At 45.0% G+C, this 60,948-nt stretch overlaps 3 protein-coding genes across 7 annotated transcripts in view; 2 read left to right on the forward strand and 1 right to left on the reverse strand.

Annotated features, from left to right (window-relative positions):
• Window positions 1–4,201, forward strand: part of MIGA2 (mitoguardin 2) — a 31,798-nt gene extending 27,597 nt beyond the window's left edge. For all 3 annotated transcript variants that reach the window (XM_044993019.1, XM_044993022.1, XM_044993020.1), the window contains exons 15-16: window positions 155–271; window positions 1,056–4,201. In XM_044993019.1, coding sequence (XP_044848954.1) covers window positions 155–271; window positions 1,056–1,256 — 318 coding nt within the window. In that variant the 3' untranslated portion in view covers window positions 1,257–4,201. The remainder of the gene's footprint in view (window positions 1–154; window positions 272–1,055) is intronic.
• Window positions 4,202–15,865: 11,664 nt separating this feature from the next.
• Window positions 15,866–33,749, forward strand: DOLPP1 (dolichyldiphosphatase 1). Of its 2 annotated transcripts, XM_044992399.1 has the most exons (9): window positions 15,867–15,976; window positions 24,118–24,218; window positions 28,194–28,278; window positions 28,557–28,656; window positions 29,663–29,761; window positions 31,142–31,270; window positions 32,569–32,658; window positions 32,963–33,013; window positions 33,334–33,749. In XM_044992399.1, the coding sequence occupies exons 1-8, from the start codon at window positions 15,901–15,903 to the stop codon at window positions 32,994–32,996; spliced, it is 714 nt and encodes a 237-aa protein (XP_044848334.1). In that variant the 5' UTR covers window positions 15,867–15,900; the 3' UTR covers window positions 32,997–33,013; window positions 33,334–33,749. The 2 variants fall into 2 exon arrangements, with proteins under 2 accessions (XP_044848333.1, XP_044848334.1); XM_044992398.1 differs by lacking the exon at window positions 32,963–33,013 and having other exon boundaries at window positions 15,866–15,976.
• A 3,159-nt stretch (window positions 33,750–36,908) lies between these two features.
• Window positions 36,909–60,210, reverse strand: CRAT (carnitine O-acetyltransferase). 2 transcript variants are annotated; one of them, XM_044992397.1, is made up of 15 exons: window positions 59,972–60,210; window positions 55,788–55,943; window positions 53,987–54,250; window positions 53,253–53,371; window positions 50,956–51,009; window positions 48,034–48,199; window positions 46,735–46,909; window positions 45,984–46,162; window positions 44,861–44,961; window positions 44,138–44,257; window positions 43,461–43,583; window positions 42,726–42,861; window positions 41,573–41,635; window positions 40,916–41,053; window positions 36,909–40,332 (listed from the first exon to the last, which is right to left on the reverse strand). In XM_044992397.1, exons 2-15 carry the CDS (start codon window positions 55,812–55,814, stop codon window positions 40,117–40,119), a joined length of 1,881 nt encoding a protein of 626 aa, XP_044848332.1. In that variant the 5' UTR covers window positions 55,815–55,943; window positions 59,972–60,210; the 3' UTR covers window positions 36,909–40,116. The 2 variants fall into 2 exon arrangements, with proteins under 2 accessions (XP_044848332.1, XP_044848331.1); XM_044992396.1 differs by lacking the exon at window positions 55,788–55,943 and having other exon boundaries at window positions 59,972–60,209.
• Window positions 60,211–60,948: the final 738 nt, after the last annotated feature.

The following is a 60,948-nucleotide window of genomic DNA, read 5'->3' on the forward strand; positions in this document are numbered from 1 at the left end:
CTGTTTTAACAGTATGTGGTAACACAGCGCTGCCTTGTCATGCTCAGGACATATGCATTTCAATTATCAGATGAGGATGCCTAATGTAAAGTGGATTAGCTTGTAAATTCTCTGTAGGAGCAAAGATGAGATCTGGATTTCTTTCCCATGACAGGTACCAGATGGCTTTATCTCTCATTTCTACTCCGTATCGGAGCACGTCAGTCCTGTTCTAGCCTTTGGTTTTCTGGGGCCCAAACAGCAGCTGTCTGAGGTCTGTGGTTTCTTCAGGGTAAGCTGGCCTTCTGTACCTACCTTCTTTATATATTCACTCCATCTTCTGGCTCTAATCTATGACCATGTATTCATGGAAGGGCCTCTGTTGGAGTAATACTAAGGAACTTGGCTTAGTACAATCTGGTTTAAGTCTTTGCTTTTTTTAAATCAGCAGCCTGCATGATAAGATTTATAAGAATTCTTATTAGAACTTGCTACTAACTATGCTACTCCTGTAAAAACATGCAAAATGAGACACTGGACAAAATCTGTAACTTCAGAATAGATTAAGGATACCCATGTATATATTCCATTTTAATGTATTTCTTATCAACTCAGAGGTCAGCCAGAAGCTTAACATCATGTGGGATCCATATTTGATCTTAAATTCTAAATGTCTCTGTTCTTTCTAGATTCTTATTTGACTCTGCCTAACGTGGAAGTTTTTTCTTAAATTTTAAGATTACAACACATTTGCCATGAGATAGTACCACAGAGTCCGATCACATTCCTGACTCCAGGGACCCTGCTCTGTGCTCCCTCTCCCCCGTTTTCTTCAAGAGATGTCAGTCTTTGTCTCCTAAAACAAAATTTCCTACCTCACAGGAAACTGGCAGGGTTGCTTTAGCAAGAGAGTTGGCACAATCTGAAATAGACCCTTTGTGTGTCTGATGGGGAAACTGGCAGAATCCTATATGGAATATACTCTCCTAGGGCCAGGCAACTGACATGTCTCTGCTTGACTTTGGGTATGGTGGGGGCACATTTCCTTACTATAAACATTCCCCCTCTTTTTGCAGCACCAGATAGTGCAATATTTGAAGGACATGTTTGACCTGGACAATGTGAGATACACAACAGTGCAGTTGCTGGCAGAAGACATTCTGCAGCTGTCACGGCGGCGCAGTGAGATCCTCCTGGGATATTTGAGTAGTGAGACGACCCCAGAGATGAATGGGACACTGTCCAGTGAAAATGGACCCCTAGAGGAGCTCAACTAATATTCAATTAGGAGAGAAAATCCATTTTCTTAAAAGACCTTTTTCTAAGAGGTAGCTACACCACCTGTTGTGGTAATCAGTGGCAACAAAACTAATTCATCCCCTGGCATCACTGGACCTGCCCAGAATTACTACTTTTTATAGCCGGTAATGTTGGCTGGAATAGCTCCAGGACCACTCAGAGGCTTATGATTTGAACTTCCTCTTGTCTATACCACCTCTTCTATTTTTAAAAGAAATCTTTTAGTTGTGACAAACTGCCTGGGCCCAAGATCCTACCCTCCTGCATTGCAAGGGACAGCAGACAAGCTGAACTGTGTTCTTTGAGAGCAGATCCCTGATACTTGCAGGGAGTGGGTGGGTAGATAAAATGGTGACAGATTCTCGCCTTGGCTCTTACCTCCTCTTTGATTGAGAAGGTATTTTTACAAGTGACTTCTCTGCCATGTCTCTCTGGACATTACTGCTGATTTTAACTTACACATTTTATGGTATACAATGCTACTTTCAGATATGATGGAGAGGAAGAGAAATAATTGTTTCCTGTGGGGAGGAAAAATGCTTCTGTAAAGCACTGAAGACTAAAGAATGGAAGTAAAACCGAGATTTTTTTTAATGACAGACACTGGAAGGGAGTTTGTCCTTCATCTCTGTGTTGCTTTTGTAAACTAGACCCTTTCACTGGGGTTCTCGTTGAGATACCATTGCAGCCTATAATATTCAGACTGAGAATGGTGGTTGTAGGAAGGGGTTGGACTTGTATCCTGATTATGCATGCATAAATACTTCCTCCAATATACATCAGAGTGCCTTGCTGTATTTCAGAATTAGCCAATAATAATCAGTCTCTCTCACTTGAGGAGTATCACAGGGTCTGAAATACACAAGTGGAGGAAGGATGTGTAAGATGGCACCTACTGCTGTTACTTGTAAATGAGCAGAGTGGGAGTTTAGCTATGAAATGCAGACGGTATTACATGATGCAGTTATTTAAAGAGCTGGGATTGTGGGTGAAGCTGCTGGAGGGAAGCTCTTAAATTTCTAGTTTCACCACATTAAACAATGTAGTGTTTTTTTACAGTTCTCTATGGAATGTATATACACACACATGTTTTAAAGACAGACATTCAGAAGTGCTTTCCTGCTGGAGTGAAATTGTTGACCATTAACTGTCAGAAGCCTTATGATTGAGGTTAAAATGTGGCTCCTGCTGGTGATGCAGGGGGTTGAATGTTAGTATAGCAGCATTCAGGTAACTTGGATTTGAGACTCCCACGGTTCTTGCTGAGAAGGGTTGCAGATGATGTTCTCAATATGCTGCCACCTCCTAATATAAAGCCAAAAGTGAAGTCTCAGGAGGCTACCCACATCTCTTGGTTTGCTTAGGTTTAGTTCAAGTCAAAGATAGTAGCCTCAAAGAGTGGAAAAGCAGCCACCATAACAAGAGTATTGATGCAAATAAGGTTCAGCTTTTACGATCTGCTTTTCCAGTTCTGCTCCAGGGAAAGGTTAGGGTTAGGGTTAAGCTCCTTTTAGTTTAGGAGCTTCATGAGCCTTGTCTGGCTGTGTTTTGCAAATTATGGGAATACAAAGATCTTATAGAAGTTGGAGTGAGCAAACTGAGAAAGTTGTGAATTATTCCAGTCCTCTCTATTTCCTGGGCTATAGTCAGAGGTTCTTCTACAAAGACATCTGTGACACAGTTTCTAATAGTAAAAGCAGACAGAAAATAAACAGAAAAGAGTATGAGAGAGGATATTAAATGAGGAGATACGGTGTTCCCAGACTCTTGCTAAAAGCCAAGTGTAATACTCATGTAGCATTATGATCATGATACTCCACAAGTGCAAGAAAGAAAAATGGTGTGCCCCAAAGACCTGACAAACATAATATACAAAGACAATTTGTTTAGGCATGAGAAAATGAGAAGCAACAAACCTTAGTGAGGCCTGGTCTGCATCTAAAAATTAGACTGACCTTTAGCTACATCTCTCAGGCTGTGAAAAATGTTGTGCCCAGTGCAACATAGTGTGGTCAAGCTAACCCACACTATAGATGCAGCTAGAATTCTTCTGTTGACCTAGCTACCATCTCTGAGAGGAGCACTAACTGCATCAACACAAAAACCTCTTTTTTCAGTGTAGGAAGCCATCTACAATACAGCAGCACAGCTGTGGACATTAGTGAAGGCATACCTTTGGCTTAATGAAACAAGGGCTGTTGATTTGAGAGATGGCAATTGACCCCAGGAAAGCTCTTCCAAGCATGCTGGTAGGAGCCAAACAGTTAGAAAAGAAACACAGGATGCTGGCAGCCTTTCATACCCATATTGATCAGAATTAAAATGTAGGTTGAATTCTGAAAGCAAGTTACTTTGACCAAAAACAATTTTTTACACCATTTTGTGCCCTTGCATGGCTATTTTGGATGAAAGATGAACTCCAGCAGCTTTGTAGGAGTTGAAAAGATGCTAATGAATGTGAAGACAGATAGAATAAGGAAGAATAATTGAAATTCTAAAGAATTGACGCTATTCACTTTAGGTTTTTAGAGTTTTTGTTGTCTGTGTATTTGCTGCTTTGAGTGTCTTTACCTGAATGAAGATGAGTGGATCAGAAGCAACCCATCCAGCACAGGGGTAAGAATATTAGCTCTGACTTTCAAATTCTTACTGGAGAGACTAAAACTGGTGGGGGGGAGTGTTTTTTTATAAAGCATCACCCTATACTTGTACAGTCTTTCTTAAGCTAGGAAAAGTTAATTCCTAATCAGTTAAGAAAAGGTGGGAGGTAGGAAATGATCCCTTTACTCCTCCACTCATAATCTGATGTGCCGTCCTTTTGATGAAGGCAAAGAATTCTTCTTCAAGGGTGTGTTTGTGGCTGGTAATGCAATTTGATGTAATAGTATTTATTTTTGTTTCTCTTCTCTTCCCCCCCCTCCCCCCCCAAAAAAATACTGACCTGTTCCATGCACACAACAAATTCTAGGCCTGCTGATATGATCTGCCTCTTTCTCTAATAGGGGAGGTAGATCTTTAAAAAAATAAAACAAGACCCCATTCCATCCCCCCACCAAAAAGCCCTCCAGAACCAAACAAACCTGATGCAACCTATGAGGGGATTGTAACCTCAAGAATATTATTCAAAATAATTAAATCCAAAGGAGGTATTCTTCCAGGAGTAACCAGCACTGATCTACAGTCTGTAGATAAAAATGGTATGCTGCTTTGGATATAAACCTCTGAAGGGATTCAGGGCTGCTCTTATTGACCTCAGTGCAGTGCAGATTTGGGCCCAAAAGAAAGATAATGTGATTTGTATCACTTCTCAAATTGCAAGACCTTATCAGGGCCTGTCTGTTTTTATATTTAAAATATTTTTTGGCGTGTCACAGGGCTCTATTTGTAAATGCACAACTGAGCTCGTTGCCATAGAATCTACTTTGCACTAGTACATTCTTTTGTGATTGTGAAATTTCACCATATGCTGTGTGTGTGTGAAAGACCAACAGATGAAGCACCCACCTTACTACATGCCTGTATGGAGAGTTTCTAAGGGATTCAGTTTTGTGAAGGGGAGGTGGGCATGAGGATTATGAATAAACAACCGCCTACCCTCCAGCTTAGTGAGAGATCTCTCTAACAGAAAATATTTCCCAGCACTTTGTATTTAGAGCAAAAGATACTTTAGTATTAATAGCAAGTGTGATATATTTGTTTAGACTCTAGAGCAGGGGTGGGCAAACTATGGCTCGGGGGCTGCATCCAGCCTTTCAGATGTTTTAATCTGGTCCTCGAGCTCCTGCCAGGGAGCGGGGACAGGGGCTTGCTCTATGCAGCTCTGCTTCACATGCTGCCCCCGCCCCAAGAGCTGCCCTCACAGCTCCTATTGGCCAGCAAACAAGGCCAATGGGAGCTGCAGGGGCAGCCCCTGCAGATGGGGCAGGGTGCAGAGCTTCCTGGCCTGGCCTCCGCGTAGTAGCCAGAGGGGGGACATGCTGCTGCTTGAGGTAAGCGCCCTCTGGAGCCTGCACCCCAACCTCCTCCAGCGCCCCAGCCCTGATCCCCCACCTGCCCTCTGAACCCCTCAGTCCCACCCTCCTGTGCCCCAGAGCCTGCACCTCCAGCGGGAGCCCTCACCCATTCCCACACCCCAACCCCTAATTTCATGAGCATTCATGGCCCACCATAGAATTTCCATATCCAGATGTGGCCCTCGGGCCAAAAAGTTTGCCCACCCTTGCTCTAGCGATAGGTGGTGGTCGCATTTTTTATAAAAAACCCTTATTTTCAAGGGGTTATAACATCTCTTAAATACATCAATCTGGGCTAAAATGTACCAGATTTTAGCCTTGAGGGAATTTTTTTTAAAAACGTGACTTGGGCATTATAAAAATAAAAACCTGATGCTTAAACTCAGCACTCCAAACATGCATGATTATATTTCCTTCTTAAACTGAAATTTGACCTCAGTTAGGGCAGGTCTACACTAAGGGCGGGGGTCGAACTAGGGTACGCAAGTTCAGCTACGTGAATAGCGTAGCTGAACTCGAAGTACTCTAGTTCGAATTACTTACCCGTCCAGACACCGCGGGATCGAAGTCCGCGGCTCCAAGGTCGACTCCACCACCGCCGTTTGCAGTGGTGGAGTACCAGAGTCGACCGCAGCGCGCGGGGAGTTCGAACTATCGCATCCAGATTAGATGCGATAGTTCGAACTCCGAGAAGTCGAACTCACCGCGTCGACCTGGCAGGTAAGTGTAGACTAGCCCTTAATCTGAAGTGGGAGTTGTTGTGATGAGCTTCACTAAGTGGCTAATGTGCCCATGCACTATTTTAATAAATTTAGAGAATAGACTAGAGTAGTGGTTCTCAAACTCTGGATCACAACCCCAAAGTGGGTCACGACCCCATTTTAATGGGATCGCTAGGGCTGGTGTTAGATTTGCTGGGGCTTGGGGCCAAAGCCCAAGCCCCACTGCCCTGGGTCGCAGGGCTCGGGCTTCGGTCCCCCCTCCTGGGGTCATGTAGTAATTTTTGTTGTCAGAAGGGGGTCACGATGCAATGAAGTTTAAGACCTCCTGGACTAGAGTATGTCTACATGGCAATTAAACACCCACAACTGGCCCATGTCAGCTGACTCGGACTCAGGCTATTGGGCTGGAAGAATCCCAGAGCCTGGGCTGGAGGCTAAGCCCGAATGTCTACAACCCAATTAAATAGCCCCCTAGCCTGAGTGCTGCAAGCCTGAGTCAGCAGACAATGGCCAGCCATTGGTGTTTAAATGCAGTACAGACATGCTCTAAACAGGTCTCTTAGGTAAATACTTTTTTTAAAATCACAAATGTATGAAATTAAAGAAGAGAAAAACCTGCTTCAAAATCTCAGAGTTCAGAATGGCTTTGAAGATGAGCATGACACACACATTCATGGCAAAGGAGAGAGGATGTGAAATTCTGCTTTCCCTTAACCCTTTTCAATGGGACATTCCTCTGCCACACCTGAAACTAAAGAATGTAACCTTGTGCCTGTGGCTTTTTTTCCCCCACCCTTTATCTCCTGATGTGTAAAGATTCATCTGTTCTTGCTTTCCCTCCCCTTCATTCCCCCAGCTAAAACGTTTATATCTGTTTTGGATGTGGCATTAAATGCAAGTCAAATAAATCTTTCCTTCATTATATATGGTTTTGGTTTCTAATTCCACTAGTGGGCCCTGAATTATGATGAAGGCTCTTGTAACTTCTGATTTAGGTGCCAACCTGTATATTATTCTGAACAGTTCTTTTGAGAGAGAATCCACTTGTAATATGCAGGCAAACAGTGGCTTATTTCTAGAATCAGTGTGTTAAGAACTGATAGCAAGTAAATTCTTAGGGCTTGTCAACATGGGAAAATGTACCAGTATTCTTATATCACTCTAGTTATACTGGTATAGAAATGCCAAACTTCCATATATAGACAAGCACTTTAAATTTGATTTCTTGACCATCCTATGATCCACTTTATGTACTTTCTGCAATGGCTGATAATCCATATGCTTCATCTGCCAGGATTTTCCCATTCAAAGATGACCTCATTTAAAGGAGAATTGTAATATTGTGCGAAAGAAACTGAACAATTAACCTCATGGTCTGTGTGGATTCTTATACTGCACACATTAAAAGGTATCTGAGAACTAGGTCTGAAAGACAAAAGTAAAGATTTGTAGAATGCTTTTGAAAGACTACAGGTCTCAGCGGATAGACATTTTTAGAGAAGTGTAGGTTCCTTTCATTAAGCACCTACAGCACATTAAAACTTTCATTTTCAAGCCATGAAGCAACTATATTGAAGCAGAACAGCCGTGTGCTTCCACAGCTTTTGGTAGGATATCGCATTTGTAGAAAGAAAATAGTTTATTTAAACAGGTCACATTTGATGTGTGGAACTCACTGTCACACGCTAACAGTGAGGTGAAAAGCTTAGATATCTTCAAAGAATTAAACATTCATATGGATAGGAAAATGTATAGTTAAATAAGACAGGATAACCACTATGCTTCAGTACATAAGCCAAACACTAGCAAAGGTTAAGAAGAAACTTTATCTATGGATAGGTTAATTGTCTGGGGGCAGGGAGGGCTGTACCTCCCTCTGAAATAGCTGGTTCTGCAAGACACCAGACAGAATAAGCCACTTAACTGCTTCAGTGTAGCAATTCTTATCTTCCTAAACAAAAAAAAAATGGCTGCACGCTAAAGCTTTGGAACAGGGACAGACTAGTAGATTTAAGACTATAGGGGGAGAGGCAGGGCTGCCCAGAGGATTGAGGGGGCCTGGGGCAAAGCTATTTTGGGGGCCCCTTCCATAAAAAAAAGTTGTAATTCTATGGAATACTATATTCTTGTGGGGGCCCCTGTGGGGCCTGGGACAAATTGCCCCACTTGTCGCCCCCCCCCCCCGGGGTTGCCCTGAAGAGAGGCCTGAAAACTGCAATGTTCTTTACACAAGAGATGGTGGAGAGGCTCCTGTTCTGTGCTTTTGGTTTGAGCTGTGAGTAGGGTGACCAGAGGTCCTGTTTTTAAAGGGACAGTCCCATATTTAAGCCCTCCTGTGTGTGTCCTGATTTTTTTCTCAAAAACGGGCAAACTGTCCCATATTTTCTGTTCCCCTCACCCCCATTAGTACTGACTGGTCCTGCTGCTGCCAGATCCCTGCTTGCCAGTCTCCCACCCACCAGCGGTGAGTGGGGGAGTCCAGTGGCTGACGATGGGGGTAGATGTGCAAGGCTAGTGGTGGGGCGAAGATGCAATGTGTGGGATTGGCTGCTCCCCCTGCTGGTCCATCAGCACAGCCCCTGCTGTGTGCCGGCTCTCAGCCAGCAGGGCTCCACCTCCCCTCCCATTTCCAGTTGGTGCTAGCTGCAGTGCCTGATGAGTGCGGGCAGGTGGCAGCTGGTTATGTGTCACTGCTGCTGCCCACCCATCGGCCCTTTACATGCTCCCCCTCTGGTTGTCCTCTCCCTGTTTGGCCCCTTCACCACTCCAGCTCCTCCATATCCCCCCGGTGGGGCGCATCCCACTCCCCTTGCTGTGCAGAGAACCAGCCCTTGGTCAGAGCGCTCAATTCACCAACAGCCTGGCTGGCAGGCTTCATTCCCACTGCCTCTGGCTGGGCTGGCACCCCAGAAAAGCCCAACTCCCTCCGTCTGGGGCACTGGCCAGGAGGCGCCAAGCCCGGCATGTGCCAAAGCCCCACACAACCCTGGCACAGGGAAGCCTCTCTGCCCACAGCTAAGCTCTGGAGTGGGAGGGGAAAGTGATTTCCAGCGTGTTCGCCCCCCAATCCTGCAAGCTCCACAGAAGCCCCCCAGGCAGGAAAACACACACACACTCACTCACTCTCCCTCTCCCTCTACCTCTACCTGCTCTGTCCCCTAAGCACCCTCCCCTGGTCAGGGCTTAACCTCTTCCTGCCCGTGCAGTAGCCAGGGGTGGGAGGGCAGACAAGAGGCGGCTGGGTTATGTCGGTGGCCAGCAGTAACCTGGAGGTGTTAGCTGCCTTTCGAGGCTGTGCAGGCAGGAAGGGATAAGCTGCTTCCAGCTGGTGGGGGGGGAGGGGGAGGGAAAGAAGGGCAGGGAGAGATGAGCTCTGCAAAGACATGGGCCAGGTCATCCCTCCTGGCCCCTCTCCTTCTCTCCAGCTGGAAGCAGCTCCCATCCCTTCCCTACCGCACAGGGGCAAAAGGCTGCTGCTGGCCACATTCTGATGTGAACCCTGATAAAAAAAAAGGGGGCGGGGGTGCATGTGACCCTGTGTGCCCTCCCACGTGTTGCCATGGGAAGATGTGGCACCAGGAGAGATGGGTCCATCCCGGGGGCCAAGCCAGGCATGGAGGGTGGAGAGCGCCAGGCAGGAAGGCTCAGGTTGGTTGGCCACACACCCCTGTCCGAGAGAGGTGTATGGGAGTGTCTCACCTCTCCCCGTGTGAACCCTAAAGCCTTAAAGATAAGAAGGTAAATAAAAAGAATCCAACTACACAATATTGCTTTTTAACGGGCTCAGTCACCTTGATGTTAATTTGAACATTTGCACGGCATAATTCTGATGATTGCCCTTGAACTTGCTTGAATACAAGTAATTTTACCAAGTGTCCCATATTCAGCATAGGGAAATATGGTCACTCTACCTATGGGTCAGTTCATACTTATGTGCTAGAACTTATTGCCAAGATACTTTTTCAACCTGCACTTTAGGTGAATCTACCAAATGAAACACAGCTGAGCCTGAAAAAGTGATTTAAAAACCTTTCACAGATAGCCTTGTGCACGCTCCCTTTTAATAGATAGGCTGCCTCCATGAGCACTACACAGATACCTTCAAACCAAACTTTAAACAGAGGTTGATTAATGTAATAATGGCCAGAGCTTTCAAATGGAAGGAGAATGCATGTTTTAGAGGTTAGAGCAAAGAACTATAGGTTACGACTCATCTTGGGTTCTAGTCCTAGCTTCTTATAGATAGACACAAGTCCCTAAAGTGCTGTGCTAGTCTTCCCATCTGTACACTGAGAATAATGCGTAGCTGAATTATGATGAAGCCCCTCTTACAGGGATACTGAGGATTACTTGATACTTCTAAAACATTCATATTTTCCTGTTGAATATTGGATTACTGTGAGAACCCCATTGTGTCCAGGCCTGCTCAGAGGTGTTTGATAAGGAATAACAGCACTTATTGTATCATTTACTGATTTAATATTGCTACATATTCCTTTCCACTAAACATTCTGATTGAAGAATCTCTAGTAATGATGTACAAGAGAGCTTTCACTGCTTGTCACATTATAAATATAAACTGACACATCATTTTCAGTATTTCTGGAAGAACAGGATCTGTTTGGCTTTCAGTGGTGAAAGGGAAATCCTTCACACTTCCTTAATTCAGTCTTTTGAAGAAAACCTAACTTTTGCAGTAAACATCTACTCTCAATAGAGAGTGCCTGTTATCTATAATTGCTACCTTTTCTCTTGGAAAGCCAAGCATGGGATCCACCGTTTAAATTCATTGGGCAGGATCATAATCGCCACCTGAAACTAGTTACATTATAGCTGTAAGGGGAGAGGAGTAGTTCTCCTGTCCCTAAAGTCAAATATTTACAAGATTTAGTTGAACATGATCAAGAGGTAGATCTTAACTAATCCATACGTTATTCAGCTGCCATCAAACAACAAAAATAAACCAAAAAACATTCACCTCTTACCTTGGCTGGCTTAGCTAGGTTTGTGACTTCCTCCATATTCTAATAAGAAATGTTACATGCACAGGCCCATTTTCTTTGCAGCTTTTAACTTGAGTGACTTTACCATTCCTAAAAGCTGTTTTGCTCTTCACAAGTTTCCTTGTTCAAATGCTTCCAGTACATACATCTCTTTTGATATACCACATACCGTTTGTATTCTTCCCCCTACTCAGGACTTCCAAGTGAGTGGAGTTTAATGTGCACAAATATGGAAGAAAAAACAACGAGGAGTCCTTGTGGCACCTTAGAGACTAACAAATGTATTTGGGCATAAGCTTTCGTGGCCTATAACCCACTTCATCAGATGCATGGAGTGAAAAATACAATAGGCAGGTATAAATATACAGCACATGAAAAGATGGGAGTTGCCTTACCAAGTGTGTGGGGGGGTCAGGGCTAACAAGGCCAATTCAATCAGGGTGGACATGGCCAATTCCTATGATGGTGTCCTCGCTTACAGACAGCCCCCCAACCTGAAGCAAATACTCACCAGCAACTACACACCACACAACAAAAACACTAACCCAGGAACCAATCCCTGCAACAAACCCCGTTGCCAACTTTGTCTGCATATCTATTCAAGGGACACCATCATAGGACCCAATCACATCAGCCACACCATCGGGGGCTCATTCACCTGCATATCTACCAATGTGATATATGCCATCATGTGCCAGCAATGCCTCTCTGCCATGTACATTGTCCAAACCAGACAGTCTCTACGCAAAAGAATAAATGGACACAAATCAGACATCAAGAATTGTAACATTAAAATACCAGTAGGAGAGCACTTCAATCTTCCTGGACACTCAATAACAGACTTAAAAGTGGCCATTCTTCAACAAAAAATCTTCAAAACAGACTTTAACGAGAAACTGCAGAGCTGGAATTAATTTGCAAACTTGAAACCATAAAATTAGGCCTGATTAAAGACTGGGAGTGGCTGGGTCACTACAAAATATAATTTTCCTTCTGTTGATATTCACCCCGTCTTGTCAACTGTTGGGAGTGGGCCACATCCACCCTGATTGAATTGGCCTTGTTAGCACTGACCCCCCCACTTGGTAAAGCCACTCCCATCTTTTCATGTGCTGTATACCTGCCTACTATATTTTTCACTCCATGCATCTGATGAAGTGGGTTATAGCCCACAAAAGCTTATGCCCAAATACATTTGTTAGTCTCTAAGGTGCCACAAGGACTCCTTGTTGTTTTTGCTGATACAGACTAACACGGCTACCCCTCTGAAATACGGAAGAGAAAGAGATCCCCATGTTTATTTTCACTCACGGTATGGCTACACTACCCGCCGGATCGGCAGGTAGTAATCGATCTATTGGGGATTGATGTATCGCATCTCCTAGACATGATACATCAATCCCCAAATGCGCTTCCCATCGACTCCGGAACTCCACCAGGGCGAGAGGCAGAAGCGGAGTCAACATGGGAGTGGCAGCTGTCGATTCCGCGCTGTGAGGACGCAAAGTAAGTCAATTTAAGTTGATCTAAGATATGTTGACTTCAGCTATGCTATTCTCATAGCTGAAGTTGCGTGTCTTAGATCGATCCCCCCCTCTCCCCCCCGAGTGTAGACCAGGCCTTAGTGACCAAATATACACTTTGAAGAACAAAGGCAAAAACCATAGTGCCTTAAGCCACAGTGCTACCTAGCCCCCATTCTATTTGCAACAAAAGTTTTATACCACTCAAACTGCGGAGAAGGCAGCAGCACCGTGTTCTCTGGTAAAGTGCAATACTAAATCCCTTACTGCTCACATTTCCTTTTTTAGTGCCACTCAGGAAACTATCATCGTTACCTGCAAAGCTATAAAGTAGATGTGGATGTAATTATAGTCCACTGTGTCTGATCATAAAGAGGAATTCCATATTCTCCATGTTTCCAAATACTGATAAAATGGGTAGTTTCAGTACATGTAGGAATTTGTCAATCAACCATCTTTCTGCAGAAAAATAAATAATAGATAAATTAAAATCACCCCGCAGTCTGAGTGGCATATTTCAACTCTAACTACTTGTTCCCACTGACACATACCTCCCACACTTCTAGTCTGCCCTACTTGCTGCTAGCAGACTCTTGTTTCAAAGGGTGGTTCCTTGGCATGGTATTAATTCATGAGTTTCCACAGCAGTTTTGTGTGTGTGACTGTACTCCCAGATCAGAATGAAGCTGTGCAGCACAACACCATGGCTGCTCTCATATTCACCCCCCAGGTTTCCCAGATCTTCACCAGTCTTCCCCACAAGTAAGGGCTGGTTGTGACCCCTGCACTTATGGGTAGCCTCCACCCAGGGCCTGCTTTAGGCCAATTCAACCAATTCCCCTGAATCGGGCCCTGCCCCCAAGGCCCAATACAGTGTATTGTACCGGGGTGGCCCAGCTTCCCTGGGGGCAATTTAAAGGGCCTGGGGATCCCAGCAGGGACTGGAGCTCCAGGCCCTTTAAATTGCCACCGGAGTCCTACTGCTGGAGCCCTGGGGTTGGGCTGCAGGGCTCTGGGGGCTATTTTAAAAGTCCGGGGCTCTCATTGCTTCTACCGCCCCGGCCCTTTAAATAGCCACCGAAGCCCTGCTGCTTCCCCAGGGCTCCCGCGGCTATTTAAATGGCCAGGGCGGTAGAAGCAGGGGAGCCCCAGGCCCTTTAAATAGCCCCCGAGCCCCAGATTGCTGCTGCTACCCTGGAGGAGGAGGGGGCACTCACCATACAGGGTGGGCTGTACCCCCTGTACCTTCACCTCCTGCCCGCAGCCAGCCCCTGCTGCACCCCCTGCCCGCACCAGCCCCACACCCCTTGCCCTGCTTGCACCAGTTCTTGTCTGCAGCCAGCCCCACACCCCCTGCCCGCAGCCAACCCGTCTCCAGCCAGCCCCGCACCCCCTTCCCTGCCTGCAGCCAGCCCCGTACCCCCTGCCCTGTCTCCAGCCAACCCCTGCCGTACCCTGATGCCTGAAGCCAGCCAGCCAGTCCTGCACTCCTCTGTCTCCAGCCCTGCCAACCCCTGCCGCACCCACCTGCGGCCCTGCCTGAAGCCAGCCAGCCCACCCCACACACCCCTGTCTCCAGCCAGCCCTGCACCCCTTGCCCTGCTTCCAGCCAGCCCCTACCTCCAGTCAGCCCCTGCCCTGCCTCCAGCCAGCCCCATGTCCACTGGTGCCCTGCAGTTCCCAGGGCAGTAACTCTGCACACCTGCTTCAGTGATGGGGGCAGAGAGCAGCTGGGACCCACACATGTGCACACCGTAGGGTGACCAGACAGCAAGTGTGAAAAATCGGGACAGGGGTAATAGGAGCCTATATAAGAAAAAGACCCAAAAATCGGGACTGTCCCTATAAAATCGGGACATCTGGTCACCCTAGCACACCCCCAGGGAGTGGTGGGGACCCACACATGTAAAACGGAGCTCATTTCTAGTTCAGGCCCATCTTTTTAAAAAAGAACTTTAGGTAGGGTTAACATATATCCGTATTTTCCCGGACATGTCAGGCTTTTTGGTTCTTAAATCGCCATCCGGGAGGAAAATACAGACGTATGGTAACCCTATTGGTACAAAAAATACATACTGTGGCACATCCCTTAAATCAGAACTTTTTAATAGGGAGCCAGTTGCTAAGAAATGAAAGGCTTTTTTTTTTTTACATTTTTTTTTAAGTCATCCCTGCCGGGGCCCTGCCGAAAATGTTTGAATTGGGCCGCGCACTTCTTAAAGCCGCCTTGCCTCCACCACTTGCAAGCCATGAGTTGTAGAAGCTACCACAGCTTCCCCTAAAGCAACTGGTTTTCTTCTCTACTCATCTCCGACACCTTACTTTGGGCAGTGGAGGAAGGGGCGATGTATGTCCCAATTCTCCAACCTCTTTTCTGACAGTGAAAACAGACGCTCATTCCCCAATGAACCCAGCTTCCTTTTCTGGGCCTGAAGAGGGAAGGTAACTTTTGCCAGTTTCCCTAGCTCTCAATTTTGACAGTAGGGCAAGAGGCCTCCATTCCCCCTTCTCTTTTTTTTCAGGTTGAGGGAGAGAAACCTCACAGCCCCATTTCCTTCTGTTGTCTCCCCATTTTCTGGCAACAGGACCACCGAGGGAAGCAAGCCAGAGCCCTTTGCCCCTACATCCATTATCTGTCAACAGGACCAGTGAAGGAGGCAACTCATGGGTTCATTCCCTCAGGTCCCATTTTCTATCAATGGGACTGGGGGTGAGTTAACTCTGGTCCTGGTCCCCCAACCTGTGTTTCTGTCAGTGAGCTTGGGGGGTGAGTCAACTCTGGTCCCCCATTCCCTATCAATGGGGGTAAGGGCTGAAGTAAATGCCCCTATTCCCCCATTTTCTGTCAACAGGACTAGGAGGTGAGGTAATTCTGGGCCTCACAGCTCATAAGGCTGCTGTTTGAGAACCACCCCCATTTGCTTTTGCCCTGCTTGGGTTGGGGGAGGGGCGAGGAAGCCATTTTAACTCAAAATTGCCAGCTTGCCCCTCTCACCCCTTAGACCCCTTATCCACCACCTATCCAAACATCTGATTGGCTAAGAATGAGACCAAGTGCAACTGCTGATTGGCTAATCTGCATAATTTTGTTCACCAATGATAAAACATTATAACCCCCGCCTTATCCTGATTGGGACTATAGCTACCTGTGTCTCGCTTGGATTGGACAGCAATACGAGCCTCTCATTGGGTATCTGGCTCCCCGGATTGGATTTTTAATTAGATTTTTGTTGATTGGTTGGCGCCTCACCTGCCGCGCCTAGCCATTGGTTATCCAGTTTTAACTCCCCGCCCATTGGCCGCTCCGCCCCTTGCGTGCGCTCCGATTGGCTGTGGCGGCCCGGCCCGGTATCCGGGTAAAATGGCCGCAGTCGGAGAGTGCTCGCTCCCTGCTCCCTGGCGGCCGGTCTCCCTCACCCATGTCGAGTATTTTGCAGGTAAAGCTCGCTTGAATATCTCTACAGTCTCCTCTGTGGTCCCGGTTCCACGAGAGTGTGCAGCTCTCAGCTCAGGCTGATTGGGGTCCCAGCGCCGGGGTGGCAGCTGCCAAATAGTGAGCCATTGACCAACAGCTCAGGGTCGGAGGGATGCGCATGCGCACTGGTGCTGCGGGACTTACTACCAGATAGTGATCCCTCTGTGCTCCATATTGCGCATGTGCTTATCCCAGGCTCTGGACTTTTAGCTTCAGGGGCTGCTGAGTGCATGGAGGTGACAGGGTCCCAGGGGACCTGCCTCAGCCCCACTGCAGCAGGCTCCTGGGGATCATGACGTGTCACTGCCTTGAGGTGTGTCACCATGTCACCCCTCCACGTTGCTGCCTTGCCATCTCTCATTACAGTGTCTTCTCGTTACTCTTCGTTATGCTGTCACTGCCATGTGCTAACACCAAGGGTGCACCTCTCCTCTCACAACTGGAGGTTGCAGTATCACTTCACAGTACTACTGTGTCATGACATCACTGTGTCACCATTCTCTCTTACTGTCTTGTTGTGTTCTGAGCTGCCATGCTGTAGAGTTGCCTTAGTGGCACAGAGATGCTGGGATGCAAGTTGTCCCCACATTATGTTGCCATCTCACAACGTGGTACGCATGTCACCTTGCATTCCTGTGTTGCAGCATTGAACTGTCATATCCCCATGATGTTGTAGTGACTTGTTCTCGTGGCGTCCCGATGAAATGCTGTCATGACTGAAAGCATTGTTGTTTTGTGGTGCTGCAGTGATGTTGTCCTGGTCCTGAAATAGTTTTCAGGATTATTTTTAGTGGGTTCTGGGTAGGCAGGACTGTGTAAGCAGACTGTATATTTTTGGAGTGTTGAGCTTTGGTCAGATGGGGGGAGATGTGCAGATTACAACCTCTGGGCTCCTTGCATGGAAACTTTTTTACAGGGCTTGATTTGGGGACTTGAGTAGTACTTAGAAGGGCAGCTGTCAAAGTCCCTTCAACAGGGGTTAACCTTGCAGGACAGATCCTTTCCCAGTTGTTGCATCATTGTGATTCAGTACGATCCCATATTGTCCCATTGTGATCCCATTTATCAGGGTGTGTTAGTCTGTATCCACAAAAACAACAAGGAGTCCGATGCCACCGGACTCCATATTGTCTCTTGACATTGCATGCTTGCAGTCCAGCCTATTTTGTGTTATGATACTAGTTTCTCTAGCTAGCAAGGGCAGGTTGGGTTGGTACTTTGAAGTTCTCTAAACAGCACTTCTGGTGGTGTTGGGGTTTATTTATTTATTTATTTATTCTTGGTGACGGAGTGTTAGCTTGCATGACGTGGTGAAAGTCCAATGTTAGTAATTATATTCTCCCCTAAAATTCTTCCTGAAGACCCAGTGGTCTGATGCACTGTGGCAATGGTCCTTAAAATCTCTCATCTCAGGAGACCTTTAATGTGGCTGGAGACCTGCTGCCATCCTGTTTTTCAGTTGCCAAAAAATGATGCTCCCTGGTTTTGAATTCCAGTCCAGAGTTTCCAGAGGGAACTTTTTGACCAAACAGCCTTTCTCTACCCCTGGCATAGCCGCTCCATGTCTTTGTTGAGTGTTCCTTTGGTGTAATTCAGGAGTGATCATTCTCCGCATCTAATTTGGAGAAGTAGCAAACACACTGTGACAGAAGAAAACTGCAAAGAGGCCTGGAGAGATAGGAGCAGTGGTGGCCGCAAGCACCAGTCAAATAATTATTACTAATAAATGTAAAATTCGGCATGCAGGAAGGAGAAATAAACATCACAGAAACATAATGGTGAGACATAACTCAGCAGCTATTCCCATTGTATTAAAGGAGATCTTTTTTTCAAGCTTGTCTTAATACTGTCCGAATATCACTTTCATGTATAGTCCTGGAACCTTAAAATTCTATCTGTGCTGTTAAGGGATTTCTTGTCTGCAAGGTGAATTCCACTGGAGAAACATTATGTTCCTGGTATGTGTGCATGTAAGTGTAACCCACACACCTTCTGGGTGTGATGTTCTGTCCCATCTAGTGGCACTGAGACCACTTAGAGAGAGAGAAAGAGACTGAGTCTGCCCTTAGCTAACAGCCAATTGGCTTTTAGCTCATGCACTGAGCTCCAGAGGTCCCAGGTTCGATCCTGCTCACTGACAACCAGGGTCTGTTGGTATTATATAAGCATATGAGCATGTTTTTCTTCAGGACAACTGGGATTTTTAAGGATCTCTGACTTCTCGTTTCTTTAAGAAAAATGAAGGGAGGTGTCCGTAAGAGGCTCTGTTTTGAGAAATTGACCTTGATATAGAAAGATGTGGCATAGCAATTCTTGTTCTTAAAGAAATATGGAGAATTTTGCGTAGTACCCTTTTAAAAATTCTAGACTTTGAGAAGCTAAACATGTTTAGGTGGCGCTGGGCACTAACAAAGTTAGTATGTATAAGTAAATGAGGCATATAAGCAGCAAAGGGTTCTGCATGTGTGCAGAAATTTAAAATATAGTTTTAAAAAATTTAAAAATATAGTTGTTTAGCACTTAGTTGTTGCTACTTAACTAGCTGACTGTATGTTCTAGAAGAATGTTTTTTCTTCCACTGTTCTTTATTGTGACTTCTGCTGGGACTGTAGCTCTTCAGAGCCAATGCTGCTTTCATATCTTAGTGCTTTAAGCTTGGTTTTCCAGCGGAAATGTATCATGATGTGATGTGAACCTTGTCATGCCACAGCATCACATCATCCTCAAAGATAGTTTGAGACTGTTCTTAATGTCCTGTAAGTTGTACTGGCAGGATATGGACAGTCTCATGAAAAATAAGACAAGTGACAACACTTCATGCATTTACCATCAGTGTAGAAAGTATTGATGGAGTGGAAAGTATTCATATCATGTAACCGACTATGGAGGGAGGGATAGCTCAGTGGTTTGAGCATTGGCCTGCTAAACCCAGCGTTGTGAGTTTAATCCTTGAGGAGGCCATTTAGGGATCTGGGGCAAAAATCTGTCAGGGGATTGGTCCTCCTTGAGCAGGGGGTTGGACTAGATGACTTTCTGAGGTCCCTTCCAACCCTGATATTCTATGTCTGTGGTTGCTTCTTTTTCCGCAAGTTTGTGCGATAAACAGCGCTGCCACAAATAGACATTTCTATAGGAAACAGTGGTGACAGCGGTAAAACAAGACCCCGTGATAGGATGTGGTAACTGTGCCATTAATTCATATTTTCACATTACATTCAGGTTATGCTTAAGTGATAAATCTCACATCTTTCCAGTCAGTGCCAAAGGGGATGCTGGGTAAAAATCATACTTTAAAATAAATATATAAATATAGCCAGAGGCTAATGTAGAAAATCTAATGTGCTTTTCACCATGACTGCTGCTTCATCCATTTGCATTTTGGATAACTTAAAATAAAGTAGTCAGTTTCATCTTTTGTTTCTTGAGCCCAAAATGCTCTAGGGAATGTTTGAGTTAAAATAAAACTTAATACTGAATTTTTTGTTTTTCATGGAATCGTTCTTATCAACCTTACGCCATCCCTTTTAAGATATTAGAGGTTTGGGGAGTGGGGAAACTAAAAAATAGTTAAATAATCTTGTTTTTAAACCAGGTCCATGGAAGCACTTAATTTTTTAGCCGCTTATTAATTTTTCCCTGGGAATAAACTTCTTTAAGAATAGATAATATATTATCTACTTGTGCCACTTCTAAAACTTGAAAATATTATAATATAAACATAGCTGGCCTTGTTTTCTCAGATTCCCCTTCTGCCCCCAATGCTTTATCCATCGAAGATTTAATTCCCTTTCCGCCGTTGGATCAGAGCTGCACTAGCTACAACCATCTACTAAACTAGTGAGTACATTATTGCTAGCAGGTTTCTAGCATGGTTTGCTTGACCAGTGTGGACAGGCAGGGTCTCTTTCCTGAGAGCCAGGCAAGAAACAGTCACTCACAGTCAACACATCACTACTTAAGTATCTCTCCACCTACATAGTCTACTCTGTAGTATGGCTTTAGAATATGGCTCTGCTAGAACCCTACTGGTATTAATAGTGTTTAATATATGATTATAGATAACACTGCTCTGTTCCAAGTAGGGCTGTCGATTAATCGCAGTTAACTCACGCAATTTACTAAAAAAATTAATTGTGATTAAAAAATTTAATCCGTTTTACTCGCACTGTTAAACAATAGAATACCAATTGAAATTTATTAAATATTTTTGGATGTTTTTCTACATTTTCAAATATATTAATTTCAATTACAACACAGAAAACAAAGTATACAATGCTCAATTTATATTACTATTGGTTACGAATATTTGCACTGTAAAAATGACAGACAAAAGAAATAGTATTTTTCAGTTCACCTCATACTAGTACTGTAGTGCAATCTCTTTATCGTGAAAGTGCAAATTACCAATATAGACTTATTTTTTTGTTACATAACTGCACTAAATAACAAAACAATGTAAAACTTTATAGCGCCTAAAAGTCCACTCGGTCCTACTTCTTGTTCAGCCAATCGCTAAGAGAAACAAATTTGTTTATATTTACGGGAGATAATGCTGCCTGCTTCTTATTTACAGTGTCACCTAAAAATGAGAACAGGCGTTAGCATGGCACTTTTGTAGCCAGCATTGCAAGGTATTTACAAGCCAGGTTTGCTAAACATTCATATGCCTCTTCATGCTTGGACCACCATTCCAGAGGACATGCTTCCATGCTGATGATGCTTGTTTTAATAATAATAAAAAAAAAGTGTTTAATTAAATTTGTGACTGAACTCCTTGGAGGAGAATTATATGTCTCCTGATCCACCATTTTACCTGCATTCTGCCATATATTTTGTGTTATGGTAGTCTCGGATGACGACCCAGCATATGTTGTTTGATTTAAGAACACTTTCACTGCAAATTTGACAAAACGCAAAGAATGTTCCAATATCAGATTTCTAAAGATAGCTACAGCACTCAACCCAAGGTTTAAGAATCTGACGTGCCTTCCAAAATCTGAGAGGGATGAGGAGTGGAGCATGCTTTCAGAAGTCTTAAAAGAGCAACACTCCGATGCAGAAACTACAGAACCCAAACCACCAAAAAAGAAAATCAACCTTCTTCTGGTGGCATCTTACTCAGATAATGAAAAAATAAACATGCGTTGGTCCACACTGTTATTGATTGTTATTGAGCAGAATCCATCATCAGCATGGATGTATGTCCTCTGGAATAGTGGTTGAAGCATGAAGGGACATATGAATCTGTAGCGCATCTGGCATGTAAATATATTGCGACACCAGCTACAACAATGCCATGTGAATGCCTGTTCTCACTTTCAGATGACATTGTAAACAAGAAGTAGGCAGCATTATGTCCTCCAAATGTAAAAAAAAAACTTGTTTGAGTGATTGGCTGAACAAGAAGTAGGACTGAGTGGACTTGTAGGCTCTAAAATTTTACATTGTTTTATTTTTTGAATGCAGTTTTTTTGTACATAATTCTACACTTGTAAGTTCAACTTTCATGATAAAGAGATTGTACTACAGTATTTGTATTAGGTGAATTGAAAAATATTATTTCTTTTGTGTTTTACAGTGCAAATATTTGTAATAAAAATAAATATAAAGCGAGCACTGTACACTTTGTATTCTGTGTTGTAATTGAAATCAATTTGTTTGAAAATGTAGAAAACATCCAAAAATATTTAAATAAATGGTATTCTAGTATTGTTTAACAGCACGATTAAGCGTAATTAATTTTTTTTAATTGCTTGACAGCCCTAGTTCCAAGTGCTGAACAAGTTTTTCAAACAGGATTCAGATTACCTGAGTAAATGATTCCTGTTATACATCTATACAGCATTCTGTGTTTGAGGCTCTGGTTCATGGATTTTGACCTCAGGTTCTTCCGCAGGTCACCAGCCATTGCTGACTACTTGACTTGCCGTATTGGTTCTACTATATGATATTGGTGGAATCTTTGTTATGCTCTCTGTAGTTCTACTTTGTATCCAATGTGACTTTATCTAAGACCAGCTGCTTGTAAAGATATTCTTACACCATCTATGGGAGAAATATAGTCCCTCCTCAGAAAACAAAGTAAAAATTGTCCGCAATTTATTTATTTTTTAAATTAATTTTACAGTATTTTAGTCTAACCAAATTTTAAAATTTATATATACTACAGCAAAGTGAATGCTTTGATAAACAATGATCCCTGAACTAGAGACCATCTCTAATAGATAATCCTTGAGTTGAGACTACTTGAAAGCATACCCAAGACTTCAGTACAATTTTGGTTGTCCAGTCTGAAGGCATATGACGTTAACAGTCACTTAAAGTGGAGTTCCTCTTGCATTTATGTAGTTCTTGATGTTTAGATGTAAGGAGCCTGATTCTCTATTTTCTGGCACCTTGTGGTGTCACTCGCACCTTGTGGTATCCCTTACACCAGTGCAAAGTGGGCATAAAACATTACCATTCTGATCTGGTAGCATTTGAAACCCACTTTGCATTGATGTTAATGACTGTGCAAGGTCAGTGAGCCAAAGATCTATTAAGGGACCCCAGGTTAAATCAAAACAAAAAAACTTTTTAGGGCTCTTCTGCAATTAACTCCAAGTTCCCATTGGTTTTGCAGAATGAAACTCATCAGCCCATTCTCTTGGTGTTGATGCTCTTGGTGCTTTCCAGTTGTAAGTGACACAGAGCCGGCCATGAGAAGGGAGTATGCACCGTGTGTCTGAGGTGACTGAACAACCATCTGGCAATACACCCAGCAATGTGAACTTTGTAACAGTGAGAATACTTTCGTTCAGGGATTGAAGTTAAAGTTCATCATGTCCAATGCTGCTCAGCTCAAAATGAGGCAATTAGAGTGTGTTGGGGGAAACATTCTGTATTATGCAGTGGAAAGAAGTGAAATTGATTTAGGAAGGAATCAGGTATTTAGTCATGCAGAAATATTCTCTTTTCTTAACGGGTGGGCAGGAGGGATCAGGTGCTTAGTGATGGGGATTGATCCTTCTGTGGCCATGTGGTGAGATAGGAAGGATCTTGCTGTCTTTTGGATATTAGCATAGAATGGCTTTGACCCTTTCTTGATTCAGCTGATACCGGTCCTTCTTTAAAAATATCTCCAGTGTAGCCTTTTGGGATGTCTTTTTTTTTGCCCTGTGAGTTTCATATTGAATCTGCAATGATGACTGGCATCTTCAAATGATGCTGCTGGTTTATGTGGTCAAGTATCAGAGGGGTAGCCGTGTTAGTCTGGTTCTGTAAAAGCAGCAAAGAATCCTGTGACACCTTATAGACTAACAGACGAAGTGGGTATTCACCCATGAAAGCTCATGCTCCAGTACATCTGTTAGTCTAGAAGGTGCCACAGGACTCTTTGCTGTTTTATGTGTCTCTTACAATACCTTCTATTAAAAATAAATGGAAAAACTCCCCTTGTGGTGAGAAGCTGATCTTGGAGCAAAATGACTTTGGCACTTTCCTGTTTGCTTTGAGCCTAGGCTTACCTTTTCCAAAAGAGTTCGTGGGGACCACGTGTTCTTTTAAGTGAACAAATAGATATGGTGCTTTGGCAGTAAGCAAGGGTGATTTGGACTGAGTCATATAGTGTGTACCATGTATTGCCATTTTTCACCTCTGACATTTGTCTGCCCCGATCCATTCTATCCAAAGCCATTACAGATAGCTCTTGAGACACTTTGTTTTCTTCTGTGAGATTCTGTAATGCAGCTTCCCAACTCTAGCTATGGGAGGCTGTCTAGGTGGGAAACTACTCAGCCTCTCAATACATGTTGTAAGCTGGCGGACAGAAATTCCAGTTGAATTATGCTAGGCTCATTTCGTTTTCCCTCAGGTCCCAATCCTGAAGCTAATAACTACCACTCTTCTTGCTCTTCAGCACTTTCAGTCCCTGCTAGCACTTGGGATGAAATGCTGAGTCCAAGGAAGGGAGCCTGGGTCTGTCATATAATGCTAGGCCATTGATCTGGTGAACTCACACCTTTGCTGTCAGTGAGCTCCGAAGCACTAGCAAATGGGAGTCTCTATGGCTGGCAAGCACACACAAAATGCGGGCTGATTTGTTTCTCTCGTTTGCTTCCTCAGGTGATTTCTCTGGTCAGCTCTTAGCCTACTTGAGTCTCTGTCCAATTTTCATCATAGTTGGCTTTGTTACACTCATCATATTCAAGAGAGAGCTTCATACGGTAAGTCTTCCTCTTTCCACCCCAGGTACTTCACGTGGCAGGAGACACGAGAAGGGAGGCGAAGGCAGGAGAGATTTGCCATTACAGAGCTACCATAACAAATGTGACCTCTTTGCCTAGAGGAAATCACAATTAATTGTGATACTCTTGAATGACTGTCAGGCCTTAGTTCACTGCCCTGTCTTGCCCTATAGTGTCCCTTCCCTGAATTCCTGGACCAGGACATGCCATACATTTCAGTGACTGTTGCAAATTTTCTGCCTCTCTTTGTGAGAAACTAAAGTGGGACTTTAATATTATTATTATTTCTGTCTTGTGCTGTGATCCCATGAGACCTTGGGCTAAGCAGGGTCATGCAGGATGAACGGGAGATACAGGAATAGGAAGAATACCTCATATGCTGCAGGAGATGGTATTTGTAATTCTGTGGGATGCACTTCCCCTCTGGAAGGGTTGTGCTGATGGAGGTGCTGTCTGTTGGATGAGATGTAAACATGGGTCCTGATCACTTGTGGTCACTGATACTTTTTGTAAAATGAGGAGATGTTCAGCCAGTATACTACTGGTAATTTCAGTCTGGATAATTATGTTCGGCCTCTCTAAATTGTCCCTCTGGTGGCAGGTGAATACAATATTCTTCACTTCTTCTCAGCTGTTTGTCATGTTGCCTTGTTCTGTAAGACATCTGTCTAAGATTGGCTGCATCTTGATGGAGGACAAAGTGATTCTTGTATTTGTTTTGTTTTTCTCCCCAAGAGGTTGTAAAGCTTTATTACCCAATGTTTAAGTGATTTTATTTTTCAGATTCTTTTCTAAATGGGTTTCCCCATGTCATTGTCTTGGTGCTGTATGTTTGCATTAATCTGTGAAGATCACCGACGCTGATGCCAGTTTCAATAAGAGGCAGCCTTGCTGGTCATCTTAGTCGTTAAGGGTCAGATTTTTGGGAGTGTGAGCGCCCACAAGTCTATCTGGTGTTGTGAGTATTCAGGACCTCTGGAAATCAGGCTGTGCGCGCCTGCAAAGCCTATTTCATCTCTGTATGTGAAACAGCGAGAGTAGGAGTGACTCCTACTTCTCTCCTGATCAGAAGCTAGTCTTTTCGCGATACAGCATGCCTCAAGGTCTCTGCTATTTGTCCTGACAAGTAGCTAGGATGGGATGGCTGAATACATTCCATACAAGGGATTACAAGCCATTCATAATATTTGCCTTTTGTAAACAAACAGGTGAAATGGAGTCAGTAGTAGGATTATGACATCAGGTTTCTGATATTGCTATGTTTATATAAAGCAACACTGTCATGGGCACTGAACGGTTCAGGGGATTGGTAATAAACCTCTAGGTTACTAGTGTGATTGCTGCCCAAGGAAGTTGTTATGACTTTCAGTAGCTATCTAAAGGCTTCTTGGAAGCCTATGTGACCTGAATTGGTAATTCCAGTCCAATCTCTAATGGGCAGTTTTCTTTATCATAGAAAAAAAATCAAATTAGGCACAAATTGACCTCCCCATTTTAGCAATCAGCAGAAATACTGAAGATAGAATCAGTCATAAAGACTGAAACCTTCTTTCATTTCTAGAGGTGATACCTGCTGAAGATTGGGTCACTTTGGCACAGGGCATGCATGGAGGGAGCTTGCATTGCCACTGCCTATGTTATATCTGCTCCGTAAATAGAAGACAGTTTTAGGACTGTGAATCCAGCTTCCTTAAGCCCTAAATTCACTTATCTTTATATGGTGCCTTTCGTCCCAGAAGATCCTTAAATAAATAAATATACACACGCACAGAGATGCTTATTTTACAATCTCTTGCTCGCTCTCTACATAGAGAGAGATTGTAAGGTAAGTGTTCTGGGACCTTCTGAGAGAGAGATTGTATAATGTGTATATAAGAAGTATATTGGGGGTGTGTGTGTGTGTATATAATACAGTAAAGATCATAGAGATGGAAAAGGCTTGTTGCATCCATCCCCTTTGTAGGGGAGGTTATGGTACCTTGATAGTTGAAGCACCAGGTATTAAACTGCCACTGCATTTGACCTGTACATATGTGTTACAGTTTAACATTCTTTTAAGGTTTGTGGGGTTTTTTGTTTTGTTTTGTTTTTTTTTTTTACAGTTGCAAGGTAAAGCATTCAAAAATAAGATATTTCTCCATGAAATCTTTGCATGCACAAGCGGGTTATATTTATTATGATAGGAAGTCCACTGCGAAGTCAGAAATAGACCGAGCTGTACTGGGCCTAGTGGAGGCCTGAAACACAGAATATCTTTTTTTTTTGTCTCTTCTTGCAACTCTCTACCTCATTCACTGTCTCTCCTGTGCAGTGAATGAGGCAGGCAGGGATCCTCTAAAACAAACAGTGTGTGAAGACATAATTAAAGACTGTATCATAAAGTCTATGAACGAGGAGGCTGAATTAATGTTGCATAAACAACCATAATTTTGGCATTTCCTAATGTTGATTTTGCAGCCTGTGAAGTGCAAAGAATTATAAGCACCAGGTAGTAGATCTGAGACTAAAACTAATGCTGTTCTGCTGGTGCCCAGAACACCTTCCTCCAATGGTAAAAGTAACTTGAATCATAATGAGGAGCTCTTACTGCACCTGCCAATGAGAAATGGGTGCTGAAGGAATGCTGCTTCTCTAAACTGGGGAAGGCATTTCCTCCTCTCGCTCAGCCCAGAGGGTCAGTAGGCAGATGCCTCACTGTCCCCTGTCCAGAGCTCTAGCTCTGCCTGGAAGCATTCTCAGTTCAGTTACCATGTTTTAAAAAAAGCTCTGTAGGGCTGTAGTAGATGGGATGTTCAAGAGACTGTAGCAGCAAATTGCTACCACTCTCTACTGATCTTGTGTAAATGGCAAAGCCTGGAGGCTTATAACTCATCCATGTATCCGTAGATTTTCCTAGAAAAAGCAAAAGGTACCTCTCTGAGTCCAGGACCATTCCCTGGCAGATCCCGCCTTCCTGCTCTAAACGTGGAGGTGCTAGAGCTCGTCAGAGAAACAGTTAATTGAGCCAAAATTAACACGGTTTTGAGCCAAAGTTTTGAGCCAAAGTTAACACGGCAGCGCTTTGAAGTGCAAGTGTAGCCAAAGCCTTAAAGTGTTAGTGTTAATGCTGATTACTAATTCTACCTATAGAAAGGAGCCACCCTTGGGTTGGAATGTGACAGCTCTTTAGCAGCACACAGTATACCGACCCACAGTTTAGCTCAGGAAGTGAAAAATCCCATAACTATTTGAAACTGGAGGAGGAATTTAGGGAGGCAGAATACAATTATGCAGATTGGAATTTGGCCAGGATGGTAGGGCTAAAAGAGGGAAGGAGTATTTTGGACTACAGAGGGAAATTGATACTGTTTTTATAATCTGGCCAGGCCCAGAACGTGCCTTGCCTTTAAAGATGTTAGAAATTTGTGGGGAACTGCTTCAGGATGATAATTATTTTTTGTAAGCTGCTCACTGAAGAGAAAAATAAAATAAAAAGCCGCCCTTTTAAGCAGAGCATATCAATAGCATCATATGTGCTCCCTCTGTTTGTCTGCAGCAAACAGTTGAAAACATATTGTCAATTTAAAATCTAGACCATTTAAAAAAAAATTCCAGCTATGACACTCTCTTGGAGTCCCTCTGCCAATATTTTCTATTTTTTTAATTATTATTATTCTCTCTTCTGTTGCTCTGTGAAAGACTCCCGCAAACAGGGGAAACTGAATATATACAAAGTGCTATCAAATGCACGAAGTAAATAGACTGAAAAATATTCTTTCTAATCTCTTTTGTTTAGAGTAATCTCAAGTGTTACTTGTAACTGTAGTAGTTTAAAAAAAAAAAAAGTGAGACTGTGTCCCTTTAAGGAAAATTTGTCACAAAGGTTTAATGAGATGCATCACTGTTGAGATGACACAGTAGGAAGTTGAGGGATGGATGCAGAGTCATAGGCTAACACAATTGTCTCTTTCACAGATATCTTTCTTAGGGGGGCTGGCATTCAACGAAGGAGTGAACTGGCTAATAAAGAATATTATCCGTGAGCCACGGCCCTGTGAAGGCAAGTATGGCCTGGTGGCTTGGGGGAAAGAACGGGTACGTGAGTTATCTTTGAACTGTGGTGATGATAATTGGGTTGAAGGATGGTTTTGTCTCAGGTCTGGTGTGTTGTGTTTGCACGTTCATATGGGGGTTGGGAAGGGACTCTTACAGTGCAGCTGATCAGAGAAATATATTGTAAATTCACACACGGACCCCAACACTGTGCCCTGGCTGGATCTTTAAAGTTTTCAGGCTACTGCTCTGTATTGAGCGTACTGTTTCTTCTTCTCTTCCCAGAAGCCCATTCAACGGTGACTACAAAATACGGGATGCCATCCAGTCACTCTCAGTTCATGTGGTTTTTCTCTGTTTACTCGTTCCTGTTTCTTTATTTAAGGTGAAGCTTCTTCATTAGGTTTTGGCTGTTTTACACTTTTGACCTCTGGGGGCATTTGGAACGGGTGGCTACCTTCTGGTGGCATGCCTTTCCTTCCTATAGGTAGAGCTGAATTCCAGGACCTGTGCAATCTGTTGTGGTGGGGTGGGATTCCCTCTGGAGTGAGTTCATCCCAGATTGAATATAGGACTATGGGCTCTGCCGCTGCCTGAGAATGTTGATTAGGGAGGGGAAGGCAGGAGTGAGGGGAAGGTGTCCCCTGATGCCATTGCTCCCAGTAGCATGAGTCCTTCGGAATATGACTGTGCTGATGCAGTCTCTTTTGAATCGTGTTGAATTCTGAGACTGCCAAAATCCATGCTGGAATGCAATTGGGGAAGTAGGAAGGAGGAGAGAAAGAGAGAAGAGCTATCTTCTCATGAGGCTATTCTCCCTTGTACTAGAGAGTTTGTCCCTGCAACCTCTGCAGTGATTTCTGCTGCCTTCTCGCATGACCCATTCATGGTTTGTCTCTGCTGCCTGGTGCTAGGCTTGCATTCTCTGGTGTAGGACTCCCCTTCTGAAGTCCTCATTGCTCAGCTATGGCTACCTCCTGCAGCTCTAGAATATGGAAGAGCAGATGAGAGACCAGACAACCCTCTTATACTGTAGCCAAGCACAAGTGACCAGCTATAAGGAGATCTCAGGCATGATGGTTGCATATGCACTCTGTGCGCCTCCCACACCAGACATAATGGTACCATGGGCACATTGGCTCCCTTTGTAGTGATCTCCATTAACACCTGGACACTGGGGATGGGCTTTCTCACTTGCATCCTCTTGGCAGCAGCAGTTGGATAAATTAGCACTGGAGTGTTAAGAGGTTATCCATGACATCAGTGAGGGCTATGGCTTCCTTAGGTCACTGTAATTTGGAGCGGTGGGATATAGGGACTGTTCCGCTCCCTATCACCATCTCTTTTCCACTGCACTAATGGCTTTCCTCCTGTCTCTTTCTTTTTTCCAGAATGCACCAAACAAACAATGCCAGGTTTCTGGATTTACTGTGGCGACACATCCTATCCATCTGCCTTGTCACAGTGGCCTTTCTAGTCTCATATAGTAGGTATGGAGCAGCCATTTGTCTTATTCCTGTGTACTAACCCTTGGCCTTGTGGGTTTTTGGCAGCACTTTATCCTCCCCCATTTGTGGTTCAGTTCCGGATAACTGTGCCAGAAATACCAGGGGCTGAGGGTTGCCAGGGACTCTTCAGAATGGGAGCTCTTTCTTTTTTCTCTGGATTTTTTTTCCTGGTCTACTTATGTCCCTCGATAGTCACTTCAAAAATTGCAGTCCAATGGGTGGTTTAAGCTTATATGATTGCACTGGGGCCCCATGGCTGCAAACCGAACTATGTGGAGGCTGGATCATTGTGAAGAGAGTTGGTCATAGACAGCAGGAGGGACTTGCATCGAGTCCTGCATCTCTGTCTTCACAGATGGATCTGCAAAACTGAAGACCAGTGCTTCCCTCCTCATTCTCTCTGGCCTCCATGTCCAGGATATGGACAGAGTAATTTTGTCTGCCTCATCCCTTTTCTGCACTAATCCAGAAAAGCATTGAGCTAGGTCATGGACCAGTACCTTCTGCAGCATTTAGTATTGACTGAAATGACATCTTGTAGAGTCAGTCTAAATGTAGTCACAATTGTTTGGCTTCCATCATCTTGCAGTATGAACAGACTTAGTCTGTGTGAGTAATGTCTATGTGCCAGGATAATCTAATAGATCATTACTGCTGTGACCACTACCAGCTAAAAAGCTGTACGCTGTCTGCAGCAATAGAGCCTTCATACTGCTAAATTTGAGGTGAGCAAAAACCATGACAAAACAAGTTCCCTTCACACTATATATTCTCAAACAATGGGGAGTCTGGTAGCACCTTAAAGATGAACAGATTTATTTGGGCATAAGCTTTTGTAGGTTAAAGAAAAAACAATTCTTCAGATGCATGGAGTGAAAATTACTATATATTCTGAAAGCCTTTAAATCCAGGCTTTGGAGAGTTACTGAAGGATCTGCGGCTGGCTCTGGAAAATTCTCTTCTGGGACCTGCAGCAAGAGGCCCCCAGCCAGTCTGAACTCCTACTGTGGGAAACACGCAGACACCTTCTTAGGTATTGGGCTTTTCAGACTTAGGAATATTCCTAAACAGAAACTTATGTACACAGAAGGGCCTAAGTTGTTTCCTGATTATCCATTAGTGGATGTGGGGAAGCCTCAGCATGGGAGGATGGGCTGCATGATCTCTCAAGGTCCTTTCCAGGTCTACATTTTTATGATTCAATATCTTTTAAATAGGTGCCACTTGGCTGTTTCACATCTGGAAGATAACCTTCCTCTGGCCTTTACAGGGGCCTGTAAAACACTGTAACCAACTGTGTGATGCCCTTATTTTGTCTGAAATCCTGACTCTGGTAATTCTCCTTTCTTGTTTCATCTGAAGGGTCTATCTGCTCTACCACACCTGGAGCCAGGTCTTATACGGAGGTGTTGCAGGAAGCATCATGGCCATAGCCTGGTTTGCATTCACACAGGAGATCTTAACTCCTTTGTTCCCAAGGATAGCTGCGTGGTAAAAACCTTTTATGCTATTCTGTGTTATGTTTTAATCCCCCAAGGCCTCACCCTCCTGCAGAACCAGATACTTGTCCAGCACTGTATGCCTCGAGTTTACTCCATGTACCACAAAAGGGGCCACAACAGTGTTTACCTCTTGAAATATGCTGAACCCAACTGGTAGTTGGAGCAGCATGACACCCTTGCAAGGGAGTAAAGTCCTAGTCAACCTGCACAGGGATAGAGAATTCATACCGTATGGTGTAAGAAAACCAATCATGGGATACTTCAGTCCGTGAAACCAAATGATTGTTATGATGTTCTATAGGAATGCAAACCCCCATGTAAAGTGGTTTAAACTGTGCACAGTTTCCCAATGGTCTAGAGCAGTGGTCCCCAACGCAGTGCCTGCGGGCGCCATGGCATTTATGTGTGCCTGCCTAGTACCCAGCAGGGGAGAGAAGCTGTGGCCCTGCGCCTGCCGGGGACAGAGTGCTGCGGGCTCCAGTGTTCTCTGTCCTCAGGGCTTCTCTTCAGCTTCTCTCTGGATTCATATATTATGTAATACTAAATATGATGATTTTCGTATTTCATGTACAAATACAAAATAAGCCTTAAAAAATTGTTGGCGCCTGCCACACTCTTCTGAAAACATGAATGTGCTCCTGGCCACAAAAAGGTTGGGGACCACTGGTCTAGGGGTTAGAGCAGGGGACTGGGAATAGGGACTACTAGATTCTGTTCCCTGCTCTGCTTACTGATTCCCTGTGTGACCATGAGCAAATCATTTTAACTTACTTGTGCCACCATTTCTCCATCTGTAAAATGGGGATACTTCCCTACTTCTTGGGGGAGGAGGAATTGTGAGGCATAATTGTTCGGAAAGTACTTTGAGATCCTTGAAAGAAAGGTGCTAGAGGAGAGCCCAGTGTTATGAGGTAGCACCTCCAGGAACTGCTACTTCCTGATCTTCCCCGTCTGTTTCTCCAAACGCACTGTAATGGAAAGGCTGAGTCCAGTGGGTCAGATCTCCTCTTACCACACCAAACCAAAAAACGAGAATCAAGTGAAATGGCAACTTAGTTAAATTTAGCTAGACTAGAAACCTTCCTAATAAGGGAGGAAGAATGGCACTTTTCCTGGTAGACTTTAATATAGTGCTGTTTTCTAAATACACAAAACCTGTCCAGATTTGCCTTGCAGGTAGCAGTGGTAAATTTCACACTATTTCCTCCATGGCTTATCGGAATTAGGAAAGAAAATGTTTTAATTCTCTCACCCTCTTTTTCTCCCCCCAAACCTTGTTAATTTTAGGCCAGCTTCAGAGTTCTTTTTAATCAGAGATACCAGCCTCATTCCCAACATCCTGTGGTTTGAATACACAGTCACCAGAGCAGAGGCAAGGTAAGCAGGATGGTAGGAGGTTCTGCACACAGGGAGGTGTATCTAAGCTGTTACATGCACCAATAGGGTAATGGTTTATTTACCTGTATCAGTTGTGATTTTATTTAAAGTACTGATGTGGTAGCTTTTATGGACAGGGTAGTATAGAGTGTGAAAAGAGGCCAAATTGTGGGTTGACTCTATTAGAGTGTATGGTTAAAATATAATCAGTATGAAATGGGGAAAAAGTGATTAAACAAGTACAAATGATTCCAAACACAAAGCCGTAGGGGAGAAACCAAATGTTGCAACCCGTGTTGTATAGGGTCCCTCTGGATGCAGTAAAGTGTATAACTTGAGCAGAATCATCTGAGTGGTAAGTCTCCATTTTGTGCTGTGTGAGGTGAATTTGGTGTTCTGTAAAAAGGGAGTCACAATAGGGTAGCCACTGTGTAACCACGTCTAGTCTCTCACATACACCTCTTTGCTAATGCACTTTGGTTGTGACGTACAGATCCTCTGGTTATTCCAGACCTGAGCCTGTAAAAAGCAGGAATGACCTCTCTTGACATTGGATGTGGTGGTCTGGTCTATCCAGCTCATTTTATTCCTCCCACCTCTTTATCCATTGTGTGTGCTATGATGCCTGGTGGTGGGGATCTACCTCACTCTGTCACCTCTATGTTCTCATTGCAGAAACAGACAGCGCAAGCTAGGTACGAAGCTCCAGTGACTCAAGACATGGGAACAGAATGCAGGAATTAATGGAGAAGGACAAGAGTAGAGACCTGTACAGACCTGGGAGCAGCAAGGAGTCTTCACAGATGGACCAAAGGAACAGGCAGGGACCATACTCAAAGCCTGGAGGCCTTTGCTCTGGCTTTTGCAGCTAGCTGGATGCTCCATGATGCATGTGGGACCGTGAAGGAGCAGAACCTCATTTATAACACAAATGCACATTGCCAGTTGGAATGTACCATCGTGTCTGAGTCGCGGGAAGGGGGAGAAAATACCTGATGGCTTGTTTGGGGGAGGGAGAACCAAAAAAAAAAAATCATATTTCTGTGACATTTTTTTGCAGCATGAAATATACACACTATTTATTTATTTTTTTAATTGAACTATTATTTTTGGGGTGGGTGATGCATTGATTGTGTATTTGGAAGAAGACAAAACCAAAATTAGGTCTTGCCTAATTTAGGGTTTTGAATTTGTGGGGGACGTAGGGTGACTTAGGCAGGAGGGGAAGAGTTATTTCTTTCCTTTTTGCAACAATTGGGAGAGCAAAATCAATTCCTGCTGCACTTTGTAAGGATATAAAGAAACTACTAAAGATTTGCTTTTAAACACTAGTGACATTCCTGTGCGCAAGCCTGCACGGATACCACTGGGGGGTTAAAACACAGAGGAAAACCTAAAATCTACTAATTTTTTTTTTCCACTGCTGCTCCTGTTGTGTAATTAGCCAGGTGGTTTTACCCGGGCCCTCTTCTTTTTCGGTGTCAGTAACTTGGTATACACATTACAACTATCCCTCCACTCCCTCTTCCTTTTGTACTTTTATGACCCCAGAGCTGCTGGGATCTCTACAGTTTCTGTTGCTGAACTTAAGCCAGACTCTGTTATTGATTGAGGACACCACTCTTAGGTTTAAATAACTGCTAGTTAAGGCACAACCCCATGCTTTTAAGGATTACCCCAAAGTCATTAAAAAAAGCTTTTACTGGTATTAAAAGTTTATATGATCAGTCTCTGCCCTAAACCCTCTTTCTGATAATGAATCTTCCCATTGAGCTTTTCAGCCATCAGTAAACTTCTTATTTTTATAAAAAGTTGATGAGTGCTGATGCCTGGCTTTAGCACTGCATGAATTACATTTGGAGAGCCCAGTTAGATTCAAACACAGGTTACTGCTGAAACGAGGCAGTACGTTTTAACCCTGGCAAACATTCCCATGGGTCATGCTGATTTGTTTTGGATTCTGCAGTAGTCAAGACTATATTGCAAAAGTCTCCACTGGCTCCCTAGAATGCATAACTGCTAAGGGATCTTGCCCTTATACTGTAAGGACTTTCATTTCTCCTTCCTTTTTCATTTTGACTGGTTTTTGTTTTTTTTTCAAGTGATGAACTTCCTTAGTCTGGAGTTCTGGACAGTAAGTTCTGCTGCTAGATGTTTGGGTACCATTTCCCTGTGATAGGATATCTGACAGCCTCTTCGACCCTGCCAGTACTTAGATCCTCTGCAATAGGCTGATAAATATTTTAAGAAGACTATACTAACAGTGAGTCAGCAGTGCATCCGGAATGTACTTCATGGCTGTGCAAAGACTGTTCCATTGCACTTTTTAGCCTGTAATCAAGACATTACAATGAAGTTCAGCAACAAGGTGGAGAGACTCACGGTACAATTGGCTTGAAGTTTTATAACAGGGGAAGGCCAGGGCAAGTACAGCTACCAAGCTGGGTCAAAGAGGAGGACATTAGCATCTGTCTGATACCGTCACCTGTATAGAGGGATAGTGACTATGCATACCCATCTATGTCTTACTGCATGTTTTACTAGCTTCCATTAAAAAGCTACTGAGGCTTCATCGAAAACTCATTGGTATGTACTGATGCAAGATGTGATTTTGCTCATATCTGATCATCTCTGTATTTTCCTGCCACCTTAATTTGAAAACAGCATTTTAAAGATTTCATCTACTCCTCTTGCCATGATATGTGTGTGTGTGTGAATGTTATGAATTGGTTGCTATAGAACCTAGTCTATCCTAATCCCAGAATTTGGCCCAGGAAGAGCGTCCTTTTATTTTAGTGTGATTAAGAATGAAAACCTTTTAGCACATACTTGTTCTAAACTGAATATCTTTCCCTGTAGCAGCAGGTTTTTTTTTTGTTTAGTTTTTTAACTAAGGATTAGGGGAATTTTAGTCTATTAAAATAAATTTCTCTAATTGAGCACTCATTGGAGTGATCTAATATGAACTCTCCGCACTGAGATTTCTAGTGCATTTGCACATAAAACAATAGCACTTTTATTGCTCATAAAAGCACTCTGGCTGGGCTAATCTCCCTCTCTTTTTGGGCTGTGACTTTAATAGGCATTAGCTCAGGCCCATAACCATTTCATTAAAATAGGCCACGGGGAGGTGAGAGACAGGGGAAAGGAAGTGCAAGTAGCTAAGTTAGCTAGGTAATAGGGTAGGGTAGTAATGAGCTAGGCCCCAGCGTGGAATGCAGTACTAATTGGTTCTTTATCTTCTAACCACCAAGTAAATAAAATTTACCACCATTCTTCTCCCTCACTTTAAAAAAAAAGTGGGGGGGGGCAGTTGAGTCATTTTCCTAAAGATGAGGCAAAAAATGTAAATTGCTTCAAATGTAATTAACACATCCCTCACTTCTTCCAGAGAGCCTGTCATCCTAGAGAAGTGGAAAAGTCACCTTAAAAACTACATTTACTTTATTTTCTAATGATTAACATACTGTGTAGCTATGGCAGTGTTTGTCTACAGTGCATTAAACCCTACAACTTCATAGAACCATCAAGCCAGTGCTCTGCAACCTGCAATATGTGATTGGGGAGACAGCCCTATGCTTCTCCAGCACAGTTCCTGCCATCTTTCTCTGGCCATTTATACTATGGCTGCTATGGCACCATAGCTATGCTGCTGCAACTCTAGCATAGATTCAGACTACAGCAAGGGAAGGGTTTTTTCCGCTTGCTGTAAGAACTCCACCTAAATGACTGATAGGCACATTCTTCCATTTTTCAAGCTGCGTCTAGAGAAGGCGTTAAGTCACCATAGCTACAGTGCTCACCGGTGTGGATTTTTCATACGCCTGTGTGCTGTAGCTATATTGATGTAAGTTTTAAGTGTAGACTGGGTTTTGGTCTGCTTCCTTTTTCCATCCCCGAGAAAGCTGCACGGTGTTTGACATAGCAATAAATGCCTATAAAGGCCCCTTGTACATTCTTAGCCAAGTTGAGCAGCCTAGGAGGTAAGAAGAAAAACTTCAGCTAGAAGGTGACAACTTGTCTGTAGGTAGCTTCCTGCCTTTAGCTAGGTGGATTGAAAAGGAGCAAGGAAGGTAGATGACTGCCCTCAGAGAACCACTCCTTGCTTTCTAAGTAGCTGATCTCTTGGTCTGCTCCCTTAGCATGGAAGATGATAAATTCCTGTGTGACTCTCAATGAACATCCTTAGGTAAAGATCATCATCAAACTTACACCTAGAGCATTTTCTGCATAGAATCAACCCTGCTGGCAACATTTATACTTTTATTATTTATGTTGGAAGAACATCACCATTCCTTGCAGGACACTGACTACATTATCAAAAAAACATTTAATGCATTTAACTTGCAGAGCATGTAAAGTCACTGGCTGTGCCGTCAACCACACCTCCACTCCAAGAGTTTAGTTGTACATTATAAATCTACATATTTCCCTAATTATTCAGTAAATCAGTAGTTTCTTCATAACTTACCCTTTAAGATCATGGACACTTCTTGGGCAAGTGACCAGCTAATAAAGGGTAAACAATCAAACAAATCTGGCACTCACAATAACCATTCACTGAAAAATAAGTCAAGAAGTGAGAAGTCAGAGGGACATCGCCACAGCTTGAAATGGGCAACAGCAAGAGGAAAAAACACTTTTAAAAGAGAAAACCCTGTAAACAGTTGTAATGTAATATAGCAGCTCCCCTGTTAATTCTGAAGAGAGATTGCACAAGCTGGATCTTTTGTGTTTCCCTACGTATGGCACATAAAGACAGCTCCACAGCTGGAGAAATGCCACTGAAGCCAATGCAATCTCCAGCTTTAAATCTGACTTAAGAATAAAATCAGACCCATCCCCTGTGTTTTCCATTATTAGCAGAGTGCACTTCCATCTCATCCTTTTCAGTGGGCACTTGCCTTTGAGTGATTACATCTCTCTTATTGAAAGGGGGGGGGGAGAGAATTCTTAGTTTCTGAAATTAGCCTTGTAATAATAAGACATGCCAATATGTAGCAATACCGTGGTTGAAGGCACTTGGTCTTTGGCCTCCCCTGGCTACAGACCACAGTAGGGTAACATCAGTTATCAGCAGGCATTATATTGACTCATTACATACAGGGAGGAAAAAAAAGTTTACTTTGTCTCTGACTAAAGGAATCTCTTCCAGAATAAAAGCCTCCATGAAAAGTAGTGTTTTTTTTTAATCCCAGCAAGACCTTATCCATTCCAATTCATTCTAGAAGGTTGCAGTCTCTTAAATGGTTATGTAAGTACTCATTACATATAATAAATATTAATAGAGATTAAGATTTTGGGTGGCCTCTTGTAACTTTCAGTCTCATTCATTGTGGAAGAATCAGATAGCTAGAGCAGGTGTGTTTGTGCTCAGAGCTTTGCGTTACATGCTCCCATTGCTTTCTAACCATCTCATTCCATTTATAATATTTTTTAAACTTAAATTTTTTAATGGAGGTTTGGACAATCGTTAGCTGTACAGGTGAGTTTCAGTAAAACTTTCCCCTCATTATTTAGTTGGGGGATGGAATTTGAATTTAAAACAACAGAGCAGGTTTGCATCAATAAAAAATTAGATGGGGTGACTAAGTGCTCATAAAAGAGAGGGTTTCAATAATAGTAGGATGAACATACTTCAAATTGGTCACAGCCCTCTACCAAGGCACCTTGATTGTGAATGTTCTCAAGGCCCAACACCAGAAGAGCAGCAATGACCCTACTGGTTGGGTGGCTTTGTGATATGGACAAGTGTTCATGTGATGATAAAAGACTACAAACTCAAGCTATTCCTTGGTTCAGTACCCATACGTCTGGGCTTGCAGAACTACCATTATCCCACTGCAGGAATAGCAGCAGTGGGGGCAAACAATGCACCCTCTTCTCTAATGGCAGTAGGTCAATGGTTTCACATGCACCCCTAGGAAAAATATTGGTGATTTTATATTCCTTTCTTATTGTGTTACAATATTTTTTAAATTGCACTTTTATAAATATATAATTCCTTCCTTTCTCAAGGTTCAATCAAACCAACACAGACATGACTATATTCCACGAAAGAGCGAAATTTTAAATCACCATGGGTATAAATATTAAGGCAAGAAGAAACCAGGTTCTGCTGAAGAAGCGCTGTCGGATTCCTATGGAAAAGGCGGTTGTTGGGGCCAATGAACAGACATAGTCTATACATCCTGGAGTAGACTCCTGTGCTTTCTTTACTACCAGAATCTTGGCAGGGGAGAAGTGTCATTCTGCAGCCTTTTTTTCCTTCAATTCCAACATATGTCACCTACGCAGTCTGGAGGCATTTTTTGGAAACTTGATTAGAAGGGCTCATTAAGTTACTTAAGCAGCATCTCCTTAGACTAAAATAAATGCAGCATAGAAAGCAGTGCATGATATTTCAGTTTGCAAGTAACAATGGTCAACATGGTTCCCATCGTTTTTTCCCCATTTGAAAGAGAAGGGGCAGAATGAAGAGAACAGGTTCTGCAAACAACATCAAGGTCTATATCATCCCTCCCCACTACAGAATATTTAAGTGCATAAAGTCAAGGCCAGCAGAGCCTGCACGTTTAAAAAAAAAAATCAATTAAAATGCATCAGTTTAGTAGAAGCAACACAAGAAAGCCAAAGAGGCTCCACTTGAAGAGCCTGAAGCTCTGAGATGGAGACCTACCAGCAATCCATCACTTTATGCTTAAAACCCACAAAAAAAGGCCAGAGTAGGGGAAGTGAGTCCAATTGTAGCAATGGTGTTTCACAGTTAGTGGAGAAAGTGCAGGAAAAGGGAAGACCCAGGTGTTAGAAGGATGGGGAAGGGAATATTCCTAGCTGTGGAAAGCGCACAAAGACCAGTCCCCTAGCAAGGTTATGTTAGGAAAACACTTCTAGAAAAGCAGCACAATGCATCCTAACAGGACTGGATTTCCTCCTATTTACAGCATTTATCCCCCCACCCCAAAGTTCAATTGCACTGATGACACCACTTCAGGAGGCATAGCATGGCCCAAAAAAGATATTCCCAACCCCTCAAAAGCCTGAGACAGCAGAAAGATCCAAGTGGCCTCAGACCTACTCAGCCAGGAGAATACTCCCCATAGTGGATGAAGAGTGAAGGATGGGGTGAATGTGCTTTCTATGTTCTTTCCACTGTAAATTCAATCAAAAGATGTTGCTCCAGTATCCCTTCAAGGGAAGAAAGGTGCACTTTGCACATTGTGGGAAAGGATCTCTGTCAGTTCTAGCTTGGAATAAGGCAATGCTTCCTTTCACCTTCTAGTCTGATAGCTGGAGATTACCACTCCTTAACTTCTCTGCAGAGAGATGTGTGCCATGTGTGCCATCTTCTAGATTCCTAATGGAGCCCATCTGTTGCCCAGTTTTTGGAGAGCTGGGAGCTTCTTGTGCACATGGGACAGCTCCTAAAGCTTAGGAGCTGTGAAGCAGGTTCATTTCTTACAATTTTGATTTGGGAGTGGATTGGAGCAGGAGACGCATGTCCAGTAGCGCCTTCTCCAGGTAATGTGCCAGGCGGGCTGCATTGGTTTCGGCACAGCTGTTATACGCCGACATTGCAAAGTTGATGTGGTCAGCCATAGGGTTATAGCAGACTCCATAGCCATCTGGAACCACTGGACCAAAGCACATCACACAATCTGTCTTTGCTGGGACCTACGGTGGGGAACAAACAAAAAGAGGCAGAAGATCACAAAAGCTGTTGACTACTCCCAACTAACACCCCAGGTAAGTTCTTCAGGGCAGGGGCATGATATTCAGACCCATCTGTTCAGCTCCTAGTACACACTGTGGATGCTTTATAAATAAACCAGTTGTTTCTGCTATTCCCCAGCACTGTGCTAGTGCTTCCTATCACCCTCTGAAGAGACTTGCGGAGGAGCAGTTATCCACTGAAGTAGACTCATAAGGACAATAAGCCTCATGCAATATTGCTGCTGTTACATTGTGCAGGCAGGGCCTCCTCATTACCACAGGCACTTGGTATCTACCTGGCAATGCAGTGTCCAGCCTGGGGTGAAGAAGATAATCTGTTAGAATGGCTCTAGCAATTGTAAAGTCATAGTCTTCAGATTCACCTCACAACCTCTTTAAAGGTCCAGCTCAGTTTGTTGTGGGGCTAGATTCCTATGGCACCTATGCAGAGCAGTTCCTAAAGGAAGTGGGTAGTGGAGGAATGTGGAGAAGAAAGGGAGAAAGAATGATTGCAGTACACTCATATTGGTCAGCCTCTTCTTACCTGGCTGGTTGAGAGGTTGAAGTGCATGGCAACGGCATAGGCTGTATCCATGAACAGTTCCGGCATGCTCACTAGATCCTCAATGGCTTGAAGCTTCATGCCTAGCAGATGACGGTCTATTGCATTCCCCTTTATTGCCTGAAAGGAAAAGAGTCTGGATAAGAGACCGGAGAGGCAGGGAAAACAAAAATCCGCACTATCTTCAGTCTGAAACCAGATTTTAAAAATCCTCTTAAATTTAAAGTAGAAAGAAAAAAACCCTAACTGTCCATTAACAGCAACATTTGACAAACAGATGGAACTAAGCAAACCCTGTAACGTCTCAGGATGGGATTCCTGTGATTTAAAAAAAAAAACCCTGTGCAACCCTACCATCTACAGACCCTGGTGATGGGGGAGAACAGGAATTCTTCAGAGCACAGAAAATCAAATCTGCAGCTTTCTCCTTTGCCCCCAGTCACCAGGGATACCAAAGGAACTGTGCAAAGAGGAAGAGTACAGTCAGTCCTCCAAAGCATTAACTGGTCAGAATCAATCCTAGGGGCAGTATTAGCAGGCTGGCTTATATGCCTAGCACCATACATTGGGATTTTTCTTCCAGCAGCTCCTGGCTTACCTCTGCACAGTCCCAGCCTTGGAGCTGTACGGGACACTCACCATATCTGTGTAAGCTCTGTGTGCCTGCGTAGCTCTCCTCAGCAGTTCCACCTTCTCCTGGTTCTACGGAGAATACATGGAATGGACGTTAAAAATGTGCTGCCCAGTGATTTCGCCTGCAGGATGGCATTTCTGCCCCGGCAGGTGTCTGCTTCAAGCTATTGTGCACTTAGATCATATTGTTTGGCTGAATTATTTCTCTTCCCTTCCCGCTCATGAGACGCTATCCTTAAGTGATTCCATAGGGACTACCCTTTATCCTAGAACTGTTGGAAGCGGAGATGTCAGTGGGATGATTGAGATGACAGAAGGACAATTCTTCAACCAAAGGAGGCAAGTCTTTGCAAGGGGATCACTACAGAGGTTCTGCAGCCTACAGCAAACAGCTGAATTCTGACTCAGAACTCCATCCCCAGGGAACTGACTTTCATCACTTGCTAGGTTCTAGTCTCGCTTCTTTGTCTTCTAAGAGAGAACCAGAGTCCCTATCTTTTTCATGGAAGGACTGAAATGAGTCCTGAATGCTTAGAATCACAAGTCCTCTCTCTGAATCTGGACATGCTTGGAACCAATAGTGTCTCTGTATCTCCAACTTTGGGACACCCCCAAACACTATACTGTGTGGTCGGGAGCTTGTTTCCTTATTTGTACAACTCCCCATCCAGAAAAACTGCTATAGTTAATTTAAAATGTTAGAAGTTAATGCATTCTACTAACTGTGTTCATCCCTATTAATTTAAACATTTTCTAGCAAATCTATTCCCCAAAATAGTACATTTGTTTGCCTGTATATTATCCAAAGTTCATAGGTCAAAACCAAAATGAGGAAATGACCTTCTGAATGATACATGGAGAACCTTCAAGTTCAATAATCTAGTACTTAGGGCCTGACTGGTTAGACATTCAGACTGGTCACGTGACATAGGGTTAGAAACACTCACCTTGGATTTACAGATCTGTAAAAGGAAAGCTGAATGAGACCCAAGATTTGTAATCGTGTACTCCAGATTGTACCTTAAAACAACCTCAGATCAGATGCAGTTTTTGGCTGAGACCAGAGGATACAGATGCCACCCTTCTAGGGTGACTTGAAAAGCAGTTCTCCCTTTTCTTTGGGGTGATGTTAATTCACTCCATCTGTTGGAACTCTCACCTGCTTGCTAGGGTTGTCCATTGCCTGCACAAACTTCAGAGAGTCCACGGAGGTAGACCGGATGGTGTCTGTCCGACCCAGGCGGAACATCCTCAGTGAGGCACTCTCATATGTAGCACAGACCTGGCCATACATCCTGAAAGATGGAGAGGAGAAGCAGCCACAGAGGAAGAATTGTCCTTGAGAAGAAGGGGCTATGCAAATCTTATCCTTTGCAGGGAAATCGTGCAGGTGAATTTCTGGTCCAAAGTATGCAGTTACATCTGCTGTATTTCTCCCTTGCATCCTCCCAAGGAAGATTAAATTTCATGGAGGAAGGATGAGAAAGATCAGAAGAAATGGTAATTACGTGGACCAAGCTGCATCCCTAGCTGACTGACCCTCCTCTACTGGTATTTCTGTGTAGGGCTAATCTTGCCCTACACAGAGCAGAACCAGTGCTGTTCCAGTGCATGGGGAAAGGGCAGGATTTGGGATGTCTGTACATGGCCGTAGATCCATCAGCCATTGACGTCTAACCCTCCCACATGGAGGCATAGTGAAAGAGTGGGCTATTGCAATAACTCACCACCCTGTAGCCCAGTGGTGTTTGCGGTTCTTTCTCCAAGCCCAGCTAGTTGGGTTTGGTGTTGACCTCTAGTCAGCAGTTTTGTGGAACAGGGTAAGAATTCCTGAGGCTCTTTAGAAGGGAGATATGGGGGCTGGAAAGCAAACTGCCCGCAGTTTGCTCCTTACCTATAATAAGCCAGCTGCAGGGCCATCTGAATAAAAGCATCTGGACTTATCTTCTCCAACTTGGGGAAGTTTTTCCCAAAGTGGTGAAAGACCATCACCTTGATGTCCAGATCTTGCACCATTCTACAGAGAGAGAAGGAGAAGAAAAATTCTTCAGGATGCTCCTTGCTATTACGTGGCAAAGGCCCAAGCCCCAGAGCTTCTGTGAGCCCCAGAGACCATCTGCTCAGACCAAATCTGCACAAGGACAAAGGGATCTGCCCCACCTGATCTTTTCACAATGAGCTCAACCTCAGTAACTTGATGCACCACGTGAAGCACTGTGCAACTGGTTAGATGCAAGGGATTTTCCCACTGGTGGAGACAGGATCCCCCATTACTTGGGCCAGTGGCTCGATCCAGTACAGCCGGTCAGGTTCCTGATCAGAGACATCCCTCTCCATAAACAGATTGGGATGAATAAGCAGTTACGTCCCCTTTCAGTACAGCAGTTACCTGTCAGGAGGAGGCTCAGCAATGCACTTTTCAGCCACATATAGTATAGTTTATGCCCGACAAGACGCTGGGCAGGCTTTCCAAATAGTGCACTGACATTTTCTTTGCCACCCAGCTCTCCAAGTGGGCACATAGATTATTCTCTTGCTCACTCACTGAGCTCCCCCACCCACTTTACTCACATGTTGAGGTTCTGCTTTGCCTTCTCTATGTCATTCTTGATTTCTGGGGTGATGTTAAACCGTAGCTTCTTGGGCATTGGCAGAGGAATCATGGGTGATCTCACCAGCTCTGGTTTCTTCCTGCACAGAGAAACAGCATTTAAACCATTTAGCCAGACCTCTATCTCCAGCCCTTTGGCCTATAGGATTCTGGTGCCCAGTAGACAGACTCAGATCCCGCTGTAGTGAACATGGTGTAAATCCCTGACTATGACATTTTGGGTCTATGTCACACACTGCAAAGCCCTCTGTCCCAAATTTCAGCCTTACTGACTTGACAGCTGCTCTCTCCATGTCTGCTTCTGGTGAAAAACTAGGAGAACAAATGCAGAAGTTTGGACCATAGTGATTCCTTAATCAAGAGATTACAGGTCTAATGCCCTTCGAACCCTTTTAAAAAATGTTCTATGGATTCCATCAGGAGCAAACATTCAGCCATATGAAATGTAAGCCCTCGCTTCTCGGGAGAGTTCGAGCAGAAGCAAAGTTTACCATTCTCAGCAGGTGGCTAATCCCTGGTCATTGCTACAAGAGCCGCAGTACCTAACCTGAGACCCTGTTAAAGCGCCTCCAAAACAGATGCCTGGGGTGGGAGCGGGGAAAGGAGCTGGTGAAGGGGAGCTGTACTGTGGATGGGCAGTTTCAGATCTGTGTCTGACTCAGAGACAAGTGAGCAAGCCTCACGTGTACTCCACGATGTGATCCAGAAGGGCAACGATGGGCGGGCCCTCCGAGGGAGCGTGCTCATACACCAGGCCACAGGAGCCGTCCTCAGCAACGATAAACTGCCAGGAAAACCAAAAAGGCAGTGAAGAGAGGCCTCCTCTACAGTGCCAGCACCAGCCCAAGAGGGGTCTCAAAATCTCATTACTATGTGCTGGAGAAGACCTCAGCCCCATCAGCACATGGTAACCTGCAAAGTCATCACCCAGCTCCCAGAAGGAAGAAACTCCACAACCAAGGCTAGGAGGATTTGGTATCATTATATTCAATAAGGCAGATGGAAGATGGTCCCACTGACAGAAGATGCATCAGAGAGGCCAGTGTACCCTGCAGTATGGTACAGCTTCAAAGGGTTTGATTTCCTTGGAGTCCCATGTAACACAGCAGAAACATCCCCCAACACCAGTTCTGTGCAGACTTTGGTTAATTGCAAACTTGGCATTGCCCTGTAAACAAGTAATGCTAAGCAGAAGCTGAATAACCCAAAATGTCAGGATTATAAGAGTCCTGTCAGAGCATGGCTACATCCCCAAAAGGCCCTAAGGTAGCCTCCTAATGGAGGATGCGGCCCTTGAATGGTACCATTATAGAGCTGAAGGGAGATGGGGATTGAAGAGATGTTGTGGGATGGCGGCAGATGCCTGAAAGAAGCAAGTTAGCTTCTGGCAAACAAACAGGGAGAGCAACAATCCCATGGGAAATACAAGAAACAGACCTTGTCTGTTTGGAGGCTGACCAAGCCTAACAAGTCACTGTATACCGCAAGCAGGCAGTTAATTCAGGAGTAATACAAAGAATAGCTTGGCTGCACTGAGTGCTGCCAGGAACCTAGGAAACAATGAGAGTTCGGCGGACCTAGCAGGAGAGTGAGAACTTGTTTGAGTGCAGGAGAGAATCCCCAACATTCTCCACCAAGCCCACAGGCCCTTATGCTGTTGGCATCAATCCCTTGCTTGTCTCACTTCTCATGCCCCTTTTGATCTGGGAAAGTCTCCTACTGAATGATTCAGGGGACGTTTCAGGTTCAGGACGTTTGTCTCCCCCAGACACCTGCCTCTAGTTTCTCGAAAACACCAGCACCCACCTGAAGGGTTTTGTCAAACCATCGGTTCCCACTGTTCCAGCGACTGCCTCCACCGTGCAGCATCTGAGCTGCCATCCGGCTCCTGTAGATGTCGTCAGACACCCGGGGAATGGGTGAATCCAGGCAGACAGTGAAAATGCTCTTCTCGATTGAACGCACTGACTCCTTGTTGGTTTTGTCTGAGAAGGGGGGCGGGGGGAGTGGAAGATGATGGAAGTGGGTTGAAAAAACTTCATTTAATTGGAGGGAGGGTAAAATTCAGGAGAGCAGATTGATGGCACTTTGTGCTCTGACTCCCTTTGTAAGGAAGCATCTATTGACCATGCTGCAGTGGTATTCGAGTGTTGAAGCTATGGGCTGCATGACTGTTACAGATTGGAAACCGTGAGCCTCATAGGGATGTTCCTTCTAACTTGTAACAGCCCACTGATTTTTTTTTAGCTGGGTTATTGGATTTCATCCATTTTGGGGGTGAAATAGTCCAAAATTTCAGCTCTGTCCTGGAGCACACCTTGAACACTTAGAGGACAGGGTGTTTAAACAGAAATAACAATGCTTTGCAATGGCTTTAATCTGGACACAACCCAGCTGGATAAATACTCCCCCACTCAGACTGTTAGAAAGCCCAGTTATCTGGTCAGTGTCTGCTTGCAGAGGGCTCGTAAAGGAGGGAGCAGCTCAGGGCGCACAGCACTGCATGGAGGGCAGCAGTTTCCAGCATGGTGATCCACATGCGCGGAGCAGGACAGACCTTTGATGAGGTGGTTGTAGGCCTTGGCCCAGCTGTTTCGGTGGTTGGTAGTGAGGATCCCAATTGGCTCCTTGTTTGTTTGGAGGGAGGTGTTCCAGATCTTCTCCAGCTGGATGAAGATCTGATCGGTGGTGAGGGGGCTCCCATCGCTGCTGTAAACATCCAGCTCAAAGAACTGGTAAGGAGGGAGAGACACAGGATTTATAGCAGCCAGTCACACAGACTGACAACAGCCTCCTCCAGGAGGCAAGAGCAATGCTGAGGGCTCAGCTCAGGGGCTGATGATTGGTAGGTGGAGAGGAAGGATGGCCCAGTAATTAGGGCATAGCCTGGGAACTGGGAGACCCAGGTTCAATTCCGTTATGCCACCAGCCTCCTGTGAGACCTGGGGCAAATGACTTAACCTATTGGTACCTCAGGTTCCCATCCATAAAATGGGGTATTAGCACTTCCCTAGCTCCCAGAGATGTTGTGAGGACAAATATGTTAAAGATTATCAGGCGCTTGGATACGGCAGTAACGAGGGCGAGATAATTAAGACACACAGAGGAAAACACTCTTCTCGTAACACCTTCCAGGTTCTGCAATTTCTGAGACTTGACGATGACTAGGGCCCTACCAAATTCACGGCCATGAAAAACGTGTCACGGATCATGAAATCTGGTCTCCCCCCATGAAATCTGGCCTGTTGGGTGCTTTTGCCCTGTACTGTACAGATTTCATGGGGGAGACCAGCTGACCCAAAAGGGAGTTGCAAGGGGTTACAAAGCTATTTTAGGAGGGTTGTGGTATTGCCACCCTTACTTCTGTGCTGCCTTCAGAGCTGGGCAGCCGGAAAGTGGCAGCTGCTGACTCAGGGTCCAGGTCTGCAGGCAGCAGCACAGAAGTAAGGGTAGCAGTACCGCAAACCCCCCCCCACACACACACACACAATAACCTTGCGACCCCCCACCCCACACAACTCCTTTTTGGGCCAGGACCCCTACAATTACAACACTGTGAAATTTCAGATTTAAATACCTGAAATCATTAAATTTACGATTTTTAAAATCCCATGACCATGAAATTGACCAAAATGGACCATGAATTTGCTAGGGCCCTAGTCATGATTGTTGGGTCCATTATCCCCGCCCTCCAAACCAGCAATTTCTAGCTCCAAACCAAGAGCAGGAGACTGAACTTTCAGGGACTGGAGCTAGGAGGGAGAGAGATGTGGGAATGGAGCACTCACATACAGCTCAATACACACTGCAGTCCCGGCCATGAGGCTCAATCCTGCTCCCAGAGGCACTGCTGTACCTGGAAGTTGTGAACCACAGTGATGTGCAAGGGCGACTTTTTTCCTTTGGCGTAGTTCACAACGGAGTCGTGCTTCGGGCCCGGGATGCGACAGGATGAAAAGATCTGGTAGTATTGGTTCATGCAAAGAGGTTTCCCACCCAGGTATTCCACTGGCAAGGTCTCACTGGAAACGTACACAGAAGAGAGGGAAGAAAACAGCAATCAGAATGCCTGCCTTCCAGCGATCCACACCTGGCATGCTCTCCCCATGCCCAGCGCCCTATCACAGCTGCTCCAGTGAGACACTAAGGGCTAGTCTACACTAGAATCACTACAGGGGTGCAGCTGTACTGATGTCAGTGCACCACTAGCGCAGTTAGTGCAGCCTCTCCATGCCGATGGGAAAGAGCTCTCACTCAAGGGGGTGGCTTTTAAGTTATACTGAAATAAATGCTAGTGTGTACAAGCCCTAAAAGATTTGGATATTAGAAGTCTCCTCCACTGGGGGCTGATCATCCCCACCAACTCTCCAAGCAGAGGCTCCCCAGCAAGTACATTAGCTGGCTTTTGTTTTACGTAGGGGCAAGGTCCTTTTCTCCACATCTGCTAGCATGGGAAGAAACAGACCCATGGGCCTACACTGCAGCCCATTGTACTTTGCAACATCAGGCCAACAGGAGTTGAGGCCTGTTCTACTGAAAGATGCATGGAATTTAGACCCGTTCTTTCAAGGGGATTAGCAGTGGGTTACAGGACACAGGTTCAAATCCAGGCCTATGTCTGGAGTGACTATTAGTTGTCGCCATCTGATTCTTTGTGTGGTGGGTCTCAGTTCATAGACTCCCAAGGCCAGAAGGGACCATTGTGATCATCTAGTCTGTCCTGCTGTATAACACAAGCCAGAGAATGTCCCTGAAATAATTCTAGAGCAGATCTTTTAAAAAACATCGAATATTCATTTAAAAATGGTCAGAGATGGAGAATCCACCACAACTCTTGGTAAATTGCTCCAATGATCAGTTACTCTCACCATTAAAAATTGACACCTTATTTCCAGACTGAATTTGTCTAGCTTCCAGCCCTTGGATCATGTTATGCTTTTCTCTGTTAGATTGAAAAGCCCATTATTAAATATTTGTTCTCCAGTCAGGCACTTATCCACGGTAATCAGGTCATCCCTTAATCTTTTCTTTGTTAAGCTAAATTGATTGAGCTCCTTGAGTCTATCACTATAAGGTAGATTTTCTGACTCTTTAATCATTCTTGTGGCTCTTCTCTGAACCCTTTCCAACTGGACACAGGATTCCAGCAGCGGTTGAACCAGTGCCAAAAACAGAGATAAAACAATCTCTCTGCTCCTACCCAAGATGCCCGTTTATGCATCCAAGGATCACATTAGCCCCTTTGGCCACAATGTTACACTGGGAGCTCATGTTTAGCTGATTATCCACCACAACCCCAAAATCTTTTTCAGAATCGGTGTTTCCCAGGATAGAGCCCCATCTCCTGTAAGTATGGCCTACATTCTTTGTTCCTGTACACATTCACATTTAGCTGTATTAAAACACATACTGTTTGCTCGCACCCTGTTTACCAAGTGATCCAGATTGCTCTGAATCAGTGATCTATCCTCTTTATTATTCACCGCTCCTCCAATTTTTGAGTCATCTACAAATGTTATCAGTGATGATTTTATATTTTTTCTTTCAGGTCAATGATGAAAACACCTAAATAGCACAGGGCCAAGAACAAATCCCTGTGGGACCCCACTAGAAACACATCCACTTGATGATTCCCCATTCACAATTACATTTTGGGTACGTCTATCCCGGGATAAAAGACCCACAGGACAGCCACGGCTGTTCCATGTCAGCTGACTCAGGCTTGCAGGCACACTGCTTTTAACGCATGCTAACCTGGTTGGGTTCAAGTCAGGGCTCCCTCTGGGGCTTTAAAGTGACCGGTTTAGCATGGGTTAAAAGCGGTGTGCTTGGTCTGCACTAGGCTTCTCAAATGCGTTAGCTAACCTGCTAATATCACACCTGCAATCCTAGTTCAGACAAGGCCTTTGTTGGCAGCCTCATCTCAGAGGCCAAGGACTGGGGCATGGGGGACTGGACTCCACTCTCACCCAGTGGTTCTCAACCTGGGGGCTGCTTGCGGCCCAGTCAGCGCACAGCTGCAGCCCATGTGACATCCGCAGGGCCATGCAGTGTTAGACTAGATATTGTGTGGATGCAGACCACATAACACAGATAGACAGCAGCATATGTAGCCCACAATGGTAAATAGGTTGAGAACCACAGAGAATGCCCCTGCAGGTGGGGAGTCGAAACACATTGGAAGCTTGTGTGTTCTTGCTGCCTGAGCTGGACCACTTCTGTGGATAAATTAAGGATGTGAGTCTGCAGGGCTTCAGTCGGGCTAAATTCCCTGCAAGTACATAAGCGCCGCTCCCAAAACACAATGTGAAGGGAAAAGTTTTTGTGGCACTGCAGCTTTGAACTCTGAACATCATTACATGAGACCCAAGAAGCAGAATAGACCAGGCTTATTTCCCTAGCCAGGTGGAGTAAGAGGCAGGAGTAAATAAAGAGCATAAAAAGGGGAAAGTCAGTTTGCTTTTCTACAGCCCTGTCAGTGCCAGTGACCTGCTACACTTATGAGGGGCGCTATTCTTTAGATATACGGATTTTGATCTTGACAGTTTCCCTTTGAGAGAGGGAGAGAAACTTTTGACCTGGGCATCCCTAACTAAAGGCAGCAGGGACATTTCAGTGTGCCAGAAATGCCTCTGACAGAAGAGCAGCTCTGTGTAAGCTCCAAAGCTTCTCTCTCTCACCGACAGAAGTTGGTCCAATAAAAGATATGACCTCACCCACCCTGTCTTTCTAATATATGGCGACCAACACAGCTACAACAACACTGCATCTAACTCACTTGTCAGTCATGGTCTTGAAATCCAGGATGCCCTCGATCAGCTTGGCAGCAAACCTGGAAAAGCCAAACACAACGACCAGAGAGATACAAATCAGAACATTTGGGACTTCTGAAATCCTGACCCCTAGAAAGAACAGTGGTTTGGATTTCAACCCCTCTGCTGAGAGAATGCCAGGCTTTCGGGACAGCAGAGCACAGTGAGTTCCTAATATCTTGAGCCCAGGCCAGCTGTGGCTGTGTTTTGGGTTAGCTGGGTAGTGCCAATGAAACACGTTTTTTGTTCGCTGACCCAATTCAGGGTTTTTTTTAGTATTTGTGTGGCTGTAGCACTGAGAGGCTCCAATGAAGATTGGGGCTCCCTTCCGCTGGACACTGAGCACACACAACAAGAGAAGGACCCTGCCCTGAAGAGAGACAAGACAGACAAGGGTGTGTGAGGGGAACAGAGGCACAGAGCAGGACATCACACTAAGGTCTCCTGTTGTTGCACAACTTGCGCTAGTACCCAAGCTCCAAGGATAGTAACAAAGGCTCGGCTAACCTAGAAGGGGCTCAGGCAGGTTTAACCACCCTGTCATCTTGGAGCTGCTCTGCAGCTGAATTTTGAAAAAATGGAAACGGAAAGAAACATTTCCATTAAAGATCCAATGGAGAATTTAAAAAAAACCAAAAAACAACCCCCCCCACCAAAAAAACCCCCAGTGTGTATTCCCTTGTAGTGTCTGAAAACAAACTTTGCTGCATTTTGCATTGCTTCAGCCTGATAAAGTGAAACTGATTAGAACCAAAAGTAAAGCCAACTATCCTTTCATTTTCAAAGCAGAGAAGAACAGAGAGAGTAAAGGGCATGACAGCAAGGTAGTTGTTTTGGTTTCTTTTTAAACTGCAGCACTGCAGTGCCCAAGCATTCAAAAATTGTAAGTCAGGCCCCATCACAAGTCATGAGATAAAAGGAAGTTGGATTATGTTTGTCTTCTGGTTTCTGAGCTGTTTTCAAGTAAAATACAGTACCAAGTATCAGGAGAGTTGGAAACACTAATTTTAATAAATGTCAGAGCCAATAATATAAGGAAGAATTTTTAAAATAGGATTTTTACCCCTTACACTGTCTCTTTAAGATATCCTTCCACCTCTCTGGGCTGGGACAGATCTGGCCAAGTGAGTATACAAGACCTTGCATCAGACAGGGAGGGAGGATTCTTTCCTCTTATTTCTCACTCTCTCTCACACGTCTCTGGTTGGCTGATATTTTTAACCCAGCCAGAAGACAGCCTGATGACAGGAGCAGGTGATGATGGGTAAATGTGGAAAAGGTAACCCTGTATAAAGGTCAATGCTACGGCTTTGCAGCCACAGAGCCTGGACTTCCCAGAGCCGAACCCAAATCTAAGACAAAGCTTCACATGCATGAAAACAAACAGCTAAAAACAGGGACTAAAATCAGCAGCAGGCTCCAAAGAGGGTGAGAGAATCAATTCCATGAGTGTGGGAATGACTTCAAAACACAGCATCTGCAACATGAATTAGCAGAAGGGAAACACACGAATTGCCAGTGTTCAGTTGCATACAGGGCTTGAGTAAGGGGAAGAAACACACTGGAGACAGCAGCTGTGGATTTAACTTGTGAAACTAATGACAGAATAGTGGGAAGCCCTCTGCAAATGCACACAGTCTGAATGACTCTTCAGACACACACAGCATTAGCTGAGTAACCTAATTCATGCAGTCGTCTGACTCTTCCCCCAAGCCTGCAGAATCTAAAGTCAAATTTAGGGCCTCCTAAAGTATCTTAGGTACTTTGTATGGCTCCTGTCACCGTAGTATCTGAGCGCCTCACAATCTGTATTTATCCTCACAACACCCCCACCCCCCCCAATGTGCAATTATCCCCATTTGACAGATGGGGAACTGAGGAACAGAGATTTTAAGTAATTTACCCAAGGTCACAAAGGAAGTTAGTGGCAGAGCATGGAATTTAATCTAGGTCTTCTAAGTCCCAGCCTCCTCCTCTAACCACTGGACCATCTTTCCCCTTCCATCTTTCCCTTTTGAGAGACTCCTGCTGGGAGAAGTCCTCAGCCTCCCTGTAGCCAGCACTCTTACCTCCTTCCCTACAATGCTTCCTGCTTGGAGAGGCTGCAACTGAAGTAGCTGTGAGCCTTCCCATGGCTAGCAGTCATCTAGGCTGGGTGAGACTTGCTAGTACTCACCTCCTCCCACCAATCCAAACCAACTCCCCAGCCGTCCAACTAACAACATCTGAAACTTTGGGGAAGAAAAGCCAGAACGGCCTTTACCTGAGCTGGCCTTGCTGATCCACAAAATCCTGTTTAGGTAAAACCACGCCAGGGCTGGAGTGAACCACAACCGGCAGGCGGTATTCGAGGTAAGCCGTCTTCAGCCACCAGTCAGAGAGCTGGGAGAGAAACAGGAAGCATGCAAGAATGGGGGATTGCAGAGAGCGAGATGCCCACTTTGCAAGCGTGAGTGGTCCATACCCCACAAAACGGCTGGAAGATCATCCTGCAACACACCATATCCCACAATACTTTGCAAGTGAAGGAGATTGTGAGGTTTGGGTCATGGGATGATTTTTCAGCCATTTTACAGACTAGGTAGAGCAGGGGACCTGTGGGATTGGGTAGGGTGGGGCTGGTGCTCCAGAGGTTGGAGCAGTGGGCTTTCCCAACCTTCTGGGGGCAACTATAATTTTAAAGGACTAAGACTTTAGCTGTAGCAGCCAGTGCCCATGACTTCCCATTCTGCTGCATGTGCCTCAGCTCAACATGGGGCTTGGGCAGCTCTGTGCACACAGCGGAGAGAGAGAGACGGGCAGCAATGCGTGGTGCACTAGATCTCAGCACAGATGTGTGGGGGAGACCAGATTAACAGTCAGAAAAGCACAGGTGCAGTGGCTGGAAACCACTGGCTTGGAAACCAGGACAGTGATGGCCCTTATAGGACCTGACTCAGATCCTGCCTCCAACCTCTCCTCCACTGACCAGGACTCATGGAAGTAGCACCCACATACCCAGTTCTCAGTTTTCCTGGCTCTCCTCTCCAGGCTCTTCTGAAGCCTTTCCCCAACGCCGCCTGGTTTCCGGAACTCATCCACCAGCCCCTTGGTGTGGGTCCATTCCTCCTCGCTGATGATGGGCTGCAGAGCCAGCAGGTAGCGATCCAGGGTCTGCTGAAGGGGCGGCACCGGCAGACACGGCAGTCCCTCTTGGTGGGCTAAGTATCTGCCTGTGAGCTTCTTCAAGGCCACCGGCTTTAGCCAGCCAGATGGCTTTGCCTGCAAATCACAGAGCACACATCCAGACAATCTTCCCTGCAGCGCAAGGGAATCAGCAGCTCAGATACATTGAGTTCCCTGTCCCTGACAACGCATGGAAGCCTCAACATCAGGAGCAGAGAGCTCAAAGCACAAACACCAGACATTTATCGACTGGTTACCAAAGTGAGAGGATCATGAAACATCCAGAACAGCAGCAGAGACATGGCCTCCCACAGGGATGTCGATTCTCAGCCGGCTCAAGGAAATGCCACTGGGATAACAACACATTTGCCCTTCTCTAGTATCTTCCCTCTGAGGTTCTCCTAGCACTTTACAAACATTAATGGGAATAAGTCTCAGAGTATCCCCTACAACTATACAGTAGGTAAGGAATGTACACAGGGACTGTTTCGCCCACTAATGAAATGCAGCCATCTCTGAGGTAGGACATAGCAGCGGGCAGTGCTACACAACAGTTTAGGATAGGAAGTGAAGAGGAATCCTGTAGCCAACTGAAACTGCTGGAGGAATTTAGCCAAGTTGGAACTGGATCACGGTTACCAACCCCCACCCAGGAAATGAAAGTGCAAAATCATAAAAAAATAATAACCGGAAGCCCGACTGTGGAGCTGGACATTCTGGTGACAGGAGGAGCTTGGCTATGGGATCACCAAGCCTCTCAGGTCACCAGCAACCCCAGTTGCTCACGTCAGAAGAGGTAGCTCCAAAAATGATTCCCATCCAGCCCTGCTCAGCAGGAGACTGGAAGGTGCAAAGTGGAGGAAAGGAGGGGGGGGAGAAAATAATGGGAGAAGTTTTTCAAGAAGGGGGAAATTGTGGGTGAAACAGAGAGGCTCATGGGGGACAGGCTAGGACAGTTTTGGCAATAAAAGCTTCCATGGGGAATATGTGCTGTGACAGTTTCTTTGGGCAGGAATTTCACAGGGTTCTGTTAGCGAGGATTTAAATCCTGTTTTCGTGCCCTCTTCCCCCACGTTCCCTCCTGTTTCATTCCCTCCCAGTCATTTAAAATTCCTTGCTCGGGACTTCTGACTACGGATTGGAGGGAAACAATACCGGCTAGAACATGCCCTTTGGTCTAAGAAGCAATTGAGGGAGGGTTTTCATACAATCATAGAATATCAGGGTTGGACGGGACCTCAGGAGGTCATCTAGTCCAACCCCCTGCTCAAAGCAGGACCAATCCCCAGACAGATTTTTGCCTCAGATCCCTAAATGGCCCCCTCAAGGATTGAACTCACAACCCTGGGTTTAGCAGGCCAATGCTCAAACCACTGAGCTATCCCTACCCCAAGGTCAAGTGCAGAGAAGCACAAAGGGTCCAATCCTACAAGGTGCCCATCACCTCCTGCAGCGCTCAGCCCCTCAAAGAAAGTGCTTGGCTCCTTGCAGGATCTGGCATCCCGGAGGGATCAAGATCTCTGGGAAGGTTACAAGAAAAAACTAATCATTGAAGCCCGAAGAAAGAGTGCAGGGTTGCAGAGGAAGGAAGGGTTTAAGCTACAGAGTCGAATGATAATGTATCATACTGTACCTTCTCTGACTGCTGCTTCCTCTCCATGGGTGGAATGAGGAAAACTGTAAAACTCTCACTCCCTCTGCCTCAGACTTCCTCTCTAATCTTACCCTGTTCTATGGTATACACAGGGAGTCACACACTTAGCAACTTTTGCCATCTGACTGCGCTATTCTGTTGAGAAAACACAAGACCAGATATTGCAATGCAAGCAGTTGTGTGGGAGGGGCAGCAAACCACCTCCCATGTCCTGGCAAGACACTTTTCCAATTTTTCCCTTGACCTCAGGCTCAGTGACAGCAAGAGCTTGAAATCACTTCCGTACTCCACCCCCTGCAACTGGGTCGTTTTCCTGTTTATTTCAGGGCTGGGGAAGGGGGCCCAGCTGACAATTCTGGAGAGAGACGAGCCTGGTCTATGCTCAGGTCGTGTGGATAGCAGGCAGCTGCGTGAGCTTCCTCCAACAAGCTGATCAGGAGGGAGCGTCTGTACTGATGAAAGGGGAATCCAATTTCCATGGTCTATTCAGGTTTTTCCCTCTCCGCACAGACTGCCAACTGGGGTGGCCACTGCAATGACAGTGTTCCTGATGTGAACGGTTGTCTGCCAGGAGCTAGACCAGGGGTGGGCAAACTTTTTGGCCTAAGGGCTACATCGGGGTATGGAAATTGTATGGCGGGCCATGAATGCTCACAAAATGGGGAGTAGGGGTGCAGGAGGGGGTGAGGGCTCTGGCTGGGGGTGCAGGCCCTGGGGTGAGGCCAGAAATGAGTAGTTCAGGGTGCGGGAGGGGGCTCCGGGTTGGGATGTGGGCTCAGGGGTGGGGCTGGGGATGAGGGGTTTGGGGTGCTGGAAGAAGCTCCAGGCTGGGATCGAGGGGTTTGGAGGGTGGGAAGGGGATCAGGGCTGGAGCAGGAGGTTGGGGTATGGGGGAGGGGTGTGAGGGCTCCGGCTGGGGATGCAGGCTCTGGGGTGAGGCTGCTGATGAGGAGTTTGGGGTGCAGGAGGATGCTCTGGGCTGGGACCAATGGGTTCGGAGGGCTGTGGCAAGGGATGGGATGCGGGGGGTGTGTGTGGAGGGGAGACTCCGGGATGAAGGCTATGGGCAGCACTTACTGCAAGCAGCTCCCGGAAGCATGTCTCCCCTCTGGCTGCGAGGTGCGGGCAGATGGCTCTGCGTGCTGCCCCATCCGTAGGCACCACCCCTGCAGCTCCCATTGGCTGGGAACTGCGGCCAATGGGAGCTGCGGGGGCGGCGCCTGCAGACAGAGCAGTGTGCAGAGCCACCTGGCCATGTCTGCACATACTAGGAGACGGAGAGGGGTCATGTCGGCTGTTTCCTGGGAGCCGTGCGGAGCGGGGCAAGTCCCGACCCCACTCCCTGGCTGGAGCATGGGAGCAGGGCAAGCCCCAGACCTCACTCCCTGGGCTGGGGTTGAACCAACAGCCTACTGACAAAAGGCTTTATCCTGTAACCAGTCTCCAGAGTCACATGCACACTAATTTAGCATTATAGCGCTGCACACCATGAGTTCTGGGCTGTTGGTAACTTTGTTGTGAGATGTTTTCTAATGACAAACAATAACGTTACATGGGCATTCCAGACATAAGGAAAAACAAGAAGATGAATATCATCCTCTTCCAGTCTTAACAGCATGTCTTTAACTAAATGTAATTACACCTCTGCCCTGATATAACGTGACCCAATATAACATGAATTCGGATATAACACGGTAAAGCAGCGCTCCGGGGGGGCAGGGCCGTGCACTCTGGCAGATCAAAGCAAGCTCGATATAACGCGGTTTCACCTATAACGCAGTAAGATTTTTTGGCTCCTGAGGACAGTGTTATATCAGGGTAGAGGGGTAATAAAGGACAGTCCTACAAGCTATCAAACTTTTATGCAACAATATTCCAGTAAGAAACACCATGAGAGAACTAGTTTGTTTGTTTATTATCAAGAACAAAAGTCATGGATGGATCACGGTGAAAAGGCGAAAAAGAAAAATAAATAATGAAAATATCACACCAACACAAACTCAAAATCTGAGCATCACATCCGGATATTACCCCAACCAGCCCTTACTTGTTAATTTTAGTGCCAATATCTACCAGGCATGTACTGAGATCCCAGTGAACAAATCAGGACCATAGGAGCAGTCAGTAGACCGCTGACTCTCCTTTCCACATGAGGAAGGGAGGCAATCCACACTTACCAAGTGACCCTCCATCAATGCATATATCCACAGGGAATTAATGGACCGCCCTATGGCTCCATCTCATGTGCGTTCTGTGCCAAACCTTGTTCTAACTTTGCTACCGAAGTTACTTCTCTACCAAGGCCAGACTCATGACATGGCCCTATAACATGTTAAGTGGTTTTAATTTAAGGTAGGGGGTTGTATTAGTTTGGTTCCATCCCCACAAACCAAACCAACCTGTGTTAATCAGAGTCCTCGTGTACTCTTTGCCATGTAGATCGGCCTTTCATGTCCTATTCAGGATTTCACTTAGCAACACTTGTGGGTTTGGAGTCACAAGGAAAGTCTAAGTAATGTCTGATTCACTTGTTACCATCACATCCACCCAGCCACATGCAAAGTGTCAGACGATATGGATATTTGTAAAGAAAAATTAAAAATCACATGAGTCCCGGGACAGGCAGCACAGCTGTGATGTGGAGAAAAGGGGATTCTTTCAGCAGGTAACAAACAAAAATCTGCAATTCTCCTAAGCTCTGTCAACTATGGCTCAAACCATGCTAGTTTCAACCCTGGTTCAACAATGATCCTGACAGCAAGGTTCTAATATAATTTCCCCCTTACTGGTGTGGAAAGAGATTTATTAAAGGCACCTCACTGCTAAAGGTACCCACTTCCTTAGAGCCTTGACTACATTAGGAAATCGAACTGATGCTGAGAATGATTTTCAACCACAGTTCCCCTTCATCCGATATCGAAAATGGCCTAAGTGTTGGCATAAAACTGACAAAAGCCATTTCATTGCCGCTTCAGGAAGCATGACCAAGATCTGATAGAAGCACGTGTCTTTTGCATGGTTTAGTAAACACTGGTATGATACAGTTGTAACAGAGGGAAAATATTCATCCATAGATCATGGAAAGCCTATTAGAATCCTGCTAGCAGCAGCTATAACCCAAACAGAACCATGTAGTCCTTTGCACTGGAATGTTCAGCAGTCTCATGAGTAGAAAAGTCAGTTTGCAGGACTTCTCCCCTACGTCGCACGTGGAGAACTTTAATCAAACTTTGGCTGAATGATGCAGCTACTATACCCATGAGTTCAAGATTACAAAATGAAAGGAAAGAATCCAGTTAAAGTACATAGTGGGACAAATGCAGAAGATTCCACTGACATATTCCTCCTGGAATACGTGAATATTTTCTTAATCAGTAAAAAAAAAAAAAAAAAAAACCACTGGCAGGTACATATCAGCCCTGCTATCAGTTCCTAAGAAAACCAAGAGGGCGGCGCCCAGGTGGAAGGATGAATCAATCAGTAACCTAGCCCTTGGCAAAAGCTTGAGTTGATAAAGGCACATAATCAAGTTCTGCAAACTGACAAAGGTTGTTCCCAGCCCAGGGGAAGACCTAGGAGATGTCTTGCTAGCAACAGACACTAGGGGGAAAAACATTTCAAAATCCTCAAGCGGAACAATATTCACAGCCTTTCACGGACTGTGTCAAACCCGAAGAGTGATCCTGGCAACTGGCCAAGACCATCCCATCCCCTGAGTTAAGTTACTATGCATTGAAAGGACATTCCTGTCCTTTAGCTGAGAGTTATGCCTAGCAGTAATCCTCCCCCCACACCCTCTAATTTTTAATGATCTTTCTTGCAAAACATGTTTACATCCTACAAGAAAATCACACTGCAGCTGCATTGGTACAAGCCAGATCCCCCTCATCCTCCCTCACCCATCCTATAAAGTCAATGCTGGACATTTATCTCAAATGTCCCTGAGCAAAAAATACTTTCAGGTTTCTCCCAACTCTGCCAGTTTCTCAGAGACTCTAGAAGCTCTGGCCTCATCCTCACAAGACCATATCAGACACCTCTGGATAAGGCCATGGGTCACTGTCCCAAGGTTGTTCAAAGCAGGGAAAGCTCCCCCCGCCCCCCTCCCTCCTTGCTATGAACATTAAACCAGCCTGCAAAGCAGGGATCAGGCTCTTACTTACCATTCTCCTTGCTACGAAGGCCAGCATAGCCCCGTGCATGCACCACCCTGGCTACCAGCCACTGTCCTGAGTGAGCAAAGTCCTGTAAACACAGCAGCCCCGGCCTTGATCTTTGCAAGACACAGGGACCGTCAGCTACAGTGTAACTTCAGCAGCAGCAGCCCAGATACAGTGTAACAAGCCAACACTGCCTTCCCTGGCTCAGCAGCCGTTAGGGGAGGGCACAGCGGAGCAGCCATCTTTGTGAGGGGCACATCCCTCCTCTGCAAGGACCAATAAGCAGAGGCGCTACCATCTTTGTGAGGGGCAGGGCCCTCCTCTGCATAGCTCTCTGATGACAGCAGATCCCTTGCCTGAACTAGTGCAGGCATCTCCCCCCTCTTTTTCTCTTTGTCTCTCAGGGATTGCATTAGGGAGAAGAGATCAGCAGAGGGAATGGCTCTGACAGCTGGGACTTGTGCTTGCAGAGAGGAGTGTTCGTTCCAAGGAATGTGTACATGTCCCCTTCCGGGCTGACTCACAGAGGTTATGACAGCCCCTGCTGATGAGCCTTGGGTTTTTCATTCAGTCTACAGCAGCTCGTGCTTTTAGCTCCTCAGTGTCTTGGCCAAGGTGGTGGCAGCCGTAACACATGGTCACTTTACTCCAGTCCATCCAAACTGCTGTAGGTGAAATTACCTGGTGGTCTTGCCACTCTGACCGCACAGCTAGGCTTGGCAGGATTCCATTTCTATGTTTTATAATTGTGATCCATCTGTTTATTTGTAAGCATGTCTTTAGACGTCTGTCAAACTTCTTACAGTTGTGGGAAATTAAAGAGGGATTTAGACAACAATTTAGAGTAGACACAGAAATTTAAAAAAGGTCAAGCTTTATAAACATTCAAATCCAAACTGTGACCATCACGTCAAAATGCACAAAGTAAATATCCCTACATCAACAAATCGCACCTGATTTTACTATTAATTTGCTAGTCC

Source organism: Mauremys mutica, chromosome 18 (assembly GCF_020497125.1).
Source record: "Mauremys mutica isolate MM-2020 ecotype Southern chromosome 18, ASM2049712v1, whole genome shotgun sequence".
Lineage (NCBI taxonomy): Eukaryota > Metazoa > Chordata > Testudines > Geoemydidae > Mauremys > Mauremys mutica.

Excerpts from the sequence above, each read along its gene's own strand:
- DOLPP1 (XM_044992398.1), top strand. The coding sequence starts at position 15,901 with ATGGCCGCAGTCGGAGAGTGCTCGCTCCCTGCTCCCTGGCGGCCGGTC. Across the intron at positions 28,279-28,556 it reads TGAGCCACGGCCCTGTGAAG|AAGCCCATTCAACGGTGACT; the intron begins GCAAGTATGGCC and ends TTCTCTTCCCAG. Across the intron at positions 31,271-32,568 it reads TTCCCAAGGATAGCTGCGTG|GCCAGCTTCAGAGTTCTTTT; the intron begins GTAAAAACCTTT and ends TGTTAATTTTAG.
- CRAT (XM_044992396.1), bottom strand. The coding sequence starts at position 60,010 with ATGCACGGGGCTATGCTGGCCTTCGTAGCAAGGAGAATG. Across the intron at positions 44,962-45,983 it reads GGTTTGACAAAACCCTTCAG|TTTATCGTTGCTGAGGACGG; the intron begins GTGGGTGCTGGT and ends TTTTCCTGGCAG. Across the intron at positions 44,258-44,860 it reads GATCACATCGTGGAGTACAC|GAAGAAACCAGAGCTGGTGA; the intron begins GTGAGGCTTGCT and ends TTCTCTGTGCAG.